Raw genomic sequence first — 67,617 nt, 5'->3', positions numbered from 1 at the left:
CAGACGGATGATTTGGAAACCTTGAAGACAGTTATCGAGCAATGCGAGGAGGCTCTGGCAGCAATGTCTCCCAACGATCCGGGCAGGGGAATCACACTAGGCTGCACAGGGCAGTTTCTCCATGCCAGCTTCGAGAAGACAGGCGACGTCCATGACTTGCACAAGGCTATCATGCGATGTGAGGAAGCTGTAGCGACAACGTCCTGCTCGAGCGACCCAAAGATATTGACCAACCTGGCTCGTTCCTTGTTTTTCCGATTCCGACACTTGGGAAACCTGGACGACTTGCACATGGCTGTCGCGCGAGGCGAAGAGGCTCTAGCAGCAACACCTGATGGTGATTCATTTCGCCTTCCCGCACTCACCAATCTTTGTCACTTTCTAAAGGCGAAGTTGGAGGTGTCGGGTGATCTTGACGACTTGCGAAGAGCTACTATACGAAGTGAAGAGGCTCTTGCAGCGATGCCCGATATTGAGCCTAACAGAGGGGTGTGGCTGCACAATCTCGCTGTCTCATTTTGGAAGTTGTTTGAGAGAACCCAAGAGCTTGACAATCTGGAGATGGCCATCAAGCGAGGCGAGGATGCTTTGGTAGCAATGCCTTCCAACTGCCCGGAGAAAGCAACTATACTCGCCAATCTCACAGTTTCCCTTCGAACTATGCATGGGAGTACAAGCGACATTACATACCTACGAAGGGCTGCTATATGCGCTGAGGAGGCTTTGGCAGCGGTTCCGCAAGATGACCCAACGGGGCCGGTTATCATGGACACGGTCGCGATGACGCATCTTGCCATCTTTGATCAGACCGGCAACAAGAAAAATTTACGATTCGCTCTCCAACTCGGCCAAAGGGCTGCAACAGAGTTTTCTGATGACGACGCGGGAAAATGGTCTATTTTAAACAATCTCGCCTTGCTTTTTCGAGTCAGCTTTGAGCGAACTGGTGACCCTGGCAATTTACAGACAGCCATCACGCTAGGCGAAAAGGCATTGCAAAAGGCCTCGGACCAACAGCCGGCCACAGCAACTATATTGCACACTCTTTCCGATGCTCACCAGGCGAGATTTGACAGAGTTGGGGACCTTCGCGACTTGGACATGGCCATCAAACGGGGTGAAGAAGCCCTACAGATGACGTCTCCTGATCGCCCAGAAAGAGCAAGCAGGTTGAAAAGTCGAGCCCATGCCCGTCAGATGAGATTTCTAAGGACAGGCAACCTGAATGATCTGCGTGTGGCCATTGCTCGTGGCGAAGAGGCTGTAGCAATGACACCTGACGGCCACCAGGAACTGGGAAACAGGTTGAACAGCCTAGCCATTTCATTTGAGCTAAAGTTCAAGACGACAAACAACCCGGAAGACTTGCAATCAGCAATTTCAAACATGGAGGCAGCCATAGAATTGCTTGACAAGTCACACGCGAAAAGAGGATTACTGTTGGCCAATTTAGCGAGCTTACTTCGAGTCAAGTTTGAGACGACAGGTCAACTAGAAGGGTTGGAAATGGCCATTGAACTAGGCCAAGAAGCCCTAAGAACAATACCTGACGACCATGCAAAAAGAGAATCCGCGCTTGTTGCAGTGGCCGGTTTACTCTTTCTCAAATCCGAAAGTAACGGCGAGTGGGCAGCTTTCGACCAATCCATCAATCTCTGTATTGAAGCCGCAAATCTGTCTCATTCACCACCTCTTCTGCGAATAAGGTCAGCGGTGTTGGCAGGCTCAATGTTGCCTGCTAGAGGCAAATGGGAAGAAGCAAGTCGTATCACAGAACTCGCTGTGAGCCTTCTACCAAGAGTCGCCTCTCGTCAACTGAGTCAACATGATCAGCAACATCTGCTCAGCGAATTTAGTGGTGTGGTCACGATGGCCGCATCTTTAGCTCTCGAAGCTGGAAGACCGCCACTTGACGCTGTGAAGCTGCTAGAGTTGGGCAGAGGAATCATCATTGGTCTCCGGTCTGGGTTGCGGTCGGATGTGTCAGAGCTCCGAGAGCATCACCCGCGATTGGCGAAAAGATTCGAAGAGCTTCGAGTTATGCTGGACTCTCCATACAAAGATATGTCTGATATTGAAGCTGGGGGCGACTCTTTGAGCGCGATGCGAAGGAGAAATGACCGCCACCAGGCAAGTATTGATCTTGACGAGATCATTAGTCAGATTCGTCTGCTTCCTGACTTCGGCCACTTTCTCCTCCCTCCATCAGTCGAGGAACTGAACGCTGCTGCATCTGACGGGCCCATTGTACTCATTAATTCCAGCGGATTTCGCTGCGATGCATTCCTCATTGAGACGGATACCATTCGGTCGATACGACTTCCCAAGTTACACCACCCTGACGTTAAAAGAAAGGTCGACAGCTTGACATCGATTCGCTCCCACTATCCATCGCATCAGAAAACCAGAGATGAGATGTTCAGTATACTAGAGTGGCTCTGGGACGTCGCAGTGTGCCCGATCCTAGATACACTAGGCTTTCGGAAGTTCCCCATGAACAACAACTGGCCCCGAATCTGGTGGATCCCAACCGGCGAGTTAAGCTCACTACCGCTGCATGCTGCAGGCCGTCATGCCTCTTTTTCGACAGACACAGCACTTGACAGGGTAGTTTCGTCTTACAGTCCGTCAGTCAGAGCTCTGCTACATGCTCGTCGGCAAATCAGAACGGCTCGTAATCTCATGATTGATCATGCCCTCCTGGTATCAATGACGACAACGCCAGAATGTTCCAATCTCAGATTTGCGAAAAATGAAGTGGAAAAACTGGAAAGTCTTCTCCCTACCACAATGAAAAGAACAAGACTCGAACAGCCATGCAGCAAAGACGTACTCAGAGGACTGGAAGAATGTTCCATATTCCATTTTGCTGGCCACGGGAAATCGCATCTGTCAAATCCTTCAAAGAGTTCCTTGCTCACTAGGGATTGGCAAGAACATATGTTGACAGTTGAGGACCTTATGAATCTGAACCTCAACAAAGGGTGTACTTAGCTAGCATACCTATCAGCCTGCTTAACTTCTCCCCCTAAATATTTTTCTTAGTACGCACTATTAGTGCGGGCTACCTTACTGCTGCTATTTCGTTAATAAGGCTAATTTCCGACGTCGTAATAACTGCTGCAGCTAAGGCTATAGCGCTAGCGTACTACGTAATACTACTACTATTACTACCCTCTTAAGCTATATTTAATGTGGTTTATCTGATCTAGATAAACCTTAAATATACTTAAACCCCCCTATAATCGCCTAAAAAGTTAATTTCAAAATCACCCTAAAAGAAATAAGCTTATAGTAATTAAGGATATTTAGATTTATTACTAGTTATACTAGATATTAAAGATACGCCTTAGATAGCTAATTAGCTATTAAGACTATATAGACTAATAATAAATATTATGCTAAATATATATTATAGTATAGGCACTTAGGAGCTAATTAGAGCTGCAGATTCTATGCTTAATAAATTAAGTAAAATTAAATAAATTAGTAAAAGCTATAATATTATTACTATTACTTTAGTTAATACTATATAGACCATACTATAATAACTTAAGCTTAAGTATACTGAGGTTATAGAATATTATGCTAGATTACTATTATCTATAATTAGAGAGAAATATTACTATAGAGTAAACTATAAAGATTATACTTATCTTATTACTAATAGTGCTACTATTATAGGGGATATTAAGACTTAAGTAGATAGTAATAGAGGCTCTACTTTTAGTAGAAGCTTTAGATAGCTTAGTTATATTAGAGCTATCTTTAAGACCTTAGGCTATCTAATAGCTAATACTATAAGAACACTTAGAGATAATATAGGAACTATAAATAGTTAGAGTAAGGTATAACTAGGAGTTAGAAATCTATAACTAGCTAACCTTAATAACCTTTACGTCTTTATTTAGCTTCTAGTAGGCTATAGCTATAGGGAGCCCCTAATTAAGCTTATATTTATCTATATAAGATTTATATAAGTTAGTAAGATTTAGGATTTAGATGTTAGAGTAGTAACTTAGATACCTTTTAGTATTATAATTATTATAATATCTTAGAGAGTATATATAGCTATACTTACTTACTATACTGAGTTATTTAAATATTTTAATATAATAAGTGTTAAGGGACTTAAAGTTTAAGCTATATATACTTTACGAGGAGTTAAAGCTATAATTAGAAACTATAAAGGTATAATACTATTTAAACCTTATATTTAAGCTAAGATTAAATATACTACTAAGTACCTACTTATTAAATCTTAGACTTTTATAGCGCTATTAACTAGGGGTAAGGAGCGATATATATAAATAGTTACTTTTTACTAGAAGGTTAACGCTTTCTAAGTCTTTAGTTTATATTATACTAAGTACTTTAACTATAAGCTGCTACTTAAGTAATACTAAGTATGCTATAAGTAGTATAAATTTAAGGAATATACCTATATACTATGCTACTAATATTATAGTAGGTAGGAATATAGAGCTGACTGCATTAATAAAGTATGATATACGACTTATAATAGTCTATATAAGGTAACTAATAAGAACTATCTACTACGCCCTTAATAGAAGGATAGTGCTATAGTTTAACTGTTATAAAGCTAATACTAATATATTTATAAGGTAAGCTATTAGTTTAATATTATAGTATCTAAAAATATAGTATATAGATAGATAGACTTAAGCTTTTTATAGGGTATATAGGATAAGGGTTATAACCTATCCTCTATAACTCTTAACCCTAATAGAGAGGAGTTTACACTATAAGTAATTAATTCTATAAGGATCCTACTTAAAGATATCTTAAGGGATATCTTAGAAGGAGGGGATATTAATAAAGTAATAGACTTAGGGGAGTCTGAAGATAATTTAGACTTATATTAAGAATAAACTATTAAAGTTATTATTTTAGTGTGAATAATTAGATCTTAATTATACTACTATAAATAGAATATACTTTATATTCTAGGTAAATATAGTAAAGGTAGGGCTTATATATAATATTACTTTAATATTTATTAACTATTATAAATTTAATATTATACTTATTTAAGAACTTTAGTGTATAACTAAATAGAAACTTAATCTTATTAAAACTAACTCTATTTATACTTTATATTTATTAGTTTAGACTTAGGATTTAATTACTATATAACTTAAAGTTTTAACTTATATTTATAAGGGGATTACTATATTAGCTCCTTTTTTAGTTATACTTAACTCCTAAAGACCTTACTGAGATATCCTTAGTGTTAAGCTTTAAGAGGTGTATTACTTTAATATATATTAGGATATTAATAAATTCTATATCTTCTATATTTTATTAGATTAGCTACTATTATTACGCCTCTTTATAGGGGGAGATTTTAATACAAAATACTATATATAGTAGCTAGGAGTAGAGATAAGTAGAAGGGGTACTTTACTAACTAAACTTATTAAAAGTTAGAATATTACCCTCCTTAATATACTAAAGGTACTAACCTACTAGTATAGTAATATACTTAATCTCTACTTCTCTAATATATTATTAGCTAAAACTAAAATTACTAGCTATTTTCATACTAATTCTAACTATTTAACCTTAGTATTTATAATACCTATTACTTAGAGTAACCTAAGTTAAGCCCCTCCTATAGCAAAAAGTAGGCTTAAGCTTAGCCCTAATAATATACTAAAATTCACTACTAAAGTAGTAAATAACATATAGATACTACTAGAAGCTTTTAATATACTAAAAGACCTTAATAAGGCTATAGAAAAGCTTAATACCTTATTATAGTTAGCACTCTTTACTATAGAGAAGAGATACTACTCTAATAGGAAAGGTATAATATAGTAGAATGCAGTATATATTAAAACTAACTAGAAGTATAAAGCTAAATATAGGTAGAATCTAAACTTAGAAGCTACTAATAGAGCTAAGAAATATTATAATTATGCTATTTAAAAAGCAAAGTCTACTATATAAGCTAAGCTAATTAAAGAGATTAATAGTAATATAGACCTCTATAAAATTATAAGCTAGTATAAACTTAAGTCTTAGTTTTAGTCCCCTCCTCTATATAATAGTGAAAATAATATTACTAAACCTACTAAGAAAGTATAATTCCTATAGATAAAACTACTAGAGATATATATAATAGAAGATAATATTAACTTTTATACCCCTATAGTACCTTAGTAGAATATTATTATAGACCTAAAGATCTATATATAGGAAGTATAGAGCGCTATACTAGAGGTAGGTAATACTACCTTAAACGCTAATAGTATCACTATAGTTATACTATAGGCAGCCTAGCTATATATCTCAGACTATATCCTTATACTATACTAAGCCTATTATATAATTAGTTATCACCTAAAAGTATAGTATACTATAGAGGTCTTAATAATCCTAAAAGTAAACTAAGATACCTCTACGCTAAAAAGCTAGCAGCTAATTTCACTACTTTTAACTATTAATAAGGGATTTAAGAAGCTCTATATATAATAAGTAGTATACTATATTATAGAAGAATAAATACTCTACCTTACTATAATAAAAGCTCTACTTTAACGCTCTACTATAGATATTATTAAGGTGTTAGTATATAATATAATAATAGGCTTTAACTGAGGTTAGGTCTGCACTTTTATTATAAATAATATTAAAGGTATATTTAATATAATCCTATAAAATTATCTCTATTAGAGATTTAGAGAATAAAGCTAGCTACTTAACTTTATTTAATAGGTTTACTACCTTATACTAAATTAGATAATAGTAGTATACTATGAGGGTTATATTATACTAATAGAGAAGCTATTTTATAAGTTACTATAAAGCTCACTAGCTTCCCTTATACTTTATCTGCTCTATATTAAGCTAATATATTAGATTAAGGATAAAGAGATAAGATTTAACTATACTAATAATAGTAGGATCCTCTACTTTAGAGATAATCTTATAAAGTTAATAGCAAAAACCTAAAAGATCTTTAATAATATTATTACCTAAGGGAAAGAAAACTATATAGTATTAGATCTAAAGAAGATAGAACTTATCTATTTTACTAACTAGATTAAGCTAAAACCTAAAGATAAGCTACTACTTAGTATTTACTATAGGGATAGAGAAGTATAGCTATTTAAAACTATAGTTTAGCTTAGAATAATATTTAACCTAAAGCTTATTTTTATTAAGTATATTTAGGGAAAAGTAGCTAAAATGTAAAAGGTTACTAAGTATATATAAGGCCTTAATAAGGTTTACTCTAAGGTATTACTAGCTACTATAAGGAAAGTAGTATATATTATTATATTACTAAAAGTGCTATTTAGCTTAGAAATATAGTATTTAGGCCTTAAGAGGCTAAGTAAAAAGCAAGAAGATACTAGCTAAGGCAGGGGCTTTAAGCTAGTTTCTCACAGACTATATAAGCTTATTAAGGCCTTATAGGTTACAGTTAATATTACTATTTAAGGCTATCTCCTAATATAGAGAATAACACTAATTAATATTATATAATAAAAATTAAGTATACTACTAGTTAAATATATCTTTATATCTATTAGGGATTACTATACTCTATAGTTAGGATAGCTAGATAAAAAGCACCTACTAATTATAAGGATTAAGAGGTATAAACTTCTATAGAACTAAAGTAATACTATTCGCCCTATAAACCTCACTAGCGCTATAAAAGATATATTAGCTTTCCCCTACTTATAGCTATACCTAAGGGACTATAGGTTCTAAGATTTACTTTACTAACTAGAGACTAAGGATAAGGTAGCTAAAGTATACCTAATTTAGGTAGAATTATTACCCCCCACCTATCTAGTAGTTTATACTAATAGGTTATAACTTAAGCTAGAATAAACTAGCTTTAGCTATATAGTTTATAGGGGCCTTAGGCTTATTTATACTAGCTATTAGAGACTTCTATAAGTAGAGGTCTTTAACGTAGAAATAGAAGGAGCTTAGGCTAGCTTAAAGGTTACTATTAATTTACTTAATAAGGATATTATAGCTATTACGATCTATTTAGATAATATTATAGTAGTATTCTATTTAGAAGGTGCTTTTCTAAAGTCTTTATAAGAAGCTATTTTAGACTTTAGATAGATAGTCCTAAAGAACTAAGTAATAGTACCTATCTTAGTATATTAGATATCTAGTTATAAGGATATCCTTAGTAATAAGATAGTAGACTAGCTTACTAAGTATAGCTTAAAAATTAAGTCCTTTAACCTAATAACGCAGCCCCTAACTTTTAGCTATATTAAGAGAGGGGTATACTATAAAGAATAGATAAGGCTAGATATTTAGTAGAGCTATAAAAGCTCTTATAAGTATTATACCTTAAAGCTTTTAGCTACTAATAAACCTATAGTAGAGCTTAAAATACTCTTAAGAGCTAACCTATACTAACTAATAGCTATAAGAAGTTACTATAGTAATTTTACTAACTATTATAAAAGATACCTCTATAAAGATACTAATATCTTTTATTCCTATAAGTATTAAAAGATATCTAAATACCCTTACTATTACTATAAAATAGATAGGTAGGGTGTTCTTTAGTTTAACTAAGGAAAGTTTATATAGGAATAATTAGGAATAAAGTAACTAAAGTATATTAAGTACCTAACTAAATTATCCTTCTATATTAATATCTACCTTTAATAGAATATTACTAAATATATAGAGCGTAGTATGCTCTAAGCTTTAGACTCCTTTAAGGTATAGGTAGCTACTCTACTACTTATATTTAGTTATAATCTAGTAGATAGGCCCTTATAGCTAGAGTATTATTATATACCTAAGTATATAGTGGTTTCCTATTAGTACTCTAACTATACTTCTACTGCTACTAAGTAGTATTTCCTCTTATAGGCCCCTTACTTATAAGCTTTCTAGGTAAGTATATATTAGGATAGTTACTTAATAGATTAACTAGTATTACTATTCGCTAAAACTTAGATTATATTCTCCTAGCGTTAAGACTATATAAGTAGTACTACTATTAGGAGACTTAGATATTATAACTATAAAGTAATAATTCTACTTAGTAGTCTATATCTATATCTATATCTTATATTTATATTATATTATAGGGATACTATAGAAGAGGGGGTTTTTACTTTTAATAGGGTTAGATTACTTTCTATCTACTTAAGCTATATAGGATAAGGTGGGATAGGATAGGATGGGGTATGTATATAGCTTGACGCGGACGCCCTTTGCCCTATGCAGGGACGTGCCGGCGATTAAACAATACTACCACCACCACCACCTGTCAGCCTGCTCGACCAACAAGAGCCACTCGGCCGACCTTCAGGATGAAGCGATATATCTGGTAACTGCATGCCAGCTGGCGGGCTTTAAGCATGTCATCGGATCGCTATGGGAGACATCTGACCGCTATTCAGTTGAAGTAGCGGAAGAGGTGTACAGAACCATATACACCCTCGATAAAGCTGGTGACGACACATCGATATCGCTGGGTGTGCACAAAGCTGCGAGGCGTCTCCGAGATATCACCAGTCTGGAACACGAAAGGAAATGTACAAACCCCTCAGATTCCACAGAACATGAGAATGAGGAGTTGGAGTCGAGAAATGGACGGGTTCTCAAATCCAAGGGTAAAAGCAAAGGAAGTAATCCGTTGATTTGGGCGGCTTATATTCACGTTGGACCTTAGTTAACGTAGCACTAAACATTGCAAGCTATACAAATTGAAATGTAAAGAGACGTTTTCGAGGGCATCATTGGTGACATAGGATCAAACTAACGACACAAGGGTATGATTGATGATCACAACTTCACAGCTAGGTATTACTTACGCCAAGAGCCTAATTCTGGATACGCCCTTTGGGCTTAGCTAGCATGTAAGCTAGATGAGAGCGAGGCTAGATACCGGAGCACCTTCCGTCAATCGCCATGCCAGTTGTCACATGATGGATAATTTTTCAATTTGTACACGCTTGGGCTACAGCGTAGACCGCTTGGGATGATCACGTGTGATGAGAGGTCTGATAGCGCGGCGCTCTCGAACCTCTATGTTTCTTTCATTCTTGACCACGGCAGCAAACATGAATATACTGTTGTATCCTCGGTGCTTTGCAGGCGTAATCAATCTGCTGCAGGGTGTGGGCGGATGGTCCGGAGCGAAGGAATGCACAGCATTTGAAGCAGTGCCAGTCTTGTCGAGAGGGTGTACTGCACCATACGGCGGATTCAAGGGATTCGATTAGGATGAACTGCCAATTCACCCAAGAGTGGGTGTGTATCGTCCGAGGGGCCGAGAAGAAGGGTAACGTAGGATTCAGACAAGTGCCATTATGTCGCCGGATTAATGGAATTCTCAACACCGCGTGTGTCAAGTCCATCTGGTGCTTCCCGACGGTCCGGCACCTGTTCAAGAGGAATGGCAATGTGGCATCTCGCGAAGTGCCGTCTTGGAGGATCGACCCGTTTGCGAAGTTCTGATGCCAAGGCCGTACGCGGTTCCACCTGCTGAAACGAAACTCATATTGACTGGCAGCATCGCCTCATTCCGGAAAAACATGAATCGTGCTTGCCGTCTTTGCAGTGTCGAGAATAGAGAAGCACCAGGACTGTTGGCTCATGGAACTTTCCTCACCAGTCTGGATCTCGAAATTGGGAACCCGAATGGCGGACATTTGCGGCATTGGGAAAATTCTCATCTTCGCCAAGAAAACTCACAATCTGACATCCCGCACCCGCCGGGCGAACAAACGGCGATGTTCGCATCGCATCGTGGGTGCCTCGTCGTCGGAACGCGCGATAATTGGACCCTGATTCTCGGCACGGCAGCCCCAGCCGAAACCAAGGCCCCAAACCATAAACGACGCCGCTTTTCATCAGACGATGGCGACGCCTCCAGTCCTACGCTGACCGTCTGACAACGCTGTCTGCGTTGCTGCGAGGTGTTGTCTGATCCGAACTTTCCGTGACAAATTATGCACAACCGATTGCGACCACGAGGGCAGATACACTACCTGATGGTGCCCATTTAGGGGAGGAGGTTATGTTTATCGTTAAAGGACTGGACGAAGGACCCCTGCCGTCGCGAACTTTGTGCGAGCTGCCGCCCAAGAGCGGTCCAGTCGGGTGAGTCTCCTTGTTTCGAGGCGCTTCGGCCGCTGATCGACGCTGCCGATATGCCAACGCAGCTACACGAACTCACCGCTCGGCCGCTGCCAGACGGACTATCTGGCAGCGGCACCCTTGATATGCACCCGTTTTCGGGAAGGGAGGCTCACGCCGGTTGCTCCTCCAAGATAGGGAACAAAACAAAAGCTCCTCCAAGATTAAAGTGTAGCCGCAGCACGCAGCCGTCGCACTACAGCCGGACCATCGACGGAGCAGGTCGAGCCGGGAGGGGGTTCTGGGGTACGGGCAGAGTGCGAACTGGGTTGGGTTTACTTTAGAGTTTATCCTCCGATCTTGGCCTTGGGTGCTGTCGATCCGGAGTGATCCGTGGGCTGGGCAGTGTCGATGCGCCCACCCGGCGGAGATATTGGAGGGCCGTCTGGTCCGTGGATTCACTAATTATATCGGGAGCCACAAAGCCAAGCCTGGAAATTGAGCCTCAGCTGCCAAGACCCCGAATCGAACTCTTTATTAGAAGAAGACTGCCGCGCCCCGTTAAGCTTGGAGATGAGGGTTTTCATGCTGGAAGAGTATGATCGTGAACATGCTCGTTGGTGATCCGGGCAAGCCGACAAGGCAGACAGATAGCGCAATTCTCTCTTGACTTCACTAGTAGTAGGCTTAGAAGCTTGCGACGTAAGTGAGGCTTTCCAGCAGGCCAAGGCGAAGAAGTCTCCCGCCGGCAACCACAAGCTCCAATGATGTCACGGAACTCGCCTGCCTCTCCGACTGGGGAATGGTGCCGCTCTCTTCAAACGCGAACAAAATTCCACGTGTGATCTTGTTGCGCTTTTGCGACAAAATAACCCCGTTCTTCAAGCTTATTCTTCCATCCCGCCTTTAAACGGGGGTTACTGCAAGCTGCACGCTCGTCGGGTATCGACGAACCTCACATTGACCCAAATATGCTCATAACCTCGCACGTGTCGCAGGTTGCTGGCCAATTACACGTAGCGCCTTGGCAGGGAAAATAAATCTCTACGACGCGCGCGCGGGGTTGAGGCTGTAAAGACGCATACTTTTTCCCCTAGAGCGTTTCCCCGTGGCGGCGGTAGGGTTAAGCTTCATCACTGCCGCCGTCTCGAATGCGAAACCGAATAAGGTGGTCCAATCACGTTTGCGAGATCTGATGTCTTGTTTACCCAAACCGGCCAGCTGTGGGCTAGGGCGGAAATCATTGGACGAGGCCGAGATCGTGGGCAAGCTTCGAGCTCGGGGACCAGAGAGGACGCGTATCTTGGATTTGGCGAGAATTATGCCAAGATCGTGAGCGAGTGATATAAATTGGACTGATTGCTCCTGCCTCCATTTTCATTTGCTCAGTATCATCAGCTCACCTGCAGCCTTGATCAGTAAAGACGTTCAACAACTAAGACTCGCTCAAACCACCGCAATAACATATCACAAGTATGTGCATACTCAATCTACTAAAGGTCAGGTACTAACATTGATACAGTGAAGCTTACCCTTCTCTTCTGGTTCTTCCTCCTTGGTGCTGCCAGCGTGTACGCGAGTACTTGCACCGCGTCGCCTCAAGGAAACCTCGATCGCCGCTTTGATCAAAGCTTCGCGCGTCAGGCACAGCGACAGTGCCGTTCTGCCGGTGGTAGCCCGAAGGGCAACAATAACCGGCCTGCTTGCGATTTCAGAGGCGACCCCCCGAGGAACTTCAATAATAGGAGTTTCCAAGTGACGGTATCGGACAATGGGCGCAATAGGAATGTAAACGCGAGATGGTCTTGCAGACGCTGATGGAAGGGCTCACATGTTGACGATGAGGAATGATGATGATGATGATGGATTAAAGGGGATGTAAGCGCACAGGGCGACGGAAATGAGACTGGAAACAAGGAGTCTGGAGCAGAGGGTATCGGTGGTTGTTGGAGTTAGAGAGAGTATATGTCGCACTTTGGTTGGCATTGAAAAGCACGTGTAAGTTGTGTGTTAGAATGGAGCGTGTAGGGGGGCGTCGGAACAAGTTGTTGCATGTTGAGGCTGTGGTTATGGTTGTGGATCCATGTGGATGGTTGTTGATGTGGATCACGAAGAAATGTTATTCGGAATGGGGCGAGAGATACAATTGTTCTACTACTCAGATCAACACGAACGTTTCACTACCACTTGCAACGATGTGACTCAAGACGAGGATAAGATTTCAGATGTTACAAAAAGGGAAAATACGTGGTGCACCCGAGGACCACGGCCCTGTTCTCATCGGCTAAGGAATTAGTACAATGGCGCCCACATTGGATTGCGATAACGGAGATTAATTCGTCTAGCCGGGTCTTGAATGTCGTTCTCAAATGACACCGGTTCCATCGTGAAGAGATGTAGTTGCAGTTACACCAATCGCGGACGAGACCGGCTTGGCCAACATGCGTTCTGCCGCTAATTCAGCCGCTGCGCGAGAACGACAGGGGTCGCATTTGCCTAATCCAGCATCCCAGTGGGCAGTTGGCGCAAGGTAAGCGACATATCTCAAGCAAACATGACAACTCAGCGGCGAAGCACCAACAACTGGGCCGGAAATTCATGTTTGCATCACAGTCGCATCATGTCTTTTCCTCAATTCTCCCTTTGCGCTAATTCTCCAGGGTTCCCAGCGGTTGAATCGACTAGCGCGGGCCGCTAAAAGTGGCCCGTGCCATCGCCACCGAACGTCACTAAGCTTCCTCCAACTTCAAATTCCCGCCCCCATCCACTCCCATCTCAACAACCTCAACGTCTCATTTCACATCACCAAAGCCAAGGCAGAGAAGTCGTTCACGATGAGCTTCTCACAGTTATCTCTGGCTGCGGCCTATCTGGGCTCAACCTACGGCACCTATATCGCTCTCTCCCCTCCAAATCCGCGACCCGCCGACGCCCCTCCGACGACCGACCAAAAGGGCCAACCAATCCGCGACTCCATGCACATGTGGAAGTTCACCCACAACCACTTCGCCAAGTTCATGATCATCCCCTTTGCGCTTCTCTCCTCTCACGCTGCGTCCCTCGCCTACAAATATCCCAACCTGCCGCCAGCCCTGCTCGGCCACGGCGCGCAGAACCTCAACAAAGACCTCATCACATGGTCCCCCTCCACGGCCATCCCGCTCGCGCTGCTCTTCTTCGTTGGCGTCCCACTGCGTCTCATTCCCTACCGCCACCTCGGCAAGAACTTCACGTTTGCGCTGACCAAGCCGAGCGGGCTGCGGACCACGGGGATCTATGCGTACATGCAGCACCCGAGTTACACTGCCGTTGTAGTGCTTGTTCTGTGCAACATCGCGCTGCTTGCGCGACTAGACGGCGTGCTGGGCTGCTGGATCCGGCCGGACATGGTGAAGACCTTGACGGGGGTCGAGATTGCGGGTCTGGCTATTGGGGGTTGTTTGTTTTTGACAGGGGTTGGAACTAGAGTCGTGGAGGAGGAGGCCATGTTGAAGGAGGAATTTAAGGAGGATTGGGTCCGGTGGCATGCGAAGACGGCGAGGTTTATTCCTTGGGTCATTTGAGGTCAAGTCGCAGAATCACATGATCAAAACACTACCTCAGACAATAAGATCTACTTGTTAAATCCGATACGTTACACAAGCTCGACGGGACCCCTCCTCAAATGAAATCTTGTCCGGCGGCGGCGTGAGCATGGTCGTCTTTCGAGCTTGGATCCCGCAAAGCCGCAGCACAATCCTCAATCCTGTTGAGTTGGCGTTTCCCGTCGGCGTTCATGTATTCGATGGCTTGATCCGCTATCTCGCGTTTCTTACCTAAATCATCTACGGCGATGTCGAACGGCCTCGGATCTGAATCCGACTGCGATATCCACGAGTCATTCTTCTTCACCAAATCATCCACAATGGGGGAAAAGGCAGTAAAATCACTCTGGTTAGTACAGTACACATACCTATGGGTTTAGAATAACTAAGTACCTACTTGCAGGGGTTTCAGCAAGTGCAAGCACAAATAAGTGTGGTCGGGTTATCTGAACTGGTATGAGGGTGCTCGCGCACCTTGAGGCTGCAGTACTGAAGGACATATAGGCTACATAATAGTACAAGCTGCCGCAGCCATACCCACTGACGCGATTTGAAACGCAGTGCCTACAACACCAGCTCCAGTTCCAATCCTAAGCAGACAAGTATTCTCACGATGCCTGTTGATATCTTGTCGTTTTTGACAAAGATCCAATTCTTTCTTGCAATCGTTGTACTTTTCCAAGAGCCTGGCGACCTCCTCAGGGCTTTGCGGCATTCCACCGGAGATTGTTTTGCGGGAGAAAGCCGATCCGGGTCCAATCTCCAGCCCTTGGGCTTGTAGTCGATCCTCTAGTATCCCCATCTTCAATTCCATCTCTACTCGCTGTTGTTCGTCCCGCTCTCTATTCCTCTCCAACCTATCTAATTCTTCCCTCAGTGCAGCTTCGCTCCGTGCATGCAACGCCTCCATATCTCCATGCATTATGGTCAGAGCTCTTTCACTATTATACAACTGCAATCGTAAATCCTCCTTCGATGCATTAAGCGCAGATGCAACCTGTTCATTGTTCAACCTCGCTGCTCTTTTTGCCTCCCTCCTTGCTTCTGCGAGGTTGGACCTGCAAAGCTCTCGAACACGTAAAACATCGCCCTGTATCTCAATCCCTGCCTCTGTCTCATCCAACGACTTGTGCTCATTGACCATCTGGTGCTGCAGCGCCAGTGTCCTCTTCTGCCCCTGTTGAATAATGTAATCGCACGCAATCAAAGCAGACGCGCGGTCGTTATAAAATGCAAACGACTTGCTCCCAGCAGCAATCATATCCCCCCAGAGCTCCTGGCTGTTTATCAACTCTTCTTCCCGCCTCTTTGCGACTGAGAAGTTTTCCTTATTCCACATTGTCGATCCGAGAAGCACGACAGAGTACGCATCTTCTCCACAGATCTTCTTCACAATACGAAGTGCTTTCCTACCAGAGCCTTGGGCGCGAGGGCTGTTTATGGCATGCAGATAGATAATGCCGCTCACTTGAACACCATGAGTATATGCTTGGTTCAGGCAAGCTGCAATGTCCTGAAGCAAAAGAACATCCGAGGTAGTGCTTCCATCGAAGCCAGGTGTGTCGATAAGATGGACTGTGTAGCCGTTGCGTTTAAACGTGAACGGCTCCACAAGCTTTGTACCTGCTGCTTGCTCAGCCTTTGCCTCTGACACGAGATTTGGAAAGCTTACATGCGTCTAGGTTATGGCCTATTTCCACGTTCTGACCGGTACACTGGGAAACAAATGTGCTCTTTCCAGCCCCCGCAAGTCCGACAACAGCTATGACAATGTCATTTGGCCTGTTGATACACATACCGTTAGAAACTTGCAGCATATCCAGCTAAGAAGTAACTTACTTAATATGAGTAGACATATCTAAGAGTGCTAGACTATTTTACCTCAGTGGAAGCTTGATAAGGTACAGCTCTATATCCCCTCAAGCTTTGCTTGAGCTGGTACTGCGAATTCTTCAATGATTGTCCTTATCGGGTATAGGGGTTTAATATCTACTTATAGAAAAGCAGTACCTATCCAAGAGAAGATGGTCGTCATTATTAAGCAGCTCAACCCTTATCGAGTAACCAATGTGAGACGCGGATTTAGTACAGTCAGCGCGACAGTCGATCCTTTCCTGCACCTCTTCAGCTTGGGATGTTGGGCCACGCGAAAACTGGCATATGATCTATTTTCGCAGGCTGTGACAGCCAAGCCAGCCTGCGCTAACTGTCTTGGGTTTTCAGTCTGCAAGTACAGGTTGTATTTGTCACCATCCACGAGGGGCCGGTGTTGTGAGCACTTTGCCTTGTTGTAAGCGGTCGAATCAGCTTACGCCCAGTCCAGTCAATACATATTGCCCCTGCACGACTGCCTTACGCAGTATTGTTTGGCTCTATTTACGGAACCACATGTGTTGTGGCATGCGCCCCCAAGAACTATTGCTGATTGTGCAGTATCTATGCCCAATCAGGTTGGCGATCTTGTCTTGAGGGTGTGCGCGTAGGTACACTGTCTTGCCTCGTTGTCAACGGCCCGAGCCAGCCTGCTCTTAGTGCCTGCACGACTGGGATATGTTGAGTCTCATCCACCAAGGCACAGGTATTGTCTTTCCTCTTAAGCAGACCTGATTCTCCGTCCAACGTCGACCGAAGGCAAGCTGGACCGCTCCACTCACTTCTCTCACTTAGGACCTTCTCATCAAGAAGTGTACTCAAACTCAAATGCGGTCTTTTATTTCATCGAAATTGTCGGCGAGGAGAAAACCGGCGACGACCAGGCAACCATACTATCATGAGTACGATGACGATGACGATGAGTATGACGACTATGAGGATGACGACGATGATCAAAGTGACCTGCATGAAAGCATCGATGGTTCAATCAGCCAAGATTCCGATTCTGGGTCTGATTTGAGGCTGCCTTCCAGAGACTCGTCCCGTCTGGAGTCGCGACAATCGGGTCCATCTCAGTTGAATTTCAGCACACAACAACAAATTGGGCCAGGCCTACCTGAACGAAGAAGCCAGGGAAGGATGGAACAGCAATCACCACCGCAGCTTACCAGAGGCCCTGTCGCACAAGCTCTTCAACAACCGGTTCCAGAATGGCTCATGCAGGAGCCAGCCCAGAGACTTCAGAATCCCGATGATGCCTCTCCTGGTTTCGTCAACTATCAGACACACCGCCCCGCCTCTGCAAATGATAATCATGATCCATTCTCGGCTCCGCCTCCACTCCCAAAACGTCCAAACGTGCCAGTACCGAACTCTTTCATCCCTCGTAAGCCTGTCAACCAACCTGGGAAAAGGATACTCATTGCTGTATTTGGTGTAACGGGGACCGGAAAAACAACCTTTATCAAAGCCCTTGCTGGTGAGGCGGCAAGCCAACTTCGAACTGGACATACCCTTGAATCTTGTACGCGTCTGCATCTCCAGTCGATGTCCTCCAGCTGACATGCAGTAGGCACCCAGGAAATTGAGACGGTTGATTTCAAACTTGACGGTCATGATGTCACACTTGTGGATACTCCGGGATTCGACGACTCGGAAAGGAGTGACACTGAAATTCTCGAACTAATAGCAAATTGGCTAGGAAGTTCCTACAAGGTATGTGACAAAAACAGTGATGTGACTGTGACGGCAGTGCGGCACTCTAACTAACTTTTGCTAGGATAACACATTACTTTCAGGGATTGTCTACCTCCACCGAATATCGGATGTACGAATGTCGGGTTCCTCAATAAAAAACTTGCGAATGTTCCGCAAGCTTTGTGGGACCGAAAATCTCTCCAAAGTGTGTCTGTTGACTACAATGTGGGACAAAGTCACCCCTGAATTTGGAGAGGCAAAAGAAAGAGAGTTGAAAAGTCCGGACGGCTTCTGGGGCCTCATGATTGCTGGTAGGTCCGTCATCAGACGACACGACGGAAGCGCAGACTCTGCCAGGGACGTAGTACGCAGTATGCTAGTCAATGAGCCGACAACTCTCAAGTTGCAAGAGGAAATTGTTTGCGGCAAGCTTTTAGGGCAGACCGATGCTGGCATTTCCATCAAGGAGGACATTGTGAGATTGGAAAAGATGTATGAGGAACAGCTGACACAATTGAGAGAAGAAATGGGATCGAAAATGGCGAAAGGTACGCATCTTCAAACTTTTGTCATGTTTGATGTAACTGAACCATTATCAGGCAACCAACAGTTCCAGACCCAAATCCAAGCCGAGTATGCGCAAATCATTTCCAAGATGCAGAAACAAGCAGAGGACCGACACATCCTTGCACAGACTCAAATCAATAACCTTGAGCGCCGGTGGCAAGAAGCAGCTTCCCAGAGTGCAAAACAAGAACGCGAGCTGCAGGCTTCTGCGGCTAGAGACCGCGAGCTCCTTAAAATTGCCGAAATGGAGAAGCAACAGGCCGAAAAGGCCGTCGCTAAGAAGGAGATGGAAATGGAGCGCCTCGAGTGGGCTTCCAGTGCAAGAGAGCGCGAGCTTCATCGGATGGCCGCGGCGCAAGAGCGCAGGGAGATTTCGGAAGCAGGACAAAGAGATCGACTCGAAACGGACCAAGAGAGAGGTGGCTACGAAGAGTATCCACGTCGACGAAGAGCGGAAGGGGTCGGTTATGGACCGAATACCGTCATGGCGAGATCGAACTCTGCACCGGTGTACCCCCCGGGCTATGATCCTGAACTGAAGAAAAGGCGGGATAAGTATGACGGACAGCCGTATATGACGTTCCAGTGCTATCGGGCTAGGACATTCAATCCGGGATGTGGGCGGCCATTCGATGTTGTCAACCCTACACGGGATAAGATTCAATGTTGTTATTGCAGTAAGAAATGGAAGATTTTGGGACCGGGCAGACTTGGCTAAGGACAAAGTTGTTTTCAAGACACCTATATTCTATTTCCTTAATATGTCCATTTCCTATGTGAATTAGCCCTAACGCACAGTTAATAGGTGCAAGATGTGATTGCTACTACCACTCATCTGCCATCTGCCTGACAAGCCCGTGTCTCCCACAGTGGCCAAAAGTAGCATCAGTCGCATATCTGAAGCCTGACATGAAATCACGTGCTCGCGTCATAAAACAATTCGTTCCAGCCCCCCATGCTGCGGGAGTGCGCCTCGTCACTCCCGAATCAGACAGTGCATCAACCATCACCCCTCGTCCAGGGCTCGCGGTACATCCTTGTAAGACCACTCCACTCTTTTGAACCAAGAGACAACAATACAATTTCTGCATTCACCGCCGAGTTCAAAACGAGGATGAAAGAGTAAGTTCTGGTATCCTTTTACAAGAGTCGAGTGCCATATTTTGCGTCAATTACAACCACGTTGGCAACAGGGTGTACTATTAATGTTTTTATTCCTTCTGCGTATCCCAATTTGTTGTAGTGGACTTGGGGACAATAGCCTCTTCACTATCATTAGTTGGCGGAACATCGTTTCGTGCTTCAGACCCTTCGCGAGTGTCAACCGCCGTGATCGTGGTTCTTCGTCCTGTGTGCCGACCGGATAAGTTCTGCATGGGGAACGATGAAGCCGTCATCCTCACATTCCCATTCTTGCCGCTGCTTCCGAGAACATATCTTGTCTTTGAAGCTAAGGAGCCTAGTAGCGATGGGAAATGCTTCCTGAGAAAGACTTTGAAGGCGGAGGTGCACCCGCAGAAGATGGCGAGGTAAATCTCGAGTGAGTACCAGATAAGTGACTCGGCGAATTGCTGGTAGATTTCTTTCGTCGATGCCAGTTTTCGTACGTAGTAGAAACGCGTGCAGGCAGCTGTGGATCGTCAGAAGGGTGAAAGGAAAGGGCAAGGACGATGGTGTGCTTGAGACATACCTGCAACGGAAACCATCCCAAGGGCAAATACGGCAGAAACCGCTATTTTCTGTCGCTGTGGTCGCGTGTTTTAGTAACTGAACATAACTCAAAGGTAGAAAGTCTCTCACAATGGGTAGCTGTAACGACCACACCATGGGTAAGGGGCACAGCCATAAGCACAGGTCCGTCACGACAACAATAGCTCCGGTCGCGTCCCAGAACTTTTGCTGCGTAGCCGCCGTCATACAATGTTCTCCGAATATCCTAAAGTTTCCTCCAAACGTCCAGAACATCGCAGGCGGGCTGCACTCGAAGATGGAAATGCCGGCGTGGGCGATCCCCGTCGCAATGACGACCGCCATCAATCCAAAGACTATCCATCGCATTCGTCGTCGGTGATCGAGGCGTAGGTAGAACAGCAGCAAAGCTATCTTTACTAGCATCAAAGCGAAGGCGTAAAAGACTCGAGAAATCCAAAAGGACTGTACCATGTTAGGGTCTCGAATGGTTTTGAGTGCGATAACGAAGGGGCCATAGGCGGGTAATGACGAACAAGTAACATGGGTTTCCAACTTTCGGGTGGAATGTCGGCAACTATCCACAGAATCAGTCATGCTCGAGCATCTGAAGGACATCCATCTCTCACTGATGAGTCCGAGGCCGTTGGTGACGGAAATAATGACGCATATTGACATGACAATTGTCGCGATCTGCGAGACGGTGTCAAGACGGTGTTCCTCGAATAAAGGTCGTAGTGCCTACGGTGCCAGCAACCATCACGACTATCACGGTACATCAGCTGTTGAACTTCGCTATGAAGGCACTGGGATGTATTCGGCACATACTATCATCTGGGCCTCCCGACTTGGTGATGCCGAATCTGGAGTAAAGTCTGATGCCAATGACGAAGACAATGAAGATGATAAAGGAAGCATTGAATCCGATACAAGCCCTTTGAGTCATGTTGAATGCTGGCATGGGCGTGCTCCTCGCCAGCTGACGACCGTGTGGGCTTTCATCCATGGTCACGGCTTGACTGTGGATTAACGAACCTGCGATCGATGGAGCCAAGACATTGGTTGAACTCAAGAAAGAGGGATCCCCAGAAAACTCTGGGGTCCATGTTTTTATCTATCCCATCTTGCTATTCGGACGAATACAGGTTTTCTCTTTCCGATGTCCCCGAACTGCCCAGGCGGGCGTGCTTCAGGATCATGAATCAAATGGTTACAGTGCTTACCGAGAAGAGAGCTGACAGCCGGCAGATTGTATGTACCCCTGCAGATCAGCAGAGAGGTAGGCATCTCTCGCCTATGAAGAGTGAAGATGCGAGTCATTCCAGCGGGTATTGGCTGATAAACGTGGTGGCTTGGGTCACTTGCATCATCTGAACTGCAGGCTCTCGTCTATCTGGCCATGGTATAGGGTTGTCGTTCAATCTGACGGAAATTCATAAGATCCGACTTGTCTTTGTCGACGCACAGAGCTGTTGGAAGTGCATCTTTGAATCACGAGTCTATGACACCTTCATTCATGAGGTGATTTCGAGCAGTTCTTCAGCCCGCCGGCTCAGAACCCTGAGTATCTTCAAAAACAGGATACGATCAATCAATCGTCGCACAGACCGGCTCTTGGCGCCCAGGGTCAGCTCCTGTCGATGCGACCCTACACGGGCAAAACAATATGGCATCTGTCCGCAGCGGGGCCTCTCCCGCGCGCCTGTCGCATTCCGGCCAGAAGGTTTTCCGTCACGAGTGATCTCCCGTAATCATATCAAGTGGGGGTGAGCTCGGGGTGATGCTGCTGCAAAGGGATGTCTTATCGAGCCTGTGTTCTGTGCATATCTGCATTGCATCCCGGGCGTCGGGTACGTGCAGCCAAACCCTAACAGTCCGTAGGGATGAACTGAGATATACTTCGATGTTAAAATCACGTCAGATTGTACACGGATCAACACCCCCACTGACCGAAGCCGCTTTTCCCGCCGCGGTCCGCAAATAAGTAAGGTTTGGCTACTTCGACTCTTTGCATCACCTCACAGCTGTGCTCGATCGATAGGTTGTGATGGTGTACAGCCAAGTTCAAGTGCGGCTTCTGCCTGCGTGTCGTAGGCTGATAGACTCATTTGCTTCATGATCATGATTGAGTTCGGCGAATGCCGTTTACGAAGATCTCGGGGAATTGATCCGCGGAAATGGTGGACGGAGAACTAAGTAGTCGTGGGGAACATGGGGTCTCCACAAACTGCTTGCTAAAATGCTGTTCATGTTTACTGAATTAGTTTGCGCCGTGTGAGACTCAAAACCCAAAATCTCCAACGAAAAAATCAGATATGATTGTGGAAAGAAGCCCCAGTTGCGCTTTCATTCTACAATGGCTAGTAATCGCGATTTTGTTGTCGCCCGTGATGTATTATGTCTATGAAGATTAAGGCAAGGACTTCAAGGGCGGAAAGCGCTTGGAGGCAAATACGATAAGAATTCTTCACTTAAGACTCGCGCAATCTTTTCGAAATATCTGGGAGAAGATGTATGGTGGCGTTTATAGGCTGGCAGTAATTGAGGTCGTTGCTAAATTAAAACTTCGCAGCTTGTGGTAGGGGTCCATGACGACAAGAATTAAGCCTTATATGCTGAGTGTCAGCAAGTTTTGTTTTCTTAATAGTAGTTCTGCTTTTCGGCTGCATAATTCCAGCTTAAAAACGCGGGGGAATTGCTTGTTCATTATTTCCTTCCTTCTATTACCGTCGCCCGTTCTGTCTACGTCGTCCTTCGTATCCTTGGCGTCCTCATAGTCCCTAATTATTGTTCCGATCGTGAGTATGGATCGCGTCTATCACCTACCAAAAAAGCTTTCATAAACTGCTTACTTTCTATATGAAGCTTTTGTAATCGGCCAATGAGAAATGCAAACAAGAACTTGGGCGGTCGCTTGCAGCAGAACGGCTGGTGTCGTCGTGGGAAAACCTCGATTGACTCTGGATGTTCTGGCCTGATGAAGTTTGGCTTTGCGCCTGGTCGGCTTCAACGTCTCAGCAGGACTCCTTAGTGGTAATCCAAGACCGGTATTCCTATTTTTGTTTGGTGTTTTGACCTGACTTCAGACTGGGGGTCTATTTATGAGCACTGAAACACCAAAATCGAGCCAGACGAGCACCCATGCAACTATCTACGACGCGACTGCGACCAACAAGCCCGCTTTTTTATCGACAACCAGAAGTTCGAAAGTTGTTTCGCCGCCAGCATATGTACCAAATCCAGACTTCAATCTAAAAATGTCTTCTCCTTACCACGGAGCTACACATATGGGTAAGATAAAAATGGCTACAACGCAAGTACCGGACGAACTCATAATGGAGGCCGACCGCAGTTTTGTCGCCAAATCAATCAACCACAGTCAGTTATCCAGCTATCGCCAAGCTTGCCTCGAGTTTCGTGATGCAAAGTAAGTCACTGTCGCCTTTGAGACCAGCAAACCTTTGACCTGCTAATCCCTTGCTTGTAATAGACCCACTGTGCAATCAGCATCCTCAACCCACACGCAACCTCGTGAGCAGTGGCTATACGTCTATCACAAAACACGTCATTTCCAGTCTCGTCCGACGGGCGGTTTCCAAGAGACAGACTTCGACTCGGAAAGAAACAGCTGGCACCCTGGACCCTTGCGCGAAAATGGCTCGCTCAGCCACGCCTAAGCAGAGGTCCAAGTCACTCCTACCAGAACGAAGGCAAAAGCGAAGTGCACCGGCCCGTGGTGACTGGCCAGACCCAAGTCATTATACAAACAAAGACAAATTCCTTGAAGAGGAGGTCCGTGAGATTTCAAACCACGACAAAATGCCCGAGGTCGACATCGGATACGAACCCAAAGTTGTCAGACATGGCGTTTCCGACCACGTGGATCATGACGATGTTGGTATGATCACATCGAATTGGGTTGTTTTCAAGTCAGAAGTGACGGCCCTAGCGCTGGAGGGCCTCTATGGTTGCACCTCGGTAGTTCTCGTCTCCCGACGCGGAGCCTGGATCAGCCATATCTTCGAGGAGGACATGTCGTTCGAGCCGAAGTTCAGATATCGCGTCCTGGAGGAGATGCATGAAGGTCTACCTCCGAATCATCCTTCACACAGGCTTTTCCAATATGGCCTGGACGATCTCATCCGGAAACCGAGAAGGGGCAATGCCGGCGTCATGTTCGGCGATGACGAAGAAACTACGCAGAGCCTTGGAATGCGTGCCTTCATTGTGACGCCTCGACCAAGGCCTCAAAGGGAGCTCGGTAACGGCGAACTTCTCTCTGACGATGTTTTGATGCATGATACAAGCATCAACAGGGGGCACATCCAGTACCAACGATCCGTACAGAGACTCGCTCATAACCTCACTCAGACATACGGAGATATCCCCGTGGAAGTCATCGATTACGCCCCGGCAATGGTCCCTAACGGACTTTACCGAAAACTCAACGACCAACACAGACGGCATCATTCAGACAGCCAGCGGGTAAACCGACAGGTGGCAGACTATTTTTCAAAAGCGCTAGCAGGTACACCGCGAGGAAAGCTACTCCTTCAATACCGGCCGGCAAAGACATGCTCTGATCTGGCCTCGTGGCGCCTTTGGGTCGAGGACCAGGAAGTTGGTAATCGGACCGATGGATGGACGCCCGCGTACGACCAACTCTTCCAGTACGGACGGCTCAATCAAAACCCTGTTCGGCGGCAGACATGCCCGACACCATTCTCGCAAAACACGTCTATGATAGGCGCATGAAGTTCAACCTTCACTTTTAGTAGCACTCCAGCAAGATGCCAGCCACAGGGAACGGTAGGAGTGCGCTAGCAAAGTGGAGTGTGATATGTTCGAGGAAGAAAAAAGCACATGTTGCTCTTTGCTTCAACAGTTCTCTGGGTGTGACACGCGAAGCCTTCTTAGTATCGAATGTAGTAGCAAAGTACAAGAGCATACCGGATGGCTATGCCCAATTATTGGCTCCGGGAATTGTAGGTGGATCACCATTCACATCTACTTGGGTCTCAAGAATGTCAGAATACGTGATTCTTCAGAATTTCAACTTATCTTCCACCTAACTACAAAATATATCGCCTCATCACTTTGACCATTTGTAATACCGGCTGATCTACAGTCAACCACATCAGGCTCGCAAGGCAAAGCAGTGTGCATGTCTCTATGATGAAAACAAGCGCTGTAATTGGCCAAGGAGTCCCGTACCACGAACGAGCCAAAGGCCAACCCCAAACCTGCAGAAGGGGTTCGTGGACAAGGTACAGAGCGAATGAAATGCGTCCAAGAAATTGGATAGAAGCAAATGATGAAAGAAAGTGTCGAATTGGCCTTGTCCTCCGTGTGGACCAGAGCATCAGGACAGCGCCGCTGGTGTGCCACAAATATCTGTCGGACGAAATGCTAGAGAGAATGCCGAAACCCCAAGCCTCGTGGCCACCGGTGTCGGGGTAAGAGCATAGCCAGAGAGAGGCAAACAGAGAGACAGGTGGCATCATTCGACGCACTATCGTGACCACAGGTGCTACTCCATCAAGCCCGGTTACATTCGCATTCTGCCATTGGCCGCCTTCAAGACATCCTGCATCATCATGCTGCGTTTCGACCTCATTGTCGTTGGCATCCCGGGCAGCCAAGCCAAGCCCGGCAAGAAAAGCTACCATATCCCACCTCCCCCATATTGCGCAAAACGTCAATAAGGCTAGCAACAAGCCAGCCCTCTCAAGAGGCCTCGAACAGGGAGCCAGAGCAGCTATCACGGCAAAAAGAACCATGGAACACCGGAGCTCGGCTCCAATCGTCCACAGATGAAGACCGTATGCCGATGCGGGTCTTAGCCCAGCCTCCCAGTTCCAAGGATTCGCCAGCTCGCGCGTCACGAAGCCAAGCCAGTCAGCTATCTGGTCTCTCATACTCGTGAAATGCGGCGGGGCCACAGGGTGAAAAACGCAAGTTCTCGGCGAAGACGATTTAACAAATGAAGCGGCAGAAGAATGAGGGCACATCTCTTGCGCAGCGCGCTCGTAGTAGCCTAACCAGGCGAGCACAAGGCTTGCTACGGTCAGAAGCAAACTCGGCACCAAGAGCCTCACCGGACGCGTCAGGGCAGCGCCGGAAAGATACATCAGCAGCTTATCCCATTGCCGCCAGCGAGCATGGCGTAAAGGTCCTACGCTGAGGACGTAACCTGAGATGGCAAAAAAGATTGACACCATGGCTGGGCCCGAATGTCGAATCAGCCGTATGACTGGCAGAGAGATCAACGATGAGTTGAGTGGTCCGTAGCCATTCCGTAGCCGCTTGCCCTCAAGGGCCATGGAGTAGTGATAGGTGTAGACCAGCACAGCTGCGAGACCACGCAGGCCGTCGAGATATGAGGTGGCTGTGCGTGAATTGCCAGACCGCAGTTGGGCCGGCTGTGTAGCCTGTGAAGCACCCGAAGGCACTTCCAAAGGGATTTCGGGCTCATGCATGAGCGTTGCTAGCAAAGACTTCCTAGAAGCTTGAGGAAAACGCTATGAAAGGTGTATGGTGAGGGAATGGCATAGGTTTTGATCATACCCAACGGATGGCTTCTCAGTCGGTTCGCATTGTACTAACCCTTTTCATAGTGTTTTAGTCATGACGAAAAGTCCTTCGATGAAGCAGCATTCTCCATGGACTGAACAAAGCTCTACCCAGCTTTTCGCCGGAATCATTTCCACCTCGGCTATTCAAGGGGGCGCTGTGATCATGGAACGATGAGACATCTAATGCCGACAGAGAAACAGAGACTAGCCTTCGTAGAGAACAATCTTGAATAGCCTTCTTCTGCTCAACGAATCATTTGAAAGTCGCCATGGCCAACGCCTGACCTGAGAGGGCTCGGTCAACTGACCAATATCTCCGACCTGCCCTACACATTACTTATACTTCCGGTCGCCACAAATCGCCCACGGCGGCTAAAAGGCATCCTACGTTCTGTCGTCCTATGGTCTTTGAGTATGTTCTATTGTTTTGCTCGTTGCGACTCATGCGCAATATGTCAGTACTAAGGTATCCATGGATTGTAGGTTCAAGTAGTGTGTAAGGGACATGGGAGGCACGTGTGCGGGGCTTTTACTTTCTGGCGCGGGGTCCTATGGGGAGACAGATGAAAAATCAAGGCCAGTACCTCGGCCCTAACGTTGGCGAAAGGGTTTAATGCGTTCATGGGCCCTAGTTAGACATTCAAGCTTCTGAGGTTGAGTTTGACTCTGCTGCAGGCACGAGTAAGAATGTGCCTGAAAGAATGGTGCTTATTCTCGCCGACTAGTTTGAGCTAGCTGTACGCAGTAGCTACGTGTATATTCAGGCGTTATAAATCCCCGAAACGGTTTCATTGCGAACTAGAGCCTAGAACAACGTTGACACCAGTTGGTATTAAACTTCAAGGAAGTATTCATACCTATCGGAAAGTCCCCGTAAGCTTGTATGTGTTATGAAAAGTTTGTGCCACCATCATTGCCAACCTTTTCCTTGCTCGAATTCTTCTCCTCAGGTTTGATGCGTTTCTCCGCACGTTCGACATAGGGTCCCTGTAATATGGTGACCAGGTACCTGAGCATGCCCACCTATGTCGCTGCCTCATATGGGAGTATGTGAGGGGCATACTGAATGTCCACTAGGAGCTCCGGTTACTTTTGCAAACAGGAAAAAACTAGAGTAACACCTCGCCTTCTGATTCACAACTCTTCCGCGAGATCGTACCCAAAATGTCAGTCAACGACAAAAACGAGCAAGACGGCGATCGGTTCGATGAGGCTTCTTCTGGCCGACTATCGGACGTTGACATGGCCAGCGAATCTTTATTGCCGCACATGTTCCGAGGACGTCGTCCGTGGCAAAAGCAACACGGGCTTTGCTGGCCGTTCTTGTGGCTTCTTGCCGGTGCGACTTTGGGTGCGCTAGTTCCGTGGCTCATCGGGCTTCATCAGTCTCGAAGAGATCAAGATCATGGATTCCATTTCGTGCCGCAGACCGATCCGATCGGGTTCTTCCCGCCAATCTCTCACAAGATCCAGTATTTTGAGAAGACATCGGAATACATCTCCAATCACTCGTCTCCAGAATCGCTCCAAGAGGTCAAGAAGCTGTGGGAGAAACTCATACCACGTCAGTATTGGTACCTGCCGCTATGTTTAGTTAAGCTTCGACGGACTTGCTTCAACGCTAACAAAACATTGCACAACAATCAGCCGGGGAAGGATTCCTCTACATCTCAGATGACGAAGCAACCAAATATGACTTCCCTACACTGATCCACTATAAGGTGCCGCCTGAGCACGGTGTGCCTGGAAAGCCACTGCGCGGGAAAGCTGTAGGAACTACTGTCGCGCATTCCTTGCATTGCCTGGTGAGAATACCTTCCAGCTTCCCGTCTCCATCGGGTTATATGATCCGATGTTTAAGGAAGGGTTCGCGTTTGCTAATGACCACAGTATCTTATCATGGCCGAGTACGACCGCCTCTATCAAGGCCTTTCGCCCGGCGACGACTTCACGCACGTGGATCATTGCATCGACTGGATTCGACAGTCTCTCATGTGCGCCGGCGATGTGGCCCTCTCTGGGAATATGGGTCCAGTGACCGGCCATTGGTATCAGTTTCCCCATGTCTGTAAGAATTGGGACGAGGTATACGACTTTATGGACCGCCGCCATGTCGATAACAGACATAAGCTAAATCATGCCGTACCCGAGCATCGGCCTGTGAGCGAAGACTGACAGGCATTATTCGTAAAGGAGTTTGTAGATGGGGATGAGGAGATTTTCTAGTGACTAGGAGGAAGACTTTGCCTTGCCTCTAGGTGTTTTTCATTAGATGACTACATGTTACCAAAACGTTATATACATTTGCCTTTTTTCTACTTTATACATGTATTATGAACGGTGACCCTTAGAACACAGAGAAGAATAACATGCATTAGTCGTCTTCTATTGCCTAACTACCATAACCACCATTCCCATGTCCATGCATACTATGACCCTGCGTTACAAAGCGCGGACGCGATTTGACAGCATGCTTCTTCATCCATTCACTAACCGCATTCTATTTGAGAAGCCTTCGTATTAGCGCATAAAGGTCTTGATTGAACCCCGCGAATTGGGAGTCACGTACCATGTCTCTGCACTGATGTACAGCTCCATACCCATTAATCTTTGGCGTTTCATCCATCACCTCTGGTGCGCGCCCTTCGAGCGTCACGTCACCTGCGCAGAGGATAGCTTGTTGCAGGTAGTCAAAGCAGTGCTGCAAGTGATCCAGGTAATGACCTTTCGAGTCGGATTTGCTTTCTTTAAGAGGGGCAGATGGCAAAGGATGCAAAAGCTCATTTCGCTGTCTGAAGATGTCCCAGAATCCCTGCCTAATCATTCCCTACGTAGCCTCATGAGTGTTCCAATTCATCGTACAGAAGGATGTGATGACCATATCGAACACGGTTATCAGGATACGACTTACCAAGCAGTGCAGCTGGTGCGTCCAACTTACACCATAAAGCTCAGTAGCCGGGTTGGTTGTTGGTAGTCCATCCCCAACATCCATGATATGCGCCTCGCTCTTATTGAGCTCAATGAGGCTGTGGCCCATTGACAGTGCGCGCCACGCTTCATCGCTTTCTGGACTGGGCTCGGCTTTGAACGCCGGCATCTCTGTGAACCTGACGAGCTTTGTAGGAACTGCAACAATGTATTAATAACTGCTCTATGATGCGTACGTAGGCTTCCTTACGACCTCTTGCGATTCCGTGGTGTTCCGCCTGCTGGGTGGATGTGCACCACCGTTGGAGAGGTTCCATGCTAACTGTCACCCCGTCTCCCCACCAAGTTAAAATGATGAGCCCTACAAGGCTGCTGCACAATAAAGCGAGTGCATACACTCGCCAGGCCCTACTAGGTCTTCCTAATTGCGATGGCGACAGCCGCGTTTGTCGCTGCGTCCAGCCCATTTTTGATAGAATCTGGAACTACTGTGAAGGACGCATGAAGGTAAGGCTTCGATAGCAAAAAAGAGCTCCAGGAAACGCGGCGAATCAGTCGTTCGAATGGCGGGATACCAGCAGTACCCAATTCTCATGAGTTCAGCCTTAGCGTAGCGAAGACTTTGAGTTCCTCTGGTCAGGGTATGAGCACGTGTGTGCCTGGACGAAGGATGAGGGTGCTAACTAGTGAGTTTCTTACGCCGTCTAAACTCTACCCCAACATGCAATATGCCGCCTCTACTGCATTGTGCAGTCAATTGAAGTTTGACTAACGAAACTTTGCCCTATCATACTAACTTCATTTGTCGATTCCGGATTAAATCCAATGACTAAAGTCTGATAACACCCGCAAGATGTTGCCGGCTTGAGTTCTTTGCGGAACTAGTACCCAGATTCGGAGATAGTCCATCGGGAACATGCGAACCTTGCTGATGTAGACACACGCAATCCATCGATCACGATACTTTCCACATATCTTCCGAAGTATCGTTGTGAATAATACTCTTGAAACTTGAAACAGGCGTCCGCATAGCGTTGCCGCTAGTCATCAACTCCACCGGGCAGAATGCGGTTGATTCGCATTCAACTCTTGCTGAGTGCACAAGGATGACCTCATCACACCGTAGTAGAGAGGAAGATATTCCAATAGACAAGCTTGTGAGCGTACTTAAGCGATAAGTTCCCTCGCCTTGCAACCCCAATCAATATCTACACCGTACCGTCATCTAAGAAATCGAGACATCTTTTTCAAGCCAAAATTTTCAACCCTCCGCCCGAACCTCTATATCAAAATGCTTGCTTGTGGCGTACTGGCATCCCTTGCCTTCTTGAGCGTCACTTTGGCGAGTCCTACCCCCATTAGTAACTAATATCTTCTCTTTCATTTGTGGCTATATGGGTGTCCTAACTGTACTCAACAGCAGCGGACGGCGTTACTTGGTCTGTCAGTGGCCCCAAGGAGGCTGTGAAAGCTCTCGGGGCTCCTGGAGAGGCCTTGCAGGCCCTCGGCAAGGCCATGCAGGCGAAGCCTGGAACCACGGCTGATCAGCCTGCTGTTCAGGTTCGCGAGGAGGCTGATGAGCCAGCAACTGAGGCTGATCATCCCGCTATTGAGGTTCGCGAGACAGCCGATGATCTCTTGATGTACTACAACGCTTGATAGTACTCCATGAATTACTCTAGAAACCCGAGGTTGTGATGGCACCCAAAGAATGATGAATGGAGAAACAACACTCGGGCAGTTCTATTGTTTCAAGAGCTCAATCAAATGCGTGGTCTGAATTCTCGGTGAAATGCAAAAAAACGAGATTGACATCATGAATAACCCGGCGCATTGTTCTTGTGACTCGTCGCGTTTATTTGCTTTCCGTGAAAGGGCTACTTCGCACCACTGTCTGTAGTCCTTAGGCGCCAAGCATTTGCCATGCTCGCGCGGACTAAGTTCTTGCGAAATCTTCGTCATACCCAGTCCTGCTGCAGGCTCCAATGGTGATTACGCGCAATTGCACTTAAACGAAATCGGGTCTGGGATTGCTCCTAGTACAAAACTATCGAGGTTCAGTTACTCTTGGTATTATTCGTACAGATCACCTTGTTCATCGAGCTCTCCGTCGAGGACGTCAACTCCAGCGTTCATGTCTATTCTACAGACGACGAGTTCATATTTGGCATGGGGAAGCTTCAGCCCCAAGCTCGCAAACATAAGCCATGACCTTCCATTCAAGTCAATACCCATCTGGTATTTCCAATAGCTTGATAAACGGACTGGGGGGTCTTCACAACAACCTAGCGGAGCTGCGCTGCCAGTCCTTTGAGCAGAACCTCCCTACACATGTCACATAAGCTACCCCTCTTTCGCACCACGCATTCTACAACCCCTAGAATGCCTCAACATCAATACTATTAACCTTTGATCTACGCCATGTGCATAAGGTTTGACTCGACTAAATACCGCAATCCAACAAGATAAAGTTACCCATGTGAACATGTCCTAGCATGTACCGCCCCATCCCACCTTCCAGGGCCGCCTAGCCGTATGGCCCGGTGAATTACTGCGCAACCATAACTTTCTACGGTGAAATCTTGAGCCCCTAAGCCAGACATAGCATATACCTAGGCCAGTAATGGCAAATATGTCTGCATGTATTATCATAGTGAGCGGGGTAAATGCGAGTCTCGCAGCTGAACCAACTCTAGTAAAATTACCTGGGATCCAGCATCCACGACTCGAAGATTCTAGTTGCCGTGTGTAAGCTTCGCACTCCCTGCCTTATTCCCGGATGCTGGTATGTGTTTGGCTTCCAATACCTGATTGACTCACGGCCACCCGAACTCTCTCTGCCGAACATACTCTTGCTGACAATCCTCTTGGGCTTCCATACCATATTGAATAGTCCGAAATACAGGCGCTTCCCTTGTCACTCCGTAGTGTCAAGCAATACCGTCGCCAGCAACAAGAAGATGTTTTCTTTACCAGCCTTGAAGATGTTCAACAGCAGCCACAGAAAGAATGAGAACAATGCCACCGGACACGGCCTCCCTTTCTCACCCATTGACGAGGAACAAGCAGCATCATCATATTCGACGACGAGCTCGTTGTTAGCGGAGCATGCCACCGAAAAGTTGAAACTCACCAATCGACGGCACAGATGGCAGCAGTGGAATATGTTTCGATGGCTTGATTTTGGTACAAAAGACGTGGTTTACATCGGTTGCATCGCAGCCATCGTCATACTCTTCGCCTCAGCAGAAGACCGCTATATCAGTAGCCACTGCGGCGGTCTCACCTACAGTTTGTACCTCCCACGCTTCTTCAAGCGGTCCATAATGCTAATTTGCGTGTAACATCATTTAAGCCCCCGCGAAAGAAGCTGTGGTATTGGAAAAAGCCAAGTTTCACGCAGGGCTAAATGACACGACCCGGTTCAGAGGTGACCCAAGGCCCGAACTCGAAGACGCCTGGGACGAATTGCTGAGCGGTAAGGATGCGCATTATTCCGAGGAAGGGACGAAAGAATATCGATGCTGATTTTCCATCGGGCAGCGATAAACATCCGCGTCGACGATGACGAACTTACCAAGATGGGCAGGGACGCAAGTAAGGCCGTGAGAATTAACGACGGCAAGGGAGGCTACGCCGGCATGCTCGACATTTTCCATCATCTTCACTGCTTGGTAAGAAATTCCCATTCTGCCAGACTTCATTCATCTTAATGTGGCTTATTCTGACCACTACTCGCAGAGAATGATTCGAATTGGCTATACACTGGACCTCTACCCAGCGTACCAGCCCATGCTCTCATCGCAAATGGGCGAGCTAGTTCCCATGCACATTGATCACTGCATCGACGAACTGCGCCAGGCTGTCATGTGTCGCGCCGACGTGACGGTGCTTACTTCGGACTGGATCGACTGGCACCCAAAGCCGTGGCTCAATTTCAATGTCGAGCACGAGTGTGTCAACTGGGACAATGTTTTCCAGTGGTTAAAGGAACACTGGTATGACATCAAAAAGGCAAACTTAGTTCATCCCCATTTTGGTAGGTTCTTGAACTCAATGGCTCCCACATGTTCCTCAAAGTCAATTTGAAACTTGACGCTTGCTGACCTTTGCAATCCTGTAGGTCCTGTTGACTGGTCGACAAGTCCCGGCCCGCACCACTGACTCGTAGGAAAGCTGTTGCGTGACATGGAGCCGTCAGATGTCGCATTATCTTGCTTGTAGATCACAAGATTGATTTACTTCGAGTATCCATAGCACTACACTGTGAGAGATTCGCCTTGACTGTCAAGAAGAATCATTTCTCGAGCCAAATAGAATGCTGTGCCGCCTTTCAACTTCCAGTCTGATGCTATGCTGAAGGTTACGGTAACCCATTAGATCGACTTCCCATATTGCGAATCCGAAAGAATCTAGGCGCATGTCTACAAGCTTATTCCGAAGCCTCAGGGCTTCCTTGCAGCAGGTGCAAGCAGAAGCATGAAAACCATACCTAGGACTAAGCTCGCATCAGTTGTATCACTAAATATCAATGTTTACGCGTTCTTTGTTTCTTCTCACTGTTCCAGTAGACGGGGCATCCCGTTCACTAATCCGTCGGGATATACTTTAGCCGTACGCGGTCCGATTGGATATCGGACGTTTTTTCCTTTGCTTGACCCCAACATCCATGTACGTATCACCAGACCCGAATTTCCGGACGGCTCGTTCCAGCAATAGCTGAGACCGAGACCGAAGGGCCCAATGAGACGTCATGTTAGCTGTAATATAGTCTCAACACTAACGCAGGTTGATAGATAGTGTAAAGTATGACCGGCACTACAATTACACTTCCGCAGCGGTAACTCACACTCAGGTCCTTCTACCAACCGGTACGACCTGTCCAAAGTTTGATGATCCCCAAGGCGCAAACCTGCGACTCAAACAATGGCTCGAGGGCAGGTGAGGAAACCCCTTGCACCGACCTTTAGGCTTGATGCACTCCTCGACAACTGAGTTATTGGGAAGTTGTATCTATACTTGAACTAACAGGATTAGATGTTTGTCAGCAGTCCTCCTTCTTCCCACTTCTTTTCCCCCTTGTGATATGTATCAATACTGCCGAGACCCATTCTCCCAGATCCTGTGTTCTCGGACAACCGACTGAAGTTTTGCTCATCTTCCTTTGGCCGGACACTTATGCCCCTATTATTCTCACCCGACTATTCTCTACCACGATGAGTCAGATGGCTAAGATGGCAGGCGTCGTGAGAAACCTGCAAGCTTCGACCACAGGAAAGACACGCTACGATAGGGTCCCCTCGCAACAGATGCCACTTTACGATGATCCTCGTCCGCCAGCTGACGATTCGAGACTCGAAGACAATGAACGCGCGGAGAAAGATGACGATGGCGATGATAGAGATTATGATAGCCGTCTTCGGCGAAAGAGAAGATGGCCTGGTCCTCCGAGGCTTGTGGGCATCTTGACGGTTGCTATTCTCGCCGCTGTCGGAGTGGCAGACCTATTCGGCCGCGCTTCCCATGCGATCCAGCAGCAACGGACAGCCAACGACCCAGTCCAGACCGTACACGACTGCTTCCGCTCTTGTGGCTACACGGCTGCAGATGCCATTGAACGCGGTTGTCTGTTTGAGGAGTTTGACATGCGGTGGGAGCACCCGTCATGTATCGACCACGAGCTCGCCGCTGAGTACCGCCGTATGGGACCCGAGCCGGACGGGTCGTGGACATACATGGTCGACGATGAAACTGCCACCGATGGTGTCCCCATCAACGAGCTGCGCAGACGTCCCGTAAACGCGACGGAATTGAGCATGCTCGTCTGGCCCGGGAAGGTCGTCTACGCTAATATGCGGCACCACTTGACGCACTGCATCTTCCGTTGGCGCAAACAGTTCCGTGCGCCCTTTAAGGGCACAAGGTGGCCGAGCCAGCCGGGGTGGGAGGAGAACCATATCAAGCATTGCATGGATGTGATCCTCAATAAGAGGGATGTACCGCTGGAGAAGTTTATAACTAGGGTTGTTTTTGAGTCGCCATAGTCTATGAGATTTTCGTTGATGACGCTAGTTTCTCGGAGTTGTCATCGGATCTATAACAAACAAGCCTATCACCTTCCACGATACTGATTCAATCATTGCTGCTGATGCTGTTTGAATGTTATGGTTCACGAATACTTTTGATATCCCAAGATTCTATCCGTCCATGAACTAGAAATCTGATTTTACATGTCGCTAGGTAGCGTCGCACCGTCTGGAAGGCCTTTGTTCTCCAACTGGCCATCGTGATCCTGCCCAGGGTTCGCCTCCTCATAATGGATGAACTTGACAAAGCGATAATACATTGCACCAAGAACACCTCCCATTGCAGGGCCAACCCAGTAAATCCAGTGATAGCCTGGGAAACTTCTGCCGGCAACAGCCGAGCCAAGACTGCGGGCTGGGTTGATAGAAGCTCCAGTGTAATAGCCACCTATTCAACGTGTCAGTGAGGTGTTCTGCATGGGAAGTGAAGCCTTTAATGACGATGCACTCACCGCATATCATGATTCCAAACACTGCTATGCCGATTGCAATTGGAGCTAGGTATGTCGCCTTCTGCTTTTCTGCGGCCAGCATAAGCACCACAAACATCAACTGAGATGCAAGAAACATCTCAATGAAGACGCCTTGTGAGATGGACACGTTTGTGGCAAGGATGGTGTTTGTCTCGCCCACATCCCAGGGAAACATGCACTGCACCAGTCCACCAGCTGCCAGAGCGGCTAGGAGTTGCGCGGGGAACAGAAAGATCGCTCGGTCCCAAGGAAGTTGGCCTGCAGCCACAAGTCCGAGTGTGATCTATAGGCATCTTCAGTTAGCTCGTCATCATCTGCAACGAGGCTCGCCAAATATCTTACCGCGGGGTTGAAAAGACCGCCACTGATCCGGTAGAATGCCCAGATATTCGCAAGCAGTGGAAACGCATATGCCAGAGCGGTTGAAGTGAGAGTCGTATTAAGCATCCCGCCTTCTGGCGCTTCTCCGGGTGCTTGATGCCTTGCCATCAGGTGGCCAGCATAGCTAGTCCACAGCCAAAGAAAAGTGCCGACAAATTCACCGCTGGCTGCGACAAGGTGCGCCTCCAAGTTCGAAAGTTCGCCATGATGGGTTGCCATGATCTGATCGCCAATCTTCACACTGCCACGCGAGTTGTGCGAGCGTCTTGATTCTCTTGAGTTCCGACCTGAGAGGGGCCCTCCAGTTTCTAGATCGTTTTGTGTCATTGTTTCTTAAATGGCGCTGCTTCGGCGAGGAAGATGGTTGATGTGGTTCTTACTTTGTGTTCACATTTGGGGGGATGAGTTTGCTCTTTTATCCATTGAGTTCGAAAGGCGTTCGTCATGATGACTATCGGGCAGTTTGGTGGGTGGCCCACAACTCCAGAGAGGGAAGTGTGATGTAAATCAGAAATGGGTCAACGAATGTGTCGAACGGGATGTGCCATTGCAAAGAGCTCCTCGATTTCTTTTTCGCTCTGAAGACAGAAGAACGATTTGCTGATCAAGTCCGTGTTGAGGCTCACCGATGAGCCACATTATTTTGGTGAGTGACGCAAGGATATCCGTCCAGTCGGAGCGTTTTCAGCAATTGGAAAATCTTGACCTTGCGATAGAGGCACAGTGAACTGTGGGCCTTTAACAGGGGATGGCCTGGGCATAAGTGCTGATCGAGATCCGGTTGTGGAGCTGTCTGTTCGTGTCAGGAGGAAATGCTACGAGAAGGGCAGAACTTCCCTGCGGGAAAAGGGTCTCCAGTTACTGAATGATAGAGAGGGTCAAACAGCACCCATATTGGAGATACCTCATAGTGGAGGACATGGGGTCTGCCGCCCGTTGGCCGCGCCTGACATGTGGCATCACTTGCGTCATGTCTCGCAAAACAAGCGATCCATGCATGCCTTGCTCGGGTCTACCCGTTTACTACCTGCCTGGCTTGTGGTTCTCGGGCGAAACAAACAAAACATTCTGCTTCAAAGTCCCTTGGTCGCCGCCGCCACTCGGAGATTGTGGTCCGTTCCGCTGGCTGTGGCCCACTGTCGGGGCAAAACCTCCGTCCGAGCTGAAGGAAGATGGCGGCTGCTGTACCCGTGAGTGTAAAATCTACCATTCTAGTGTGTCTTCTGAGCACTTTTCTTTGTATTCTTCTGCAAAATAAACACAAGTTGTTGTTGCATTGAATTTCATTATCAATTCGATGATTGGCCATGGACTTCCATGGATATAGAGACTTCGAGTTTCGTTCCCAATTGGATGAACTCCACTGCCATAGAGTTCAGACACACACCCTGAGAAAAGGTTATTACTGGATGGGCTTCTTGAGTTGTGGTTTCAACCAGTTTTTGTTTTACCAAGTCTCGTCAAGTGGCTGGATCAATAGTCTTCGCCATCCGGGCTGTCGTTCTACGGTAACTTGTACATCTTGAATGGCCATCCCTGCCCCTGGTCGGTTATTAGCACCTTGACGGCGATGCAGCCATTCATGCCCTTGCGCCCCACATAGGGCATCCGCCCCATAACCTCACTTCCGAGACCAACCGTCAACAATATCACCAGGCAAGATGGCCGAGCGGTCTAAGGCGCTAGCTTCAGGTGCTAGTCTAGAAATAGGCAAGGGTTCGAATCCCTTTCTTGTCAACATTTCCTCGTTCTCGCGAGGTTCATTTTTTAGTGTTTTACGACAGTTGTGATTCGTTTTGTTTAGTAGGCGCATAGTCAGGCTCGGCCTCCTTCCCCCGATGGTCATGGTGACTTCTTAGGTAGAAAGTGGTCAACCCCTAAGGCAACCACGCGCTTGCGTCGCATGCTGGCGTGGGTTCGAATCCCACTCTTGTCATCATTACAGAGCTCGCAAGGGCTTCTTTTTTGACATTTTTGGTGTTTTGTTGTGGCGACTCGGCATATCCCATCACTCGGTAAGATTCACCAAAACAGTGGAGGCAGATGTGCGCAGAAAAGACGAGAAACAAATCACGGCATATAATGAGACCTGGCAATATTTTAGAAAGAGAATTGGGTATAAAAAAAGGCGTTTGACTTTGACAAAACTGTCGCTTCCCGTTTGGTGGTCATCTTACAACGCAGAAGTAACTGTTTCACGCTCAAGCTTCGCCTTCTCCCTCTTGGCATTCGCAATCTTGATACTTAGTTTAACAGGATTCGTGCCGGGTGTCTCAAAGATGTTGTCAATCTCCTCAAGGTTGAGCTTGCTCGTCTCCGGAAAGAGGTAGTAACTGACAATGACCTGCAGGAAGTTGTACACAATGTACACGGCCCAGATCTTGTATCCAATCTTTCCGACGCCAATGCCGATGCCGTAGCTGTGGATAACAGCAGCGATGGCCTGGAACATGGCGAAGAGACCCATGCCCTTGGCACGGAGCGGCAGAGAGAGCAACTCGACGGGGTACAGGTTGTGCATTGTAGCGATGAACGAGGCGCTGCAAATCTGGAAACAGTAGATCCAAACGACTGTCAGGATAGCAGTGGACTTCTTGCCACCGGTCACATCGAACTGCCAGCTCGTGATGGTGACGGCGATCTGAGCAATGATGATGCTGATCAAGCCAGCGAAAATAAGCGTGCGACGCCGGAAGAAATCAATAATCCAAGCGCCGAAGAGTGTGAAAACGAAGTAGATCGCAGTCAGCCCGAGGTTGATGCCCAGTTGGTCGAGTTGATTGTTGATGCCGACTGTCTTCAGCGCAGGCGAGAGGTACAAGCCGATGATGCCACCGCCATTCCACTGCTGGAAGACGGCGTACACGGCAAGCACCAGAGTACGGTACCATACGCTGCGCGTGAAGAACACTCGGAAGTCCCATGTCGCCCGGAAACCGGCTTTCGAAGTCTCAATAGACTCTTCGATCTGGTTGACCAGGATGTCCACGATTTCGTGGTTGATGTCGTTGTGCGTTGTCATGTACTTCGCAATCATCTCACGAGCTTTGTCTCTCTTGCCCTTCATGATCAGATAACGCGGGGACTCTGGGCAAACGGTGTAGAGGCCGATGCAGACAATCAGAGGAAAGACGGCCTGCAGGAAGAAGGCGACACGCCACTGCCAGTCTGTTCCCTCCCACGAGGTCAGACCCATCATGATGCCGATGATTCCAAGCGAACCGACTTGGAAGAAGGCACCAAAGACGCCAACAATGCGACCACGGAGGTGGACGGGCGCAACCTCGGCGACGTATTGGGGAGCTGTGCACAGCGCAGTACCGAAGCCGAGGACGAGACGGCCGACCATGAGGCAGGCGAGGTTGGGGGCCATGGCTTGCATGATGGCAGCAATCAGAACGAGAGCGTTGCCCACGAAGTTGACGCCACGACGTCCAATGATATCGGCAGTGGCAAGAAATGGGGCACCAACGAAGCTGCCGATTTGCATGAGGGCATTGATCGTAGAGATGATTGGGCCGGCGTCGGGGAATCCGTAGTAGTCGTGCCATCGGGGGTTGGAGTTGATACTGCTGATCACACCCCAGTCGATACCGTAGCTGTTAAAGTCGAATGGTTAACTTAATCTCCCAGTATTCTTCCAGTGACTGTATTGTTCATACCCAGCTTGGTTGGCGCCCATGATGAGCACATACATCAGGATGCGTAGGCCAGTCTTGGATCGCAGACTCAGAGCTTCGGCAGACTTGCGCATCACATCCTCCTCTGAGATTCGAGTAGCGGTGACATCTTCGACGGCAACCCCAATCTTGTTGGCTTCGGCAACATCATCGTGGTAGACCACGCTGTGGTCCACTTCGTCTCGCGGCGCCATTTTCGGTAAGGCAAGTCAATGAGAGGAAGTATCTTGACGCGGGGCCGTAGCCTTCACAATCAAGGTCCGGTCGACTTTGGTATGTTGAGTAGCACCGATGAGTAAGAAGCCCGCCTGTCTGGGTCAAGGGACCAGGTTGCAGTGGCGCCTGGCGGATATATAGACTCTCAGAGCCTGCAGTTCAGCTCTGGCAAATAGGGTGGCATTCTCGTCTCTGCATGTTCTTTCTGCGTGTCCACGGAATGGCCTTCCGATGGGTGAGTCTCGAACCACGTCGAGGGATGCTCTCCCCAGACTTTTCATTATCCACATGGTTCACATGAGAAGCTCCCTGCATCCCACTACATTGCCGTTCTGGTCCATCCGCCTCCAGATTCTCCCCAAAGATCCACCCTGGACCGAGCCGGCAGCGGCTTTGGTTACATATGATTGGTCGGGCGGCTGTAGGCGACGCATCTCAATCAGACCAGTACCACACCATCCCGGGATGAGGGTGTTCGGGCTGCTTTGACCCGTGATGATTGGCTCCGAGGCAACGGCCGGCCGGTTACCCCACACTCTCCGAGCCAATTTTCCTCAAATGATACGACTTCGACCTGGGACCCTGGCATGTTCGTGGGTTGTCTGGGGTTAAAATCGTTCATGGCCGCTCCAACACCCATCGACCATGAATGCGGGCATCAGACGCTTTGTCTGATCATCAAATCACCAGCTTGACAAACTTTCGTCTTGCGTACTGGGGATCTTTTCCTGGACAAGCCAAGAGCCCAGGTGACCCTAGACCCCTCGCGAACTCGTCAGATTCAGAGACCGGCGTAACGGCACGACGTTCCCAACTAACCACCCAATAATCATGTCCCATTCAGATGGCTCTTCGACATTCGGCTCCCGTCAGAGCCAACAGCAACCCCAACCCCTGCTCCTCCACTACGAGTCCCCCGCATCTGAATGGTCTGAGGCCCTACCAATCGGCAACGGGCGGCTAGGCGCGATGGTCCATGGGCGAACTCAGACCGAGCTTCTCCAACTGAACGAAGACTCGGTCTGGTACGGCGGTCCGCAGGACAGGACCCCAAAAGACGCCCTCCGCCACCTGCCGAAGCTCCGACAACTCATCCGAGATGAAAAGCATGCCGAGGCCGAGTCGCTGGTGCGCGAGGCGTTCTTTGCGACGCCTGCGAGCATGCGCCATTATGAACCTCTCGGCACTTGCACCATCGAGTTCGGCCACGCCGTCGAGGATGTGACTGATTATCGCCGATACCTGTGTCTCGAATCATCTCAGACGACCGTTGAATATCGATGCCGGGGGGCCTCGTACCGTCGAGATGCCATTGCGAGTTTCCCGGACAATGTACTGGCGTTCAAAGTGGTCTCGTCCGAGGCCACTCGTTTCGTCATACGACTGAACCGTCTGAGCGAGATTGAGTATGAGACGAACGAGTTCCTTGACAGCATTGACGCGACAAATGGACGTATTGTTCTCAAGGCGACTCCTGGTGGTCATAATAGCAATCGCTTGGCGATAGCGTTGGGTGTGTCTTGCGACGATGCAGAGGGTTCCGTGGAGGCCATCGGCAATGCACTGATAGTCAATTCGGCTTCATGCACTATTGTCATGGGTGCTCAAACAACCTTTCGAACTGAGGACCCTGAGGCCGCCGCTGTGGACGATGTACTCAAAGCGTTGAGCCGTCAATGGAGTGACTTGGTTGAACGTCACCAACAAGATTATGCTGGCCTCTTCAATCGGGCATATTTGCGGATGTCGCCTGATGCGAGTTATCTGCCCACAGACGAACGACTCAAGAACAGTCGAGACCCGGGATTAGTCGCCTTGTACCACAACTATGGAAGGTATCTACTAATATCATGCAGCCGGAACTCCATGAAGGCTTTGCCAGCAACCTTGCAGGGCATCTGGAATCCATCTTTTGCACCGCCATGGGGTTCGAAATACACTATCAACATCAACCTACAGATGAACTATTGGCCAGCAGGGCCATGTAGTCTCATCGAATGCGCCATTCCCGTTCTCGAGCTTCTAGAAAGAATGGCCGAGAGGGGAAAGAAGACTGCGAGAATCATGTATGGGTGCGAAGGATGGTGTGCTCATCACAACACCGACATGTGGGCCGACACAGACCCTCACGACCGGTGGATGCCCTCGACCATATGGCCTCTTGGTGGGGTCTGGATATGTATCGACATTTTCGAACTTTTGCAGTACGAGTACGATGAAGACCTACACAGAAGAGCAGCTGTGGCCTTAGAGGGTGCGATTGTGTTCTTGCTCGAATACCTAATACCTTCGGCCTGTGGGAGGTATTTGGTCACCAACCCATCTCTGTCTCCTGAGAACACATTTCTATCGGATTCGGGAGAGCCAGGCATCTTATGCGAGGGATCTGCTATAGATATGACCATCATTCAAATCGCTTTCAAGAAGTTCCTCTGGAGCACTAATATTCTAGGTGGGGACAATTCGCTGAGAGCTAAAGTGGAAGACGCCCTTGAAAGGCTCCCGCCCCTGGTGATTAACTCGGACGATTTGATCCAAGAGTGGGGACTGAAGGACTACAAAGAACAAGAGCCGGGCCATCGCCACGTGTCTCATCTGTTCGGGCTCTACCCCGGAGAGAGTATCAGCCCCTCCAGGTCGCCAGACTTGGCCGCGGCGGCAAAGCACGTCCTGGAAAGAAGGGCTGCTCATGGAGGGGGGCACACAGGCTGGAGCAGAGCATGGTTATTGAATCTTCATGCTAGGCTCCTGGATGCGGAAGGTTGTGGACAACACATGGACCTTCTGCTCAAAGGGTCAACGTTGCCGAATATGCTGGATAGCCACCCGCCGTTCCAGATTGATGGCAACTTTGGTGGGTGCGCTGGCATTCTCGAATGCTTGGTCCAGTCGTTCATCATTGATGCCAATACAGTTGAAATTCGACTTCTGCCCTCGTGTCCGAAGGACTGGGCTCAGGGGCAGCTCACAGGCGTCAGGACGAAGGGCGGCTGGCTCGTTTCGTTTAACTGGCAAGATGGTGTGATTGAAGAGCCAGTCGTGGTTAAAACAACAGCAACTAAGGTTTCCGAAGCTCAAGTCATTTTCCCGGGAGGCAATCGGTCTCTTGTACGAGCAGATCCTTCTGCATCTACACAGAAGGTCTTCGCAGCCAAAGAGTAGAGAAATTAGAGAAGCACCAAATATTACAATCATCCATGGAGAGTGACACAATAAGGTCTGATTGCTGTGTGATATCTATCACACATGATAATCCCCGCCCATCTACGGGATTGCATCTGGTAACCCGGATCTCTCATGGTGCTTCGCCTCAAAGAGAGGCTCCCACACAGTACAAGCCCTTTTAGTCGTCGCACCATTGGCCAGCTTCGGTACAGGCAGGACGATAGTCTTGTTACCAGAACATTCAATTAGTTGGCCATTCAACTTCGAGTCGTCCAGGCATAGATTGTATGCTGATACAACTGTCTCGATGGGGGTGATGCTGTGTTCCTGGTAAGCCTCTACTCCTCAAGTTTCAAGGATGCCTTACTGCTCTGGCTTCGTCGCGTCGATAGATGCTTGCGGAACGGCACCTGTTATTACAATACCCGGAAGCACGGCATTCATGGCGATGTTCTCTTTCTACGAAATATCAGCTTTTAAGATGCTTCAAGCACCCATGGCGAGATAGTAAAGGGGGCCAAACCAGTTTCAGAAGCGGCGCTGCGGTTCGAACAAATTGGTTGATCTTTCAAAATGTACTTAGAAGGGTAGTTTCTGGCAGAGGAGACCTTGAACCTACCGCGGCTTTGGCTCCGCAGTACTCAGGGAACGTTTGATGCGGATGAACCGACGCGATGGTTGAAGTCGCAACAATATGTCCTCCAGGCACTACATTTCTTCGCATGAAGTGGATGGCAAGCTGAACACCATACAAAAAGCTCTCGTAGCACGCCTTGATAGACTTTAGGGCAGGCTTTGGCGGTATTTCGTCTTTGCCTCTATGATCGAAAATGTAAATCGAGCTACGGTCGGAATGTCCTGCATTGGCTAGCAAGGCATCCAGCCTGCCCCATCTATCCCATACTTGGCTGAAGACTTTCGCCTGCGCGTCGTACTCGCAAACATCCAGCTCGTAGAACACAGCGTTGTCGCCGAGCTCGCTAGCGACGGCGGTGCCGGCTTCTTTTTGGAGATCGCAACATGCGACGCGCCATCCTTTGGTGATGAGGTTTGTCGCGAGAGCTTTTCCGATGCCGGACTGCAATCTTGTTATCGCAAAAATCTTCAGGTTTCGTATCTACAACCACACTCACAGCTGCACCAGTAACGATGGCGACCTTTCCAGTCGCAAGTTTGTGATCCATGAGAAGGGCCGAATGATGTTTGCGGATCTTCGGATTCCAAGGAAGAGAAGACGACAAAAGCCGAGTTTCAAAAGAGGAAGATTTAAAAGAAGAATACAAGTTCTCGCATTTCGCGGCTTCACGCGGCATCGATACAACGCTATTGGAGAGCAGGCCGACGTAATACGTAATGCGCGATTATCTCCGACTGCATTTTTCTGCATTTTCCACCAAGCAAATCATAACACTTCGAATTCGGGGTGCAAGTTAATGGATATCGGCACTTGAATGGATTTGGCTTTTTCTACGGAAGTTATAGATTCCCACCATTTACTGGCAAACATTGACCAGTAATGAAGCTAGACCAGTCTGACAGCAGAAATATGATTGCGTCCGCAATATCAGTCGCAAACGCCATGCGGCCTTTTGGTATGGCCGCAATTTGCGCTTTCCCAATGACGACGCTTGGATCATCCTGCGGAGCACCGGCAACAGTAGCTTCGGCTAATGGAGTGTCAGTTGCACCTGAAGATCGTCAATAACCCTGATGCAAACTTCCTGGAGGTTGTGCACTAAGATGCTTACCAGGAGCAACCATATTCACACGCATCTTGGGGAAGTCTCGTGCCCATGCACGCGTTAAGCCGAGAACAGCATGCTTTGAGGCAGTATACGCCGCCAGCCCAGATACCCCACGAAGAGAAGCACCGCTTCCGACGTTGACTATAGAGCCTTGACCTACGCTGCGAACTGACCCCGGAATGGTGCCTGGCGCTTCGATGTTTTCTTGAGTCATCATTCTTTTCATCGCTTCAGTTGCCATATTCCAAGTTCCGGTGACGTTAATGTCCATGGTTCGCTGATACATCGCGTCGGTTCCGATTTTGCCTTCCCAGCCCGAAACGCCCGCAGAGTTTACCAGCCCATCGAGTCGGCCAGGTATAGAATCCAAGAATGACTTGCAATCCTCTCGGTTTGTCACATCACATCCAAGTCTTACATGGCAGTTCTCTTCGCTGTTCAATTCATCTGAATTTTGTGAAGAGATATCGGCGATATAGACGGTCGCTCCAAGTGCAAGCAGTGTCTTGGCAACCGCCAGCCCAATGCCGGAACAACCTCCCTTCAAGACCATCTTAGCAAAACTTCTAGGAGTTTAGGATAGGAGACGAACCGTGATAGCGATCTGACGTCCGCCAAAAGAGAAACCGCCTTCCATGGTGTGTTGGGGGTGATCTTGGCACTTCTTGCAGTCCTGTGAGATGAACTTAGTTGTCAAGGCATGATATCTACATCATGAGACGATCGTCAAAGGCCATTCCCGTTACCTTCGATTGCAGATCCTATCTTGAATGCAGGGTTCGGAGGTATACAATCCGACGGAGGGTTGGGGGACACCTCGGACATGAGGATGTCGGACTAAACCGCCCAAGCCCCACCCAGCAACCCCGCTGATTTTGACGCACTCACGCGCGCAACTCCGACAGCTATCGGCCCCTTGTCCGTGGATTGCCAGTCAGGGTGACTTATATAGAAATTGAGAAACAGCATGCGACAGAATATGCATTCGTCCTGTACGTATTTAGCAATCTCTCTTATCTTGGTAACGGGCATCATCGTTTTCTCAAACTCCTCTACACCGTCTGTTCATGTTTAACATCATGCCTCCGAAAAGAGCTTTGGTCACATACGCTGTGGACGTTGACGCATGCGCGAACTGGTATGCGTTTTGCAACTTCAGAGATCACAGTATTCAGCTGACTGGGAGTGAATTCATAGGATCAATACCAGAGATGGAACTAGAATCGGCGCAACCGATGTATCCAGGGGTATTTACGGGGCAAATGTCGGTACCGACCGCATGCTCAAGCTGTTTGCCGACAACAACATCAAGGCTTCATGGTACATGCCCAGTCACACCATCCTGTCGTTCCCTGATCAGATGGCGAAAGTCAGAGATGCAGGACATGAGATGTACGGCCTTCTGTAAATTCTCTCCTTAAGTTTACAACAATAGACTGACACACTGGATCCAGTGGTTTGCATGGCTATACGCACGAGTTCGTACGGTTCCTGACCGAAGAGCAAGAGAGGAAGGTCATGGCCAAGTCCATCGAGGTCTACCAGAAGTTCACCGGTAAGTATCCCAAGGGATGGGTGGCCCCTGCTTGGGAGGTCAGTCCCAAGACAATGTCCATCTTGGAGGACTTCGGCATCGAATATGACCATTCCATGTTGCATCATGATTGCCAGCCATACTATGTTGCGGACGTTCCCGATGAGTCGCTTGTGCACACCGATTACTCTAAAGATCCGGATACTTGGATGGTGCATATGAAAGAGCACAAGCCCACCAAAGTGGTTGAGATTCCTGGATCATGGAACGTGGATGACTGGCGTACGTCTGATCTTCTTCTAATCTGGGCTTCCGAACTCCTGCTAACATCCGTGCAATAGCCCCAATGAACTACACCAGACGTCCTGGGACACATGGATTTGTCAACCCACGCGACATCGAGGTTCAGTGGAAGGATCAATTTGACTTCTTCTACAGAGAGTATGACACTTTTGTGTTCTGTGTCAGCTGTCACCCGCAGGTCAGCGGAAAGTCGAACGTCATGTTGATGCACGAGCGATTTATCGAGTATTTGAAGACGAAGGAAGGCGTTGAGTTCGTTACCATGGCCCAAGTTTGCGATGAGTTTAAGGCAGGAACGTTGCCAGGGGTAACTATCCAAGCCGGTGTTAGTTCTAGTGACTAGAAATATCTTGCTCAATTGGAGATCTCAAATTCCTTCAGCAAGTCGATGTAAGCCTTTGCCACGATGAAACGTTGTCAGCGGTCGTTCAATGCCGTGGACTTCAGTAGCCCACCCAGTTCGGGTTGAATCATTCAAGCCAGCACAGGCTGAGTGCTCCCTACACCATAACTACTTCATATCTGCCATGTCTTACTGCAGGATCGAAGCCTCTGAGCCTCTCGGGCGTACTACTCCGCTATGAAGCATTGCGACTTCAGTTGGTACGCGAAGATCCATTCTCGCCATTCCAGAACCCTGTTGGATTGCTATATGAAAGTAACAAGTGATCATCATACAGAGAAAATAATTTGACATGACTGTAATTGTTTGTAGCTGCCCGGCTGGAAGGTTGGTCAACTAGATTATCGCCCGACTGCTCTACCTGCTGCAAAATCAGAACCCAATTTCAATCTGCTCCTCAATCTCCGTCGTCCGGCCCATTGAAATGACTCCTTTTCTCTCCGTCAGATTGTACACCACATTGAACAGTGTGTTGGAGTCGTTATTTCCAGACTGTTTCCGATTTATGGATGCCGGAAAGTTCTGTTCATCTTTGAACAACTCTAGCAAAGTGTCAAAGCCAGCCTTCTTACCAACCTCAGGGGTCGCAAGCTCTTGCATGCGGGCGGTACGTTTCGGTGAATCTTCGAGCCAGAGTGGCTCAAACACACCTTCGTGCTCTAGAATCAGGTTGTTCGCATGCACAACACGACCTTGTACATCAGCCGGCAACTCCTTGAATCCAATGCTCGTGCACTCAAGACCAGTTGGTCCAGTGTTGTCGCCCAGAAGAATATGGCTACTTCCGGCCAATCCCACGCTTTCGATCTTATTCAACGCCTCTCTCTTGGACTTGGACTCGAGAATCGTACGAAGGGCAAAATGGATCGGCATACGTTCCGGATCGACGCCTTTGGCACGGATGCCGTTGAGCAGGCATCCAACACCATGCTCGTTGAAGCCAATCTTCCCAATTATTCCGGCCTCGGTGATCATTTGGAAAGCAGGCAGATCCATGTCCGGTACCCCTTGTGGCTTGGCACGCAGAATAATGAGATTGGGCTTCTGCTTGTTCTTCCAGTCCCAGTTCTGTGAGAGGAAAGTCGGTCCGCCCGGGGTCTTCCAGCCTAAAGTGGTGCATCCGTCCACTGCTGCATCAACCGCGGCGATCGCCATGGGCCGTCTCGAGTTCTCCTCAAAAAGCCCAAAAGCGATCTCACTTCGTATGTTCAGAGCAACGACATCGAGAATGTCTACTCCGGCACCCTTTGCAATTCCCTCCATTTCTTCGTAGTAGCGGGGAAACTTGGCTCTGAGATGAGGCACGAACTCCAGCGTTCGCTCCCTGACAGTGAACCATTCCAGATCATTGAAAGCTTTGAACAACACACGGTAGAAAGAAGTCAATGGACCCAGCAACTTGTGCTGCAGCCTGTTGACCAACTGCCAAGCCAATCTGCGTGTGCATTAAGATTAATCACTTGAAAAAGCCCGAAGTAGTCAGGGGAAACACTCACCTCGTAATGATTTCCAGTAACGGTGATATCGAGCATTTTGACTGTGCCAATTTGGTATGTATTCTAGTCTGCTGGTGATGTGCGCTACCGGCTCAACGGATGATTCTGTCGCTGCCGGTCTGTCTTCAGACTGCGGGGTCTCCTTGGACGTCTAATACGCTCTTCGAGGTGGCGAATATGGCGGGTTTACCCGAAATCTTCAATTCTGTACTACTAATACTCTGGTGTGCACGCCGACTTGATAGCGGCCCGTCTCCGACTGCCCCCGGCTAATCGCATCCTGGGTGGTGGCATGAGAATGTGATGTGAGCAGATGCGGGAAGATAGCGCGCGCTCTAATCCGACACAGAAGTGGAGAACCCGAACTTCACCGCAAGCCCGAGACAGTCAAGGAGACAAATGACCAAGCAGGCCATCAACTTCTAATTATTGAAGTCATTCCAGAAAACCCATTCAGAGAACCGTTCACCGAAACGATTTCGAGTAACAGCCACCAACTTTTGTCCACCGAGCCTTTGCCATGTTTGTCTTCCCGAAACTTCGGGAAATTGTGTGGGGTAGGCCTGCAGCGACCAGCGCTGAACGGCGACTTATCGTCAAGCTTGACATCGTCATCTTGTCCTTTTGTTGTCTCATGGTAAGACGTGCCTCGCGTACTATCTTCAACGATCCAAAAATGGCTGATAGGAGCTACTAGTATTGGGTCAACTATCTCGATCGCATGAACCTGAATAATGCCTATGTGAGCGGGATGCGAGAGGACCTCGACTTCCACGGCAACCAACTAAACGTTATCAACACAAGTAAGCAGTATACTGAGTTCTCCCGTTTCGTTGACAATAATTGTGTCTAATGATCGTAGTCTTTTACGGAGGCTATGTGCTAGGACAGATCCCCAACAACCTTGCGTTGCAAAAGCTGCCACCTCGCCTGTACTTTCCCGCCTGCATGATCGCTTGGGGTCTTTTGACACTTGGAACGGGTCTTGTTCACCACCCATGGCAGATTATGATCTTACGATTCTTCCAGGCGGTATTCGAATCATCAACCTTTGTTGGGTGTCATTACATTCTTGGCAGTTGGTATCGGGAAGACGAACTCGGCAAGAGAACAGCCATCTTCACTAGCAGCGGTCTGGCTGGAACCATGTTCTCTGGATTTTTGCAAGGAGGTATCCACAAGAGTCTTGGTAAGACTTTCATCATGTATTTCTAGCAGAGTACTAACGTGTACGCTACAGATGGTGTTCGCGGCCTGCCCGGATGGCGGTGGCTATTCATCATCGACTTCTGCATAACGTTACCTGTTGCGCTCTATGGCTTCATCGCGTTTCCGGACACCCCGACGTCTACCCGCGCCTGGTGGCTTACTGATGAGGAGAAGAGACTCGCCGTCGATCGCCTCCCCGAAGTCAAGAAAAGTAGGGGTACTCTGGGTTGGAGTTTGGTATCTCGCATCCTGAAGACGTGGCACTGGCTGGGCTTTGTCTTCCTATGGATCTTCGCCAGCAACACGGAAATGTTCTCCACAAACGCCATCATGAATCTTTGGCTCTCCTCAACCGGCAACTACAGCGTGGAGCAGGTCAATTATATCCCCACCGGCGTCGCTGGAGTTGGCATTGCTGCTACGCTGTTGCTTGGCTGGTACTCAGACTTCACTAAGCGCTACTGGCACGTTGGGATCATCCTTTCTTCCACAGCCATTGTTTCGGGAGCCATCATGTTGCAACCTCCCACGAGAGGGGCAAAGTTCTTTGCCCTGTTTCTCAATGGCTGTCAGTATGCTAGCCAGACCGTGCTGTTTGCCTGGGCGAATGCCGTCACTCGCGAGGACGACGCTAAACGTGCTGTAATTCTCGCAGCGATGAACACTTTTGCGATTGCCGTCTACATGTTCTGGTCGCTTATCTTCTACAGCGCCACTCAGGGGCCAGACTGGATGGAGGGAAGCATTGCCATGATGTGCATGGGGGCGTCTCTCTTTGTGACGACACTTGGTGTCTGGTACTTGACAAGACGAGAGAGCAAGACGTTGGAAGTAGTCGAGGCTTCACCGGCATCCATCATTTCCACTGAAGAGAAGGCAATTGACGGCGTTGCGGGAGATATGAAAGCTTTGGGAAAGTAAACGGATGTGAATAAACTTTGATGATCTCTTGGAGCTTTCTCGTATGCTTTGAAACTTCTACGATTGCAGAATCTACCCGCAGAACTCGATAGTGCTTTGCTTGTTGAATTCACTTTGCTTGTCTTATTCCCGGTCTAATTGTCGCCTATCAAGATAAGGCCGTATCCGAGGTCGGAGCGTTCGGTACTGATAACATTACCCCGGGTATCAGTAGCCCCTCCCTTGGCATCCTCGTGCCAGATTTGAGGAGGGCGAGCAGTGGCTGTTTTCCGTATCTACATGACCATATATTGATCCCAGGTGGCCCAGTCCTCGGCCTGCATCCGAAGTGCTGTCTTTTGTTTGGTTACATCTTCGCAACCCACTGCGGGACTTGAAAGAAGCCAACTTTATAACATCATGGTCAGAAGCACGCGATCCTCTTACTCCTGCGCGCGATGTTACAAAAGAAAGAAGAAGGCGGGTCCATGTCCATAATCTGATGGGGAAATTTTTCGGCAGCAACTAATTCGTTCAAAAGTGCGATCGAACTTATCCTTCATGCTCTCAATGTACCAATGCGAAGGCTCAATGCATAGGTCTTGATAGAGGTTCCGAGACGGAGGTTCCTCGCAGGTAAACAAACCACACGCACACACCCGTTTGTCAGACTCCGCTCACTGATAGCTTCCATCCGAAAAAGTCTCGTCTCGTATCTTGAAGATGTCGTTGCCCAATTAGAACTCGAAAGAGAGGCACTGGTCACAGGGCAAGCAGGTTCGATTTCAAATGCCGCACTCATGCGACCGCAACAGACTGGCACAAGCTCCGTTCTGGATAACCACAATACCTCGACTGCCAATATCACTGCTGCGTATGAGTTGGCCGCCAATGCCGCGCGAGAAAGCGAGCCCTTGGAATCGATGAAAAAGGATCATCAGCATAAGCTGCCGTATTCTCGGGCATTCTTCCTCGGCGCAGAGCTTCCTTTTCCACTGGCATTTCAAGAACAACGTGCAGTCAACATTCCAACCCATGACGGAAATTCGTTTACTCGGTTGCCAGAAGAAGTTGCGAATCAGCTTGTGATTGTATATGTCGACCGTATTCTACCTCACTACCCGTTGTTCTCAAGGCAGGAAATGCTCGAAATGTTCCAGCGCTTCAAAGAATCCAATAACGATCAGGCGGAGGTCAAGTCAGAGGAACAGTTCACAATATGCATGGTCATGGCTATTGCAACACTCTCCTCAAAGGCTAGAGACTACCGAAAGCTGGTCTCAGTAGCGGAGTCGCTGAGGCGTGATGCTTTCGCACGATTGGATTGGGAACAGAGCTTGACTGGAGCTACGACCACGACGATCCAGCAACTCTTGCTGATTGCTCAGTACGGCTTTCTCTTTCCTGCTTCTACAAACCTCTGGCAGGTGGTCGGAGATGCGGCGCGAGTTGCTCTGGGGCTTGGTTTGCACCAAGACACCGCGTCAGAATGCGGCATGACTGAAGCGATCCTTGATTATCGGAAGAGGCTGTACTGGACAGTGAGTCTTCTTTCTCGGCCAGATTGAATACGAATAACTATCTCTTAGCTTTACAGCATTGAGAGATCAATTGCAATCACATCCCATCGGCCTTTAGCCGTGGCAGGGGACCAGATTCATCTCCCCTTTCCCTCTTTCGAGCATGATCCAGAATGCAACAGGTCGCTAATATTGCACACTTCAGACGAGACACACGACCAGCCTCTAGCTCCTCATTCTAAATTGGGGTTCAATGATACCCTCAAGTTTCTAAGACTCCAATCGGAAATTTGTTCTGTCAATATCGGAATGCGTCCAATCTCTGATAGCAACATCTCATACGAGGATTGGCTAGTTGACGTTGAGAGACGAGTCCGGGAGATCAAAGCTGGAGTGGCTTCTACCAGTATAAGCCAGTCTATGGAGTGGCACACGATGCTTATCCTCCATATGCCCTGTGCGCGCAACCCCAACCCAGCTGAGGCGTCTGTTCTCAAATATTTCAGAGCTGCTGTGTGCACTGTGAGGGGATACTGGGAGCTCATTGTCTCCAATGATCTGGACGATCCATGGCACGCGACTCATCGTTGCTACGAAGCTGGAAATCTGATTTTATATGCTTTGTGGCACTATCGTTCTCTTATCCGCCGAAACCACACAATCGCGCAAATCTTTGAGGTTGTGCACCAGATATCCAGCATATTCGTACGTAAAACCCCCCATGTCCTCTGGCAGAGCCCCAATACTGAGCCAAGCAGATACTCCTTGCCAAGCAATGGCCGGCAGCCCAACAATGTGGTATCCTGTTCGACCGATTAAGAAAGGGACCGTTAAGCTTCTTCAGAGACGACAACTCTTCGGACTCAAGTCTGGGAGTCGAAGCCAGACAGCTGAAGGAACTAGTGTTTAGAGAGAATGCAGACGTTCTTTATGCCCGCGAGCAGCCGGTAGATACGTCATCTCACCCGACATTGGACGCGATATTCCCCGATTTTGGAGCCGACTCCCTCTCATTTGATAACGGCGCCGACATTCTTGAATTTTTCAATTTGTTTAACGATTCAAATATCGAGTGCTTTGATGCTACAGCTATTGACCTAGAAGACACCCAGCTAGGAGTCAGTCAACAGCCGGCGCCCTCTCTAAGGCCTACTTCTATATTGTCAGACCAAATACCGGCAAGCATGGTTGACAAAGCTCAACTTAGGAATGCAATGGAGAAATTACCGGTATGTTCTCACTGCAAGCGGAGAAGGATTAAGTGCGACACGGACATCCCGGCATGTCGAAATTGCACAAAGCTTCGCAAGGACTGTTGTTACTGGGATAATGCACTGGGTGAAGAGACTTCGCGGAAGTACGGACATGCTTCCCACGAAAGAATAATAACATAAATGGCTAACATAAACACAGACATCTTCACGCCCTGATTCAACACGCGGAACGACTCATCAACGAGACTGAGGAGCTATCACGCTCTCCTGAATCTGGCAACATTGCCCCAGATGATCCAATGGTGCAGAACAACGCACAAACTAGCTGTTCACAGAGCTCTTCTCTGTCGAGTATTCTATTTCAGAACCCTTCAGGCGCAAACAACTCAAGCGATACGGTCTTCTTTGGCGCCACAAGCTCATTTGTTCGCCTAGCAAACGTCATCCAAGGGTCTGTTTCCTTGCCTACGGCTAGTGATGCAACAACATCTGTGCCTCAAGTAGCAAGATTATTTGAATCCGTTTGCGGCTCACTCACTGTTGACATCACAGGCACAATGCCATTCTCTGAGGCGCAGAATCTAACCTCACTTTACTACCGGTCCATCGAAATTACCTATCCAATTCTGGGCCAAGAACTCATCTCTCAAATCCTCGATCAAGTCTACAATAGCAGCTCCGCGACGACGGAGTATGAGAACCTGGCGCAAATTCATCTACACTTCATGCTCGCTATTTCCTTGGCGCTTCTGAGCCCTGTGGATCCAAGGCTGCAGATGTTTGCAGATGCGTACTTCGGCAAAGCCATGTCTTGTGGTACTTCCATCGACCTGTTCATTCATTCTACTAACCAGTCACTTCAAACGACGCTGCTTCTGTGCATTTACGCATGGTTGTGTCCAAGTGCCATTGATCTTTGGAGGGTACTGGGACATGCCTCGCGGATGTACCTAGACATCATCGAAGTTCACGGGTCGGGTCAGACGGAACCTGGCGATACCGACATGCTCTATCGCACCCTGTATTCCCTGGAGACACAGACCGCGATAGCATTTGGCAGGCCTTCTCAGCTTCCAGACGTCAAAACACTGTCGGTTTGCTCGCCGGACTGGCTATCGACCGCAGCAGGGGACATGGACCTACCATCAATGGTGTACCACCTTGCACGGCTCAAGAGTCGCTTTCACCGAGACATGATTGGCAAGCACGGGACTTCATCTGGGCACAGTCTCAGCGTTTCAAGAGCGACTGACTGCTCCTGGATGTCTTCTTATATTCATGAAATCCGCATTTGGATCGACAAATGGAACACACAAGTCGACGCCCTTTTCATGGGGTCCTTCGCACCTCATGACTATGCCGGCCTCCAACAATATTTCAAGGCTTGCGGAACATTTCAGCAATGCGAGGCTTTACTACTCGCAAAAGCTGCGGCCGATGGTCACCACCAGAGCTTTGTGTCGAATGACGAGGAAATCTTGTCTTGTATAGAACTGCTGCGTGCTGCGGGTAGTCTGCTCCGATCATCGACTCCCGCGTCATCCCAAGCTGATTTCGTCTTCAATTTGACGTGGACTCGAGCACATTCGTTATTCATCGCCGCGGTAGTAGTACTACAGCATACGCGCAACGGTATGGATATGGGTCCTGATGTACAGCCTCTGATTTGCGAGCACATTGAGATGCTCTGTCCGGACCGGATCAGTGGCCGAGGCACAAATGGGCTTGCCAAATGTTTGCAAACTTTGAATGAGTCGATTCAGCTGAGTCCGAAAGAATAGCGCTTTGAATGCACCAAAACTACTTCTTGATAACGAGGCAATCCAGCCTCCACAGAACTCGAAGTCGGTTTCGTCTATCCATGCCCCTCAATCATCATCATTGATAAAAGTCACTTCTCTGGCCGCCCCGAATCTGTCATTTTTGGACCCAACCCCCATTTCCCAAAGCTTGTTAATAGCCCAAGGTTCGTTTTCTTCTCCTTCATCAACCTTGCCGTACCTGTGATTCATGTAGGCGATGAAAAAGACGTAACTCTCGGGGTTTGTCTGTTGTTTTTCAGCACTCATCGTCAAGCATTCCGTAATGCCATCTGGAACGTCAGGTTAGCATAGTGATCAAATATTCATTCAACGCGTAGACGGAGACATGGATTGGGAGTCTACGCACATTTCTCCTCCTTGCCCGCCAGGAACTTGTCCCCATGGACAGCGTGGAAGGCCTCGTGGACGAGGGTTGTACTCTTGGGCAAGACAGCATCCAGACGTACGTCCTTTTTCAGCTTGGCGTTTGCATCGCGGTAGTTGTCTGGGTTCTTGGTGTTGTCGAAGGCGTACGGACAGAGGATGACGGAGGCTATCTCAGGTTTGGTCACAGCTTGGCCGCCCTCGGCTTTAAGTGGCTTGATTGACGCGGTGGCGCCGAGGTTATCGCCCTGGCAATAATTGCGGCCATCCTCCGAGAAGTAGTAGCCGTTCTGGTCCGTGTTCACGCCGGACCACCACGGTTTGGCGTTTGGCTCCTTACTGATTGCTTTTTGGTAAGCGGCCAACTCTTGGATGGTGATGGGTTTGTCGTCCTTCTTCATCTCATTGCCCTCATAATCCAGTGCTGGACTTGTACTTGACTGCTCCGTCAGGAAGGTACTATGGCAATGGAGCCAGAACTTTTCTTTGGGGAACTTGAAAACATCGCCGCCCGGAACCACTTTGTCGTGTTCTAAAAAGTTCTTGACCTCGACCATGTTCTCTGATCACGACGTCAGTTAGACACGACATGATCGGCCGGGTACTTCCGTGGTAAAAGTCGGAAGAAGAGCTAAAACTGGTGTAGAATTCTTACTTCTAATTTTCTCCCAGGTACGATACCTGGTTGGGTTTTCCTGTTTGGTGCCAAGTGTGTCCTGAATTTCGAACGAAAAGAATGCCAGCATGGCGTAGCGGACTTCAAACCGTCGATCATAGGCGTCCACCGCATCTATAGCGGCAGTGAGACTGAAAAGTGATTCAGTGAGCCAGTTGTCCAACAACGGATCCAGACGGGCGTCGCAGCCGCCAGTGCTATCCCCCCCTCTTTGAACTGTAAACACATCGGTGATCTCCAGGTCTGCACGCGCAACGTCAATAGATGACAAGAGAAGGAGGATGCCCGCCAAAAGGCCCAGAAGAAAGGAGTTTGTCGCCATCTCGTGTACGCTCAGAGGTAATCCGAGCTTGGTTTTCTCTGGCGTTCCTAGGTCTGATGCGAGAAACAACGACGTGACGAAGAAGATAAACGGCGGGAGGGCAAACGCATCGGTAGGATCAATGGCACTAGAATTCGCCCAGGCAGACACAAGCATGACCGGCCTCATTCACGGACTTCTGATAACGCTAGAGTCAGGAATTCACCCTCCATAAGCCCGAATGTAACGCGAGAAGTCATCTGAAGGAGGGACTTTGGTATCCGTAGGACGTTGTGATTTAATTTTGCGGATGCACAAATCTGCCATGCGAGTCGGGGGCGCAGAAATGTGACTTTTTCTTTCGATTGTTCTAGAGGCTGAGTGCGTGTCTCTGCTGACCTATGCGAGTGACGGGCGAATCAATAGGCAACGAAATATCGTGTAAGTGAGGTAACATTGAATAGTTCTCGTGATGAAGCCCTGCAACTAGAAGCCAAGCAAAAGGCACAGCAGATACCTTCCTGTTGCGGTAACAAGTATCTTGATCGGCTTACTCTTTTGTACCGGGGTGTCTGTGTGCCTTGCATGTCGTAAGATGTAAGCCGTGGAAAAAGAGAAATCCCTCGGGGTGGTCACCGGCTGGAGCCATGTTTGGCTTAGGTTGCTGACAAGCTCATCATCCCAGGGTGCCAATGCAGGGGGAATGTTTATTCCTCCTTGTCCCGGCTTAGTTTCCGGGGACAGATCGCTAAGCTTCGCTGCCGCACCACGATGGTTGAGGTAGCATTGATGCTTGAGATGCAGGTAAAATGGAAGAACGTGACCGGTTTCCGGTCGCTTCATTGGACGGCCCCCACAAGGATGTAATTTCAAGGGTGTACTGCGAAGATTTGCTTGTTGACAATTGGAACAGTTCACAAAAAAGACGGGAGGCACGGGAAGGGCGCAGCACCAAGACTACTAATTCGTTATCTATCTGCAGGATCCAGGGTTCCCCGAGGGACCCCGGTCTCTATGTACAAGCTCCAGCCTTACGCTCCCGAAGCCACAATCTTGATGATGATGCCATTGGTCACATAGCCGGCAGGGTAGGTCGAGCCCGAGTAAGTCGGGTTGGCAGTGTTAACGAGCACCCCGAGCGACCCGCCGTCGGTGCCGCACCCAAGCAGGGAGGCAGCAATCTGGGCCTCGCTGGCACCGACGCCGCCGTCGATGGTGGTGGCGATGTCAGCAAAGAGCACGCTCGAGTTGACGGTGTTGTTGATGTGCTTGGCGAAGGCCTGCGCGGTGCCGTGGGCGTAGACGAGCCACTCGCCGCAATCGGGCGCGTCGGCAGCCGCCATGTTGAAGAGGCGGCCGGTCCTGATCTGGGCACCGTACGAGCGCAGGTAGGACGCAATAAACTGGACGTCCTCGACGAGGACGTCTTGCGGGATGTTGTCAGGCGCGGTATAACACAGCTGGCTGGGCGTCTCCGTAGCGTAGCAGACGCGCATGGTTGGGTCGATGGGACTGGGGGCTGCCATGGCCCCGCCGAAGAGGGCCATTGGGACGAGGTTGATGAGATTGGAGAGCATCTTGAAGGTGGAGGATGTCAAGTTTGGCTTTGAGAGAGTTGAGGTATTCTGATTAGGTAGGATGACTAGGAACTTGGGGATGGTGTCACGTCGATGATGGCAGCTGCTCCGAAGCGAAGTGCGTAAGCCAACTTATAATCACTTGGGTCTTCGGTATGCAACGTATCATCATACTTGGAGGCGGGGGATATCGATATACAGTGTGGTCTCACAATCTTCAGCTTCATGTCTTCGAGTTCAGGCAGACGATAGGTCCGCGTTGATGCATGTGTTCATCCGAGGCCGAGTTCGTAGGTACTTTTGTCCAATGAAGCATAACTTGCAGTCAGGAACAAAAATATTGGCCATCCGCATCAGCCGGTCAGTTGCCCGCCCCTGCGCCGTACCAATGCAGCATGCGGGAAACTACATGGTAGAGTTCACTGACCACATGCACATACTGTTACTTCGAAAGATGACTGCATCATCCCCTGCTCCAGGATTCCTGCAACCCGTCTCGGTCTAATAAGGTTGTATCGATGTAATATGGCTGCTTAGCCCTACGTCAACGGCCTTGTGGAGACTGCCAGTCCCCGGTTTTACCAAAGTCCTTGCAATAGACCTGCCCAGGCTGACAGCGGCTGTGGTGTCAACTCAATATCCACAATGGCCGAGACCCTGGAAGAACATATCATTCAACCACTCAACAGCACGGGTGTGTCCCTGAATAGCCCCCAAATACGACTGTGATGAAGTGATTCATGCAGGAGTCGCTAGTCTAACTCAGGCATTACGATTCGGCTTTCTCCAGAGCCTAAAAGGTACTAGACATAGGATGGTTACTCCGAAGCGAGGCTGCAGCCTGGAGGTTGACCTTCATCTCATCAGCTGAGACGCGATAGTGTCTGTCCGAATTCCGCGAGGCATGCCGTACTGAATAGGCAGCTGCGTGAGGGACTTGTGTCTCGCACAACCGGGTCTCCGCGTTCCATCATGGGACTTGCCTTTTGACGTGGTGTTATTCATGTTCGCATGTCTTCTGGTGAAATTCGAGTTGCCTTCCCCCAAGAGTCACATCCTTTCTGTCTTTCTCTCAGTCACCACGCACCTCTTCATACGCCTCATTGACACACTGCTGTTCGGGCTGAGGTGGTAGAGCACCATGGCGGCATTACTTGCTCTTTTCTTGACTTTGCTAGCCGCCCAATGGAGCTTCGTGTTATCAGCCGTCGCGACTCGCGGACGAAACACTACTTTGCCTTCTAATGGGACCAATCTTGATCATGGTCCACGGGTATGTCGTGGCCCTTCTTCGTGCTTGAGATGGGTAACGCTAACAAGTTGCTTCATAGCCGGCGCCAGCGTATATGGTTGACAACCAGCACAACTACTACAAGACAGCGCCAGACAAGGGCAGACAGAGTGGCCCAGTATGGGCCTACTCGGGCAGCCTGAATACATACCTGGCCAACCTCCAGAGCGGCGTCGTGCTCCGCGGCGGCTACGACGGCGCGGGGTCTAACAGCACCATCAAGCGAACAAGATTCAAGGCGCCTCCCAAAAAGCGGCAGTCCTCCGACTTCTGGCTGTCTAGTTTAGGACCATTGGGGACAGTAAGCTTAGTGCGATTCGTCTTAACGTGTGTCTCTCCAGCTGACTATGAATAACAGCAACCATTTGCTGGCGGAGACGGCTACCAGTTCTTCCGCAACGTTGTTGACGACTTTGGCGCCGACAACTCGGGAGAGTCGGACGCAACTGAGGCACTAAACGCGGCCTCAGCCAGCTGGAACAAAGACTCCGTCGGCGGCGACCGGACGCGATGCGGTGAGAAATGCGGAAACACATTCTCGCAGGGCGCTATCGTCTATTTCCCGGGAGGTACCTATAAGATCTGTACGCCCGTCATCCAATATTACTACACGCAGTTCGTTGGCGACCCCAACGACATGCCCATCATCAAAGGCTGCGACGACTTCCAGGGAATCGCCTTGTTCGACGTAGATCCTTACATTCCCGGCGCCTCGGGCCAGCAGTGGTACATCAACCAGAATCAGTTCTTTCGCCAGATCCGCAACTTCCGCTTCGACTTGACTGACATGCCCGACTCGACAGCGGAGAATGACCAGGACCTCGTGCCAACGGGTATCCATTGGCAGGTGTCCCAGGCCACTTCGCTACAGAACCTGGTGTTCGACATGCCTACCACGAGCTCCACCACCGCTGTTGGCATCTTCACGGAGAATGGCAGTGGCGGGTTCGTTTCTGACCTTGAGTTCAACGGCGGCAACATCGGCTGGCGCGCAGGGTCTCAGCAGTACACGGCGCGTAACCTCGTCTTCAACCAGTGCAACACTGCCGTGCAGATGGTCTGGGACTGGGGTTGGAACTGGCACCAGATCACCATCAACGGCGGATCTATCGGTTTCAATATCTCCGGGGTGGGTGGTGATAGCGGCCAGGGCATAGGCAGCGTGTCCATTGTCGATTCCACCATCAGCGACGTGGAGATCGGCATCCTGACCAACAGCTTATCTACGTCGCCCAACATTGTCCTTGATAACACCAAATTCAATAACGTGGCCAACTCCGTCAGAAGTACGGGCGGAAACAACTTGTTGTCGGGGAATTCTGACTTATGGGCCACGGGCAAGCGATACAATGGCTCCGAGGGCTCGACTGAGACTGGCGCCTTCTCCGGCCCTGGAAGGGGCAAGGGCCTGGATGATTCCAAAGGCTTGCTCTACGTGCGTTCAAGGCCCCAGTACGAGAAGACCGGCGCCGGTTCTTTCCTGGTGGCGACCACGGATGGCGGATGCAAAAACGATGCCACCGGCGATCAAGCATCTTGCATCAACAACTTCCTCCGCAATGCCGCGGACAACCGTCAGATCGCCTACTTCCCAGCAGGAGTCTACACGGTTGGATCCATGGTGAACATCCCCACCGGCTCCGTCGTTCAGGGTTCTCTGTGGTCGCAGATCCTGGGTTCGGGCTTCTACTTCAGCGACATACAGAACCCTAGAGTCATGGTTCAGGTCGGCAACAAGGGCGACGTGGGCACCATGGAGATCACCGAAATGCTCTTCTCGGTGCGCGGGGCCACGGCCGGTGCAATCCTGATGGAGTGGAACGTCGCAGCCGTGGAGCAGGGCGCGGCGGCCATGTGGGATTCGCACTTCCGCGTCGGCGGCGCGCTGGGCACCGACCTCGATCTGAGCAAATGCCCCAAGTTCAGTATCAAGGCCGAGTGCGTCGCTGCCTCGCTCATGTTCCGCGTTACGTCCCAGGCCAACGGGTACTTCGAGAACGTGTGGGCGTGGGTGGGGGACCATGATAACGACAAGTCCATCTATAACCAGCCCGACTCAAGCTCGACGCAGATCACCGTCTTTGGAGCTCGCGGCATGCTAATCGAGTCCAAGGGCCCGTCGTGGTTCTACGGCGGCGGCTCGGAGCACTCAGTCCTCTACAACTATCTTCTCAGCGGTGCCGAGAGCGTGTACATGGGTCACATCCAGACTGAATCGCCGTATTACCAACCCAACCCCGGCCCTCCTGCTCCTTTCCGTGCGGCCCCACGCGCTGGTTTCCCCAATGATCCGGACTTCAGCAAGTGTGAGATCGCGCCGAATGTTTGGGATGACCGGTGTAACTACGCCTGGGGCTTGCAAATCATTGACTCGAAAGATGTCTTGATCCACGCGGCTGGACTGTACAGCTTTTTCAACGAGTACTATCAGGACTGCATTCCTACCCACAACTGCCAGGACCGGATCTTGGAGGTTAAGGGCTCGACCGGCGTCGTCATTTACAACCTATTCACTGTAGCAACCATCAACATAGCCAGTGGCATCGATAACACCAACATCCCTCAGGAAGACAACCAGCGAGGGTTTACAACCGAGGTCAGCGTCTGGGTGCCGCTTCCAGGGTCTGATAGCGTCGACATTGTGTGGGTTGGAACTGAAGTATGGGCCTCCCCCACGGTGAGTTGCCCGGTCGCGTCCCGATCCTGCATGCTGGTCATTCCTACGAGATCGTTGGGTTCAGAAACGACCATCCGTCCCAGCGACTATGTCACATCGCTGGAGTATGGAGGGTTCTCAAGTACTTCCATTGGCGGTATTGCCACCACCATCTTCGTCACTACCACTACTACTGTGACCGTCTCGATACCCGCAATTACTACCGACGGCATGCCCTTCTCCAACGTGAACGTAACATCGTCGGGAGCAATGCCCATCACCATATATCCCAGCATAAACGTCCCGGATGCTACCTTTACGTTACCGGATGGAGAGGGCGGCTCTACCACTCGTGTGGTTCCCCTTCCACCTTGGCCCCTTATCAATGGAGGTCCGTCGACCGGGTATACAAATCCAGGCACCTTACCTCCGCCCAGCGGCTCAGGTCTATCCTCCAGCACGACGTACTACACTCCCATCAGCAGCACAATCACGGTGCCCGGCGCTACAGTCACGACAGTGACGTTTCCGGGCTCGACTGGAGTCATCACCATTGACTGTCCCCGTTCCACGGCCATCGCTTTCAAAACACCGGAAGTCGTCGTGGCGACGACGTGTACCGAGAATTTGGACTTGACTCTGAACTTTGCGTGCCCGACAACTCGCATCCTTACCTTCCTCGGACCCGCCACGGCTGTAGCTAGCGTTGACTGCTCCCTCGTCACATCCTGGAAGACCGGGTCTCCCACCACCACCGACGGACCGCTGCCACTCTTCACGGAGTGGCCACGCTACGGCTCAATCATCCCCTCGGAAGAGGAGGTCGATGAGCCCGAGCCTGATGACGACAGCGTTCTTGTGCCCTGCACCGCCTGGTTCTTCTTCTTCTGTATCTCTTGGGCTGAAGTCAGCGTCCGATCCTGGCGCTGGATTCTGCCGCCGGGCATCTACGGCCCCATTCCACCGCCTATCGATATCATACACCCGCCTCCTGGTATTAATATCATCGGAAACTTGCCCAACTGGCCGAAATTCACCATTGGATACGATCATCAGCTCACCACTGAATCGGAGCCCGAGTGCGAGACCCAGAAGGCCGAGGCCTGTACCACCACGAACTATGTTTCGTCCGGCACCACCACGTCGTCAACAACGCGGTGCGAAACCATCACTGGCTGCTCCATCAGCGTCTCGGACTCGACAACGGAGGTCATTGGCACTCAGACCCCCGCTCCCGTCGGCACTTTCTACGGCGAGAACTGGGCGACCACCGAGCTTGGAGAAGCCTTCACCATGTCCGCATTCTCGTCCCTCGCGGCGGAAATAGCCCGCAACAGAGCAACCGCCGGTGGTTCTACTCTCTCCTTTACCCCGGGAGCCACCGCGGGGCCGACCTGTGGCGGCGCCAGCACGGCGTGCGGCGGTACCGTCTGCTCCGGCTACTGGTGCAACCCCAACCCAACAAGCGCGCCGCCCGGGTACCAGGACCCGAAGGACCCAAGTTCCGGCGGCTACTCGGCGCCAACAACGACGATAGGGCCTGGTACGACGACAACGCAACCGCCTACTACTCCTCCCACCGATCAGACGCCGCTCACTCGGGGGCCGATCAACTGCTTCAACGAAGCTGACTTTCCGGGCCACGCCGATATCCAGTCGGGCGACCAGGACGATTTCTCTACGGCCTTCAGCAATCTGCGCGGTGACATGGGCGATGATGACACGCTCGGGCCGGGCGATGCGGCTATCAAGCTGCGCCGTACGGACTCCCACGGCGTCAACTACGATTATACTTGCAGCTGGGTGCCCGGCTGCGTCACTTCAGTCGACAGACAGAGCTTTGGGTTCCCGCTTGGTTCGCCCAGCCTCATTACGGCTTACTTGCTCGTCCGGGAAGATTATACCAAGTGTAAGTGGATTTCTTGAGTAGCTTTATGTATCTTCCTGTACGTCCTTGGAGAATGGAAGTAAACTAACAGTCCATCCAGGCAATAATGGTGGTGTCGGTGGCACATGTCAGGTTGGATGCCTGCTGTACACCTTCGAGGGCGGCCGAGGCGATGAAGGAACCGATCCATGCGCGGACTTCGACTGCAGAGCCTGCGGGTCGCCGTTCGATGATCCTAAATGTCAGTCGTGCTGCAGGGGGCGTCTCAGCAATATTGTCGCGGGTGGGAATGCCAGTACAAACACCGGCTTCACCATCGTCGATACCCTCAACGGGGCATAAAGCGGTGATTTATTAGTGCATGCATGACCTTCAGTCATAGAATTCCTAATACTCTGCTATATTTTACGTAGTTGAAGTCGTTCTCTTAGTGGTAATTGCTCACTGATCACAGCGTCTACTCGTTGGGATGACGGCTCTTGCAGGCCATGTATTGACTTTCTGTCAGTTTTTCGTACTGTGATGTGATAAGTAAGCGATGTGTCTCATATGTTGTTTTATGCTTTGTATATTTCTATGCCCCTTCCTTCTGATAGAAATGTGAAGTGCTGTTGATTCCAAACCTTGACCCATAAACTCAATTCGACATATCATCTTCCTTGGGGCCATTCGCCTCGCGGAACGACATCAGGCGTCCCACTTTCTCTTTTTGATACTCGGAAAGCTCCCTCGAATCATATTCAGACTTAGGCGGAGGGGGCATGAATTGGATTTCCCATCGCTCCTGTACCCAGGCGGTTGCCGGGGGCATGACCTGCGCTATAACCCGATCCCACGCCTCTCTCGCCTCCGGGTCCGCCGCCGACGCCGCCTCCATCTCCGGGGTGGCACCACGGTCCCATGGCCACAGGTGGAAGTGGGAGATGATCGTCCGACCCTGGCCGTCGTCCATCTTTCCAAACTTGTCCTCTACCCAGCGGTCTTCCGAGAGAACCCCGAACCACTCGTGTGAGAACTTGGACAGAAAGCTGCCTGTGGCTACCACGGGCTCGAAGCCGCGGGGCACAAAGCATTGGAATGGTTTATAGAAATGTTCTGTCCACATGCGAGTCACGTCGTCAACTGTTTGCGGCACCAAAAAGGAAGTCACAACGACCCGGCCCTCTTCTACATTCGAGCTTGGGCTCGAAGTGACGTGCTTAAATACGAGGAAACGCGATTCTGCAGGTGCTGACGACGAGGAAGCATCGTCCAACGTCATTTTCCTCAGTGCCGAGCCGGACTCGACAGCGACTTGCGACTCGTTGTTCTCGGGGAGGCCCCGCAGGAACTCTGCGCAGGCGGGAGAAGACTGGAATCTCTCCAGGGCTTCCATAGTAGTCCATTCTATTTGATGTCACAATACAGCCAAGTCAGTCAAGGAAAGAATGCCATGTATTTCCGATGTAGATGGTATTCACCGATGATGTAGACGGCCTCTTCAGGGTCATTAACCTTTCTCCCCAGAGATGCCATAAAACAACCTTTCACGCCCTTGAGTGGGCCATAATGGCCACCATCGGCTTGGCCTGCGGACCACGTCGGCCACTCCTGCTCCCGCGGGAGGTAAAACCGGGTCCAACTTGTCAACCGTACGACGCTCTCTTTGGCTAGTTTTTTAGTCTTGGCCATGATGTGAGGGGACTAGATAGGCGAGTAGGGCGATTTTTCTGGGACACCGATGGCTTTGAAGAGTATTTATATCTGAAGGACCTGGCTGATGACATTCACCTGACCATTCATAGAAGTAATGTGACGCACGGAAAGCGGGGTAACTAGGCAACGTCTTGATTGTTGTCAAATTGTCTGGGTCAGACAGGTAAGAGATCCTTCGGCGTTTACATGTTGCATCGGAGTTAGTGGCTCCCCGTGACGTGACAATACTTCTAAGGGGGCTCGCGTCAAGCAAGATAAGGATAGAAGAAAGTTACAATCACACATGCATTTATCACTGCCAATTTAACAATTGTGACCTTTGACTGCTGCCTGCGCCTCATAGGTGCCGCAACTAATAGGATGGCAACTAATAGGATTACACACGTCCTAAGTCGACTTTAACAAAATATCTCACAGGAAGTAACGATTTCCTAGACTTTATTCATCTCTATCAAACTTGTAGAGATAGATCTTATTTAATAGGAGACTCGCCTTCTAGCACTACATTAAAACTAAGGTGGCTGCAGCAAAAAAGGAGAAGACATTTTAATAGCCAAGACTTCAGTCAAGGGAGTCTGAGATGATGATCTGCCCCCTGCGTAAGCACACGGCCACCGGTGTAAGCCGTGCCGTCCCGGGCGGGCGCTAGCCCCGGGTTATTCAGTCAGAAACGTCGCGATTGGTCACTTCGCACTTTTAAGCATCCTCTGCCCCAGCGGCGAAGCCTTCCAGTCGTGTCCCTCTTGCAACGTCGTCAGCCCTGTCCAGTGCCAATGTTGCAATCGAATGGTTGACGACTTTAGTTCCTTGGTTTGTGAGACCTGTCTTGTCATTTGTCAATTGCTGACGAGAACTCAGCAATATTCAAATTCTTCCTTGGCGACTGCCTGGTAGGAATGTGAGGAACATGCAGTAGCCCGCTGATCAAGTCACACATCTAGGGATGCTCTTGAATTATTGCATTCATGTCCAATTCTTCGGACCCCCGCTGGAGGAAGTAACT

At 49.0% G+C, this 67,617-nt stretch overlaps 21 protein-coding genes across 21 annotated transcripts; 12 read left to right on the top strand and 9 right to left on the bottom strand.

Moving 5' to 3' along the window:
• Positions 1-462: 462 nt before the first annotated feature.
• On the top strand, positions 463-9,694 carry GCG54_00006937 (uncharacterized protein; the record flags this gene model as incomplete). Its single annotated transcript, XM_045406929.1, has 2 exons — positions 463-2,984; positions 9,247-9,694. The coding sequence occupies 2 exons, from the start codon at positions 463-465 to the stop codon at positions 9,692-9,694; spliced, it is 2,970 nt and encodes a 989-aa protein (XP_045267475.1).
• A 4,243-nt stretch (positions 9,695-13,937) lies between these two features.
• GCG54_00006936 (uncharacterized protein) lies at positions 13,938-14,666 on the top strand (the record flags this gene model as incomplete). Its single annotated transcript, XM_045406928.1, has 1 exon — positions 13,938-14,666. The coding sequence occupies one exon, from the start codon at positions 13,938-13,940 to the stop codon at positions 14,664-14,666; it is 729 nt and encodes a 242-aa protein (XP_045267474.1).
• A 526-nt stretch (positions 14,667-15,192) lies between these two features.
• GCG54_00006935 (uncharacterized protein) lies at positions 15,193-16,483 on the bottom strand (the record flags this gene model as incomplete). Its single annotated transcript, XM_045406927.1, has 2 exons — positions 15,193-16,310; positions 16,360-16,483. The coding sequence occupies 2 exons, from the start codon at positions 16,481-16,483 to the stop codon at positions 15,193-15,195; spliced, it is 1,242 nt and encodes a 413-aa protein (XP_045267473.1).
• A 1,216-nt stretch (positions 16,484-17,699) lies between these two features.
• GCG54_00006934 (uncharacterized protein) lies at positions 17,700-19,542 on the top strand (the record flags this gene model as incomplete). The annotated part of the gene is made up of 6 exons (XM_045406926.1): positions 17,700-18,084; positions 18,133-18,275; positions 18,340-18,387; positions 18,436-18,568; positions 18,623-18,805; positions 18,857-19,542. The coding sequence occupies 6 exons, from the start codon at positions 17,700-17,702 to the stop codon at positions 19,540-19,542; spliced, it is 1,578 nt and encodes a 525-aa protein (XP_045267472.1).
• A 493-nt stretch (positions 19,543-20,035) lies between these two features.
• On the bottom strand, positions 20,036-21,519 carry GCG54_00006933 (uncharacterized protein; the record flags this gene model as incomplete). Its single annotated transcript, XM_045406925.1, has 7 exons — positions 20,036-20,454; positions 20,515-20,569; positions 20,625-20,978; positions 21,050-21,090; positions 21,143-21,206; positions 21,259-21,278; positions 21,342-21,519. 7 exons carry the CDS (start codon positions 21,517-21,519, stop codon positions 20,036-20,038), a joined length of 1,131 nt encoding a protein of 376 aa, XP_045267471.1.
• Positions 21,520-24,332: 2,813 nt separating this feature from the next.
• On the top strand, positions 24,333-25,268 carry GCG54_00006932 (uncharacterized protein; the record flags this gene model as incomplete). The annotated part of the gene is made up of 1 exon (XM_045406924.1): positions 24,333-25,268. The coding sequence occupies one exon, from the start codon at positions 24,333-24,335 to the stop codon at positions 25,266-25,268; it is 936 nt and encodes a 311-aa protein (XP_045267470.1).
• A 2,984-nt stretch (positions 25,269-28,252) lies between these two features.
• Positions 28,253-31,678, top strand: GCG54_00006931 (Phenylalanine aminomutase (L-beta-phenylalanine forming); the record flags this gene model as incomplete). Its single annotated transcript, XM_045406923.1, has 4 exons — positions 28,253-28,652; positions 28,736-28,893; positions 28,979-29,156; positions 31,443-31,678. The coding sequence occupies 4 exons, from the start codon at positions 28,253-28,255 to the stop codon at positions 31,676-31,678; spliced, it is 972 nt and encodes a 323-aa protein (XP_045267469.1).
• Positions 31,679-33,003: 1,325 nt separating this feature from the next.
• Positions 33,004-34,183, top strand: GCG54_00006930 (Phenylalanine aminomutase (L-beta-phenylalanine forming); the record flags this gene model as incomplete). Its single annotated transcript, XM_045406922.1, has 5 exons — positions 33,004-33,310; positions 33,375-33,497; positions 33,563-33,693; positions 33,761-34,058; positions 34,143-34,183. The coding sequence occupies 5 exons, from the start codon at positions 33,004-33,006 to the stop codon at positions 34,181-34,183; spliced, it is 900 nt and encodes a 299-aa protein (XP_045267468.1).
• A 1,052-nt stretch (positions 34,184-35,235) lies between these two features.
• On the top strand, positions 35,236-36,063 carry GCG54_00006929 (uncharacterized protein; the record flags this gene model as incomplete). Its single annotated transcript, XM_045406921.1, has 1 exon — positions 35,236-36,063. One exon carries the CDS (start codon positions 35,236-35,238, stop codon positions 36,061-36,063), a length of 828 nt encoding a protein of 275 aa, XP_045267467.1.
• Positions 36,064-36,245: 182 nt separating this feature from the next.
• On the bottom strand, positions 36,246-37,286 carry GCG54_00006928 (Aquaporin-1; the record flags this gene model as incomplete). Its single annotated transcript, XM_045406920.1, has 3 exons — positions 36,246-36,493; positions 36,558-36,861; positions 36,921-37,286. The coding sequence occupies 3 exons, from the start codon at positions 37,284-37,286 to the stop codon at positions 36,246-36,248; spliced, it is 918 nt and encodes a 305-aa protein (XP_045267466.1).
• Positions 37,287-39,132: 1,846 nt separating this feature from the next.
• Positions 39,133-40,833, bottom strand: GCG54_00006927 (H(+)/hexose cotransporter 1; the record flags this gene model as incomplete). The annotated part of the gene is made up of 2 exons (XM_045406919.1): positions 39,133-40,558; positions 40,622-40,833. 2 exons carry the CDS (start codon positions 40,831-40,833, stop codon positions 39,133-39,135), a joined length of 1,638 nt encoding a protein of 545 aa, XP_045267465.1.
• An 853-nt stretch (positions 40,834-41,686) lies between these two features.
• Positions 41,687-44,017, top strand: GCG54_00006926 (Alpha-L-fucosidase 2; the record flags this gene model as incomplete). The annotated part of the gene is made up of 1 exon (XM_045406918.1): positions 41,687-44,017. One exon carries the CDS (start codon positions 41,687-41,689, stop codon positions 44,015-44,017), a length of 2,331 nt encoding a protein of 776 aa, XP_045267464.1.
• Positions 44,018-44,119: 102 nt separating this feature from the next.
• GCG54_00006925 (15-hydroxyprostaglandin dehydrogenase [NAD(+)]) lies at positions 44,120-46,036 on the bottom strand (the record flags this gene model as incomplete). The annotated part of the gene is made up of 6 exons (XM_045406917.1): positions 44,120-44,339; positions 44,388-44,479; positions 44,640-45,098; positions 45,154-45,231; positions 45,518-45,687; positions 45,769-46,036. The coding sequence occupies 6 exons, from the start codon at positions 46,034-46,036 to the stop codon at positions 44,120-44,122; spliced, it is 1,287 nt and encodes a 428-aa protein (XP_045267463.1).
• An 808-nt stretch (positions 46,037-46,844) lies between these two features.
• Positions 46,845-47,945, top strand: GCG54_00006924 (Peptidoglycan deacetylase; the record flags this gene model as incomplete). The annotated part of the gene is made up of 4 exons (XM_045406916.1): positions 46,845-46,903; positions 46,963-47,169; positions 47,220-47,581; positions 47,641-47,945. 4 exons carry the CDS (start codon positions 46,845-46,847, stop codon positions 47,943-47,945), a joined length of 933 nt encoding a protein of 310 aa, XP_045267462.1.
• Positions 47,946-48,377: 432 nt separating this feature from the next.
• GCG54_00006923 (Acyl-coenzyme A:6-aminopenicillanic-acid-acyltransferase 40 kDa form) lies at positions 48,378-49,537 on the bottom strand (the record flags this gene model as incomplete). The annotated part of the gene is made up of 2 exons (XM_045406915.1): positions 48,378-49,427; positions 49,502-49,537. The coding sequence occupies 2 exons, from the start codon at positions 49,535-49,537 to the stop codon at positions 48,378-48,380; spliced, it is 1,086 nt and encodes a 361-aa protein (XP_045267461.1).
• Positions 49,538-50,021: 484 nt separating this feature from the next.
• GCG54_00006922 (Pantothenate transporter liz1) lies at positions 50,022-51,631 on the top strand (the record flags this gene model as incomplete). The annotated part of the gene is made up of 4 exons (XM_045406914.1): positions 50,022-50,138; positions 50,199-50,304; positions 50,364-50,690; positions 50,742-51,631. The coding sequence occupies 4 exons, from the start codon at positions 50,022-50,024 to the stop codon at positions 51,629-51,631; spliced, it is 1,440 nt and encodes a 479-aa protein (XP_045267460.1).
• A 779-nt stretch (positions 51,632-52,410) lies between these two features.
• Positions 52,411-55,896, top strand: GCG54_00006921 (uncharacterized protein; the record flags this gene model as incomplete). The annotated part of the gene is made up of 5 exons (XM_045406913.1): positions 52,411-53,151; positions 53,200-53,835; positions 53,889-54,487; positions 54,544-55,801; positions 55,858-55,896. 5 exons carry the CDS (start codon positions 52,411-52,413, stop codon positions 55,894-55,896), a joined length of 3,273 nt encoding a protein of 1,090 aa, XP_045267459.1.
• Positions 55,897-56,212: 316 nt separating this feature from the next.
• GCG54_00006920 (uncharacterized protein) lies at positions 56,213-57,528 on the bottom strand (the record flags this gene model as incomplete). The annotated part of the gene is made up of 3 exons (XM_045406912.1): positions 56,213-56,436; positions 56,514-57,092; positions 57,186-57,528. The coding sequence occupies 3 exons, from the start codon at positions 57,526-57,528 to the stop codon at positions 56,213-56,215; spliced, it is 1,146 nt and encodes a 381-aa protein (XP_045267458.1).
• A 1,010-nt stretch (positions 57,529-58,538) lies between these two features.
• On the bottom strand, positions 58,539-59,084 carry GCG54_00006919 (uncharacterized protein; the record flags this gene model as incomplete). The annotated part of the gene is made up of 1 exon (XM_045406911.1): positions 58,539-59,084. One exon carries the CDS (start codon positions 59,082-59,084, stop codon positions 58,539-58,541), a length of 546 nt encoding a protein of 181 aa, XP_045267457.1.
• Positions 59,085-60,225: 1,141 nt separating this feature from the next.
• On the top strand, positions 60,226-65,261 carry GCG54_00006918 (putative glucan endo-1 3-beta-glucosidase; the record flags this gene model as incomplete). Its single annotated transcript, XM_045406910.1, has 4 exons — positions 60,226-60,357; positions 60,416-60,676; positions 60,734-64,940; positions 65,020-65,261. 4 exons carry the CDS (start codon positions 60,226-60,228, stop codon positions 65,259-65,261), a joined length of 4,842 nt encoding a protein of 1,613 aa, XP_045267456.1.
• A 295-nt stretch (positions 65,262-65,556) lies between these two features.
• GCG54_00006917 (uncharacterized protein) lies at positions 65,557-66,590 on the bottom strand (the record flags this gene model as incomplete). The annotated part of the gene is made up of 2 exons (XM_045406909.1): positions 65,557-66,305; positions 66,380-66,590. 2 exons carry the CDS (start codon positions 66,588-66,590, stop codon positions 65,557-65,559), a joined length of 960 nt encoding a protein of 319 aa, XP_045267455.1.
• Positions 66,591-67,617: the final 1,027 nt, after the last annotated feature.

This window comes from Colletotrichum gloeosporioides (genome assembly GCF_011800055.1).
Source record: "Colletotrichum gloeosporioides strain Lc1 chromosome Unknown consensus_22, whole genome shotgun sequence".
Lineage (NCBI taxonomy): Eukaryota > Fungi > Ascomycota > Sordariomycetes > Glomerellales > Glomerellaceae > Colletotrichum > Colletotrichum gloeosporioides.
Note: the sequence above shows the minus strand (reverse complement) of the source record. Positions and strands in the feature narration are given on the sequence as shown.